General features: G+C 36.2%; 3 protein-coding genes across 7 annotated transcripts; 2 read left to right on the forward strand and 1 right to left on the reverse strand.

Moving 5' to 3' along the window:
* Positions 1–6,432: 6,432 nt before the first annotated feature.
* LOC132184655 (soluble inorganic pyrophosphatase 6, chloroplastic) lies at positions 6,433–8,768 on the forward strand. Of its 4 annotated transcripts, none has more exons than XR_009440577.2 (6): positions 6,433–6,779; positions 7,036–7,196; positions 7,336–7,436; positions 7,518–7,699; positions 7,833–7,931; positions 8,179–8,265. XR_009440577.2 is itself a non-coding variant. In XM_059598373.2 (6 exons), exons 1-6 carry the CDS (start codon positions 6,507–6,509, stop codon positions 8,600–8,602), a joined length of 909 nt encoding a protein of 302 aa, XP_059454356.2. In that variant the 5' UTR covers positions 6,433–6,506; the 3' UTR covers positions 8,603–8,768. The 4 variants fall into 4 exon arrangements, 1 of the variants encoding a protein (XP_059454356.2); XR_009440578.2 differs by having other exon boundaries at positions 7,833–7,916; positions 8,179–8,260; XM_059598373.2 differs by lacking the exon at positions 7,833–7,931 and adding an exon at positions 8,510–8,768 and having other exon boundaries at positions 8,179–8,277.
* Positions 8,769–13,098: 4,330 nt separating this feature from the next.
* IRX9-L (Nucleotide-diphospho-sugar transferases superfamily protein) lies at positions 13,099–16,683 on the forward strand. 2 transcript variants are annotated; one of them, XM_059599111.2, is made up of 4 exons: positions 13,099–14,242; positions 15,364–15,613; positions 15,733–15,940; positions 16,307–16,683. In XM_059599111.2, exons 1-3 carry the CDS (start codon positions 13,461–13,463, stop codon positions 15,901–15,903), a joined length of 1,203 nt encoding a protein of 400 aa, XP_059455094.2. In that variant the 5' UTR covers positions 13,099–13,460; the 3' UTR covers positions 15,904–15,940; positions 16,307–16,683. The 2 variants fall into 2 exon arrangements, with proteins under 2 accessions (XP_059455094.2, XP_059455096.2); XM_059599113.2 differs by having other exon boundaries at positions 16,508–16,683.
* Positions 16,684–17,913: 1,230 nt separating this feature from the next.
* On the reverse strand, positions 17,914–50,516 carry LOC132183605 (symplekin). Its single transcript, XM_059596959.2, has 27 exons — positions 50,043–50,516; positions 49,804–49,963; positions 49,621–49,713; positions 48,440–48,542; positions 48,098–48,260; positions 35,810–35,984; positions 35,013–35,141; positions 34,337–34,927; positions 33,587–34,210; positions 32,723–32,791; positions 31,377–31,490; positions 31,018–31,263; positions 29,386–29,433; positions 29,084–29,230; positions 28,586–28,747; positions 28,427–28,489; positions 25,576–25,686; positions 25,379–25,462; positions 25,242–25,289; positions 23,140–23,214; positions 21,990–22,085; positions 20,738–20,818; positions 20,591–20,662; positions 20,108–20,152; positions 19,878–19,961; positions 19,670–19,773; positions 17,914–18,535 (listed from the first exon to the last, which is right to left on the reverse strand). Exons 1-27 carry the CDS (start codon positions 50,243–50,245, stop codon positions 18,415–18,417), a joined length of 4,011 nt encoding a protein of 1,336 aa, XP_059452942.2. The 5' UTR covers positions 50,246–50,516; the 3' UTR covers positions 17,914–18,414.
* Positions 50,517–55,508: the final 4,992 nt, after the last annotated feature.

A 55,508-nucleotide genomic window follows, 5' to 3' on the forward strand; every position in this document is an offset into this window, starting at 1 on the left:
AGTAACAAACATGTGGTACTAAAGCATTACACGACGTAGTCCTAACGAGAAAATCAAGGGTTTTAACGAGAGATTGTAACACCCTTGCGCAATATTGGAAAGATGAGTAGTCCACATAGAGTGTGTGGTTTATAAAAATGCTCATGGGTATTAAGTCTCACATTGCTTACTTACTATGTGTATGAAATTGAGTTTTATAAGTGATTCTAAGAAAATTTTAAATTGACTAATCATTTTAAGGTGATATTACAAAGTGACTAACGCTCTCCTTGGGTCATTACATTAGTTGGCTAGGTGCGACTAAGTGGCGGAATTAACCCTTAAATATAAAAAGCAATGGACTTATTAGCTAGTCTACAACAAATTGTGCAATTCCTTGATAATTGTACGAGTTTACAATTTTAAATACTAATTTAACCCCTTAAGGAGGTCGACCACCTCTTCACCCTCAAGGGGTGGTTGGCTACCCAAAGGTGCAATCACCACCGACAGTTCGAGGCGACCACTCTGTAGAGCGATTAGGATGGTTCAACCACTTTAACCACTCCCTTAAAATGATTGACCACTATCTTAGAAGGGTTGCCAACCACCTTAAGACTTAAGAGACCCCTTTAATTTCCGTCTATGAAGTGCACAATAAATAAATTAACAATTGCTTTCTGATGAGAAACCTGGAAAGCAAAAGAGAAAAAAAATAATGGTTATCTTTCTCAGAAGGGGAATCTCCTCGCAGTGGTTCCTATATCATAGGATAATATAAGTCGGAACCATCAGTGTCCCAGCACCTCAATTTTTAACTTGGAATCGAATAAATGCTTGCCACGTGTCAATTGAGACACATATTTCTAAATTCTAACCCCTTCTTATTCAGTAACTGGCCGTCAGCAAGGCGACACGTGTCTCAGGCATCTCAATCCACTTTCCTTAATTTAGTAGTACCACCAATGGCATCATTTCCATGGACTAGAAGAAAAAAAAAAAAGAAAAAAAACCCAACAAACACAACAATCAAACCGCCCCATTGGTGGGTTTAGTGGGTAGGGTTTATGCACCGAAGAATTGAACAAAAAGAAACCATAAAAAAAAAAGAACATAAACAAAAGTAAAAAGAATTCCTTAACATGTTGTCTTAATTTGCTTAAAACTCCAGCAAGAAAGCAGGCCTAAATGTGGCAATTGCATATATGCTCTTTTCCCTCAAAGTGTCACTTCAAAAACCACCCCCCCCTCTCTTTGTGTGTGTGCCATTGAGTGGCCCTTTATCTCCTTCATAGTGAGTGATGGAGGCTGTGGATCGAGAGAGTGGCCACTAGCATGCTTTTACCATAACAAGTGTTGAGGACCTTCTTCTCTAGGCAAAGAGAGAAGCCTCTGTCAACTATTATTCCCACCACTTCGCCGAAAGCCTTTCACACTCATTAATTTAACCCTAAATTTCCTTTAATATATATATATATATATATATGCATGGCCCGAGCTCTAAGGGGATTACCTACCCCATATATTTATCCTTTCACCTACCAAAGGGTCTTCTTTTACGTCCCTTATAGCCGCAGCCATGCACATATATCCTCCTTGTAATAAAGGCAATATTCCATACCTACAAAACTTCTATTTGAGTTGAACAAAATTTCTCCAACCACTAATTTGAATAAAAACTGTCTATGTGAAAAATATATATATATATATATACACTCACGGCAAGTTACTGTCTTTTCTCTATTCTTATCTTATCAAGTCAACTTAAATAGCGTAACAGTGTAAATAAACCTTTAATTTTATTTTATTTTATTTGTCACATCATCAAGTTGGATGACAGTCATCGTATATATAATAATTTACTAAATAAAGCATTACTTGCTCAGAAACTGATGTAGATTTAGTGAGAGGATAGCTATAGGGGTATTGGAGATCATCACAATCATAGGGAGTTGAAAAGTAATAAAGGCTTTTGATGCGTGTGCATGTGATAGTGGCTATAGCATGCCGTGCTGACCAAAAGAACTAGTCTCTTAATTCAAAAAAATGGATCACGTACACCATTCAAAGATGCCAATCTTGTGGATTCAATTTGACAGTCGTCGTCACCCACACAGACAGCAGTGCCGTAATGGCTTTCTATAGGGTCCCTTATTAATAGTTGCTGCATGCAAGCAATGTTGGACCATTTTTCTTCCCCCCTCCCCTGCAGCCACATCCACTAAGGCACCCCCCCCTACAATTTGTCCTCAGTGGGGGTATTTCTAGCTAGCTACTACTACATCCCTACAACGAGAGTAATGATATAAACAAGACGTGACGGATCACCACGGAGCTAAACTAGCTAGTTAGCTAGGTTTAAGAAATTAAGGTTTCTTGTCTGTCATTGATCACTTAAATATTAAAAGGGTTTTTGATTTTTTTTTCCTTTTCAATTGCTTATTAATTAAAGGAGTCAATGAGCTGTGAAGAGAACACTTTTGGCACTAGAATGGCGGAAAAGCAGAGATAAATATAAATAAATAAGCAGGTTAGTTTGTTTATTCCGAAAGCATTTTATGCTGACCACGTGGATCCATGAAAACTAATTATTAAGCTTTAATTAATCTTGGTTTGAAGTGAAAAAAATAAACAATTAGGAAATAAAACATGTCTGCAGGCCCTAGCTAGCTCCAAAGTATGTGGGTTTGACATTTTTTTGTTTTTTTTTTTAATGGGGGTGCATTATATATATATATATATATATAAAAAGTGTTTGACCATTTCCATTTGACTTTCTGGGTTAGTCGGTCTTCTTTTCCATTCCGGCATACTTAATTCAACAACCAACTAATTATGGTGTGTGTGTGTGAGAGAGAGAAAAGTTGGAAAAGGAAGTCCAACATGGCATGAACACCATGGACTTGGAAGGTAGCAAAGAGATGATGAGGAGCATTTAGCAGATAACGTATCTTTTTTTTCTTTTTTTGGGTGGGGAATGATATGATGGCCCCCGGTTGGCCTGAGACAAATTAAAGTCGGTCAGAAGTTCAAAAACGCTAACAAAAAAAGCACAAAACGACGCGGATTTGGGCCTGGAGCAATAACCCACAGTCCTGGCAAGTTGCGACACGGAAGCAATGCCCATTGGCGGTGGTTCCGTTTCAACGACAATATCAACACTCTCTCAAACATGCTTGAAAATCACCTTTTTGTTTCTTTCAAGTTATGTTTTAACCAACATTTGGGGCAATTAAGACCACTCTTAACATCTCCAATTCTGTATATTATGGATAGAGATAGTGTTAAAATTCAAAACCACTTGCTTTAACAATGTATATACCCTAAAAACTTAGCTTATACATCAAGTGGAGAGGCCTAACAAGTATACATGTATGTACATCAATAATCAAACACATACATACCCCATGATCTAAGATTCATCAACATTAATTTCAACTAAAATTCCTTCCAATTACTGTGATAAATTACTAAAATTGCACGTGGTCATCTAGCAGTTTTTATAAATAGAAACTTCGAAAATAAAGAAAATTATTTTATTTATTTTTCATTTGTGAAAGTTTAATTAGTAATTTTGTGTTGACTATCATGATTATGATAATTAGTTAAAGTTTAAGTGTGCTTCTTTTCTTGATCGACCTCATAGATCTCATCTACCGTGGACTCAAAGGCTATATATATAGATTGGGCTTAGGCAAGCATGATTCAACCATGTTTAGATTACAGCTCAATATGGACAAAATTGGCCCGTGCCACCAAAAAATTGGACCTTTTGTTGGTGGAAACTTCGGTGGATTTCCAACAAATACAATGGAGTGTCTGAATCCCATGATCGACTGCATAACGCCCTTGTCCGATAAAAAAACAAAAACAAAAACAAAAAATTGACCTTGACCATGGAAGCCATGATGGGTCTATCTCTGGCTCATTAGGGATCAAGCCAATGAAGCCATCAAGGTATTACAAGGTTTTTGTTGTGAGTAGGCGTCCGGCGGACGAGAATCAGGTGCAATAAGCTGCTTATATTATATGCTTGTATATATACTTGATTGGGATATGTGGCTATCGTCGATGTCCCACAGTAATCCGTTCTTTCTCTTGATAAAATATATTTGTACCCTCTAATAAAAAATTGTCTTGTCAGCACAGTACGTAAAAGCTGAAAAAAAAAAAGAATAAAAAAAAAAAAGTTGTTTCAAGTAAGAGAAAATAATCACAACCGCTTGTACACTTGTAATAATAAGGCGTGTGAACTAAGACAGTGAATGAAAAGCCTTAGATCTAGCTTGGAGAGACAAAAGAGTTGGGAGGGAGTGGGAAACCAAAAAACTTTGTACATAAAGAGGAGGACAATGAGGGGGAAGGAGAGGAGGAGAGAGACTCCCTTTCGACCTTCCTAAGTACTCATATAGGAGGTGGAGGTGGAGATGGCTCTCACATTCGAACGAGAGAAAAAGTCCCTTACTTGAAAAGGGATGAGAAGGTGACTCGATTCACTTATTTATTTATGACCAAACAAGATATGTACAAGAATCCCCTCAATATCCTTAAAAAACTTGAAAGGTGCTTAAGGCATGAGTCACGCGCGATAAGACTTTTGTTAATATCTTGCAATAGCTTTAATATGGGCCAACCCAAAAATTGTCACATCATCTAAAAATTTTGCATTTTATTTTCAATATAATTATTCATCTAGCTAACGGTCAAATGGGTAGTTTGGCATTTCATCTAACCAAAGAAGATGGTTTGGCCACTCCAATGGTTACCTTAGTGGCTTGTGAGTCGTGCAAATTACTCTTTATCTCTCTTATGTATTATCAAATTCTATTTCGCTCATTTAAAATGAACCGCTCAAATTAAAATTATTGCACTTAAAGGTATTGTATGCTATCGATCTTTCTTGTTGGTCTCAACCTACTCCACCTCGATTGTGGAGTCTTTTCCAAACTAGGCTCAAACCCCTATTGCTATACCCAAAAAAACCTACCAATAGACTGAGTTCAGTCCATGGCGTTTATGTTGAGGTCGTTCCATATATAGGCCGGCCTAATTGGCACAAAATTCATTCTGTCTCTTTAGCGTGTTTGGAAGCCACTTGTTTTGATTCTAGACATATTAGGCAAGATGGTAGAAATCTGTTGGATCTTGAGTATTGGTGAAAATCATGGGGAAATGTAAGGTTTTACTGTTTGGTTTTTGCCACCAAGTGCACTGTAGAAACAAGGTCTTTTGAATTGTTAAATCGAAAGGTGTTATAAGACTATGTTGATTGATTGATTTGGGTCACCAAAAGTTTTGCACGAGTGTGAATTGTCAAATGTCACATTAATTGAACTCAGCTTTTATAAGTGATTATAATATGTTTGAATTATAACTTTGAAGTAATCATTTGATGGTGTAATGCAAATATAACCAACATTTTCTTTGGTTGTGATCATTGGTATTAAAACCAACATAATATAAGAAAATCATGCGGCCCAGGAACTACATTGTAACTTGATTGAGACTCCTACCCAAAAAAAAAGAAGAGTAAGCTGAAGTTGTTTTGGCTTGAATACATGCATGTTAAGTTTGTTACATTTGCTATACATCAGCAACAGAGGATTAGGAACAGAAGGATCATTGGCTTGAATACATGCTGCTGTTTATATACAGAAGTCATTGAGCTGTTGTGCTTGCAATTCTGTTAGAGCAGTTTTGGTATGGCCTAACCGATGATGAGTGTCAAAGGGTCTTCAGCGTTGGCTGAAAATATTTTGATGCTTAAGTTAGCATGTTTGTCTGGAGGGAGAATAAAGTTATTCGCTTGTATTTTGGAGAGACGGATCCACCCTTTTACCTGATGCATTGAGTTCATTTTATAGGGTTTTCTATAATCGCTTTGCTATTAATGCTCCACATTTATGTGGTAGTTGAGACATAATGGTGTTTCACACTCATGTAGCGGTTGTCTTGAAATATCTAGAATAGTTAAGTTGTTGTAAAACTCTATGCGGCTACTTGAGTGAAACTCATAATTGATTTTATTTCCTGACAATTTCTTTGTTGTTAGACTGTCTGAATAACACAGAAATTTAAATAACTTAAGAAAGAGGGGTTCTGAAGCCCACCTATTATAAACAGGTAAATCTCCCATCTTAGGTTACTCAGAATAATTAAGTTGTGCAATTCTCTCTTAAACTACTCAAACTTACTAACATAGAATTATTATCCAATATAACATAACCCTATCAAGAATGTTAGCTTATAAAATTGTCATGAGCTCCAACTACACAAATGAAATTTCTCTTGAATCTTTGGGCATGGAACGAAGTTGGGCTGCAATTCTTAAGTTTCTAAGCCCATATTCATCTGCATGCATTTCTTCGGCGGGAACCTTTAACTTCAATATTCTTTAGGCCTTATATCTACTCTAATAACGACGCCGTTTGTACAACAAAGCCCAAACTTAAACGTTCTTTTTGTGAGTGATTCTCGTTGACACCAACGGCTATTGGTGGTACAGAAAAGTTAGGTCACAGACACACATGGCTGCTGCTGCTGCGGCGGCGAGAGCGGTGGTTGCAGCAGGAAACCATGGCTGTCTAACGACGTCGTATTTATTTCTCCACAGACCATTCTCAGCCACAAGAACAAACATAAGCAGGGCTCTTCGTCTGAATCCTAATCTCAATGGATGGCCCAGGAGGCGCTTCACTTGCAGAGCTGTCTACAATCCGGAGGACGTTCTGATCAAAGAGGAAGGGCAGCTCAAAACCCTGGATTACCGTGTCTTTCTTGTCAATCACTCCGGCAAAAAGGTCCGTTTCTTTTCTTTTTGGTATTTATAATATTCCCATTTCATTTCCGTGGTTTTCATGAATCAAATGCTTTTGATTTTACTTGCTTTGTTCCTGGAAAATGCCACATTTTATTGGTATTCGTTAATTTTTTGTGGGTGTGTTTTAAATTACTATTTTTTGTGTGTGAATAATTTGGAGTTTGGAACCTGTTAGTGTATGGTTAATCACTTTAGGAAGGAGACTTTTGATGGAGTAGTGTTCATTCATTGTACAGGTATCTCCTTGGCACGATATACCGTTGCGCTTGGGCAATGGGATTTATAATTTTATCGTTGAGATACCTGAAGATACAAGTGCAAAAATGGAGGTTGCTACTGATGAGCCATACACTCCTATAAAGCAGGACACGAAGAAGGGAAAACTTCGTTACCATCCGTAAGTTTTAATCAGTGGCTTCTGTTCTTCCATTTATGTCCATATCTGAGCAACCCAAATAGCCCGACTTGTCTCAGTTTCTTCTTGGCATTATCTGCATTCCATTTTGTTTATGAAAAACCATACCTTCTTGCTTCAGCTACAACATAAATTGGAACTACGGACTTCTTCCTCAGACTTGGGAAGACCCATCATTTGCTAACTCTGATGTTGATGGAGCATTAGGAGATAATGATCCAGGTATTTTGCAATTGCTTTGGTTTTTATACGACTTAAAAACCATTCAAACTGATTGTAACTCTTTCAATGGCGTATTTTTAGTTGATGTTGTTGAGATTGGAGAGAGGCAGGCAAAAATTGGTCAAATCCTTAAGGTCAAGCCACTAGCTGCTTTAGCTATGATTGATGAGGGGGAGCTTGATTGGAAAATAATTGCGATTTCATTGGATGACCCAAGAGCTTCAATTGTGAATGACATTGATGATGTCGAGAAACATTTTCCGGTAAATCTTGTTATCTTAGTTTTCCATCTGACCATCACTTGACATATGTGTAATGCTTGATGCTGAATTCTCTTGGAAATTTGCTAACCAACAAAAGCCACAACTATGTTACATTTTTTTCTTAATTGGACAGCATTTTATGCGAATATTTTAGAAAAAGGAATTGCCGATTGCTCTACAACTCAATCTATACCATGATTGCAACAGCATTGCACTGGTGAAGTACTCAATTGTGTGTGGAAGAGGTTTTTCCATTTTAATTTCTTTTTTTCTCAGTGTACAGTTGTTTTGCATTCAAGATAACAAGTACAACAGCTTGTTTCATTTGATAAATAGATCAGCTACACTTCTATTGCAAGCGTTTATGCTTCTTCTCCTTGTTTTTCATTACTTCAATTTGGTCTCTCATAAACAGTGAGCTTATCTTGTCTTTTTCCAGTCCACAGTTGACACTTGGCTTGAATTGGCAATTTTTTCAGGGTACTCTCACTGCAATCAGGGATTGGTTTAGAGATTACAAAATCCCAGATGGAAAACCTGCTAGCAGATTTGGTCTTGGCAACAAGGCAGCAAACAAGGTAGATTGTGCCTCTTTTTCAACTGCAAAAGTAACTTGCTATAAAAAATGATCTTTTTCCTGCCTTTATTCAGTTACTTTTCCTCTTGATGGGGGAAGTTATACTTTGTGAGTAATAGGGCCCCAAAAAAAATAAAAACAAAAAATAAAAGATCTTATTATCCAATATAACATTTAATATATTCCATGTCATTTGTTTGAGTCATACATTTAATATATTCCATGACAAGCAGGATTATGCTTTAAAGGTCATCAATGAGACAAATGAGTCTTGGGCTAAGCTAATCAAGAGATCTACCCCTGCTGACAATCTTTCACTTGTGTAAATTTAATCAACACTGTTGGCTAATTATGCTGCTGCTTGCAATTGACACATCAAAAGACTATTCTTCCTGTGTGAGCAAAGAGTTCCCACTTGATTTTTACTTTGAATAATCATTTTTATGTACATGACACTATTGTTTTACTCATTGCCTGCTCTCTTGGAACTGACATGTGCTGGAACATTTGATTTTGAATGGCATTTGAAATGATTGTAAATGCATAGTGGTATAAATTATGATGTCTTCGTGATTAGACTTTTTAAAGTTGCTGTCTCAAATTCCTTCGGGCCTTCCAGAACAGTTGCCCCTGAATTCCAGCAGCAGTATCTGGGGCTATGTTTGCCCCCGGCCAAGGCCGGCACTGGAGCTGGAACGGCACTGTTCCAGCTACAGTGTCAACTGACACGTGGCAACTTTTTTATCTTAAATATTTTTTTAAAGCAAAATATTAAAAAAAAAATGAGGGGAAAGATGGGGTGGTTCCAGCCACCCCTTGGCCAAAATGGGGTGGCCGGACCACCCCATTTTTGGCCAAGGGGGTGGCTGGAGCCACCCCATGGCCAAGGGGGTGGTCCAGCCACCCCCTTGGCCAAAAAAAAAAGAAGGATCGGGTGCGTTTGGGGGTGGCCGGACCACCCCCAAGGGGCTGGGGGTGGTTTCGGCCGCCCCATACGGCCGGTATGGGGCAGCCGAAACCACCCCCAGCCCCTTGGGGGTGGTCCGCCCACTCCCAAACGCACCCGATCCCTTTTTTTTTTTTTTTTTTGGCCAAGGGGGTGGCCTGGTCACCCCCTTGGCCATGGGGGTGGTTCGACCACCCCCAGATCGGCCAGGGGGTGGCTCTTACAAAAATGGGGTGGTCCGGCCACCCCATTTTGTAGGGGTGAAATTTAAAACCGTCTAACCGCAACCGCTAACCGTTATAACCGTTAACCGCTAACCGCCTAACCGTTTTGAAAGCGGTTAGTAAAAACCGCTAACCGCCTAGGCGGTTGCGGTTAGCGGTTAGTGGGTTTTGGAAATCCGCTAACCGCTACCCGCTAACCGCTTTTTTTTAAATATAATATATATTTATATATTATATATATATAATAACAATAAGTTGTGAGTTTATGAACTTTTTTTGGTTGATTGAAATGAGCCTCAAGCTTCAAGTTTAACCATATATGTTGGTTTTTTTGGTTGCCTATGAGTTTATGAATTTGTTTGTGTTTTATTTTATTTCTATGTGTGAGTTTATGAACTTGCTTGTGAGTTTATGTATAAGACTACAAGTGAAGTGATGATTTTGTTGTAATTTTATTTGTATATTATATGATGTGTAGATTTGTAGAAGGTGGCCAACAAGATTTTGGTATATAGCAATTTTTAATGCTAAAATGGCCATGGAAAGGGAAAAAAAAAATGTTTAAAATGAGAAAAAAAAATGTTTAAAGTGAGCCCAAAACCGGCCCAAACCCGGTCCAAACTCGGCCCAAAATCGGTCCAAAGAAAAAAGCCCAAAAAAAGCGGTTAGAAAAAAAGCGGTTATTCCAAAGCGGTTAACCGCTAACCGGGCGGTTAACCGCTACCCGGTTAGCGGAGGCGGTTAGTAAAATTTACTAACCGCCTAGGCGGTTGCGGTTAGCGGTTTTAGCCACTAACCGCTAACCGCAACCGCTATTTCACCCCTACCATTTTGGCCAAGGGGTGGCTGGAACCACCCCATCTTTCCCCTCTTTTTTTTTTTTTTTTCTTTTTTTTCTTTTTTTTAATATTTTGCTTTAAAAAAAAAAAAAAAAAAATTTAGATGAAAAAGTTAATTTTTGCTACCTCCTGTCAGTTGGCACTGTAGCTGGAACAGTGCCGTTCCAGCTACAGTGCCTGCCCCTCTGTTGGCAAACATAGCCTGGAATTCTACATAAGTTCCATCCTTGATCCTTTTTTTTTTTTTTTTTTTTGGGAAAATTACAATTTACCCCCCAAAGTTGACGCGTTTTTCAATTCGAATACCAAAGTTTCAATTTTTGCAATTGACCCCCACAAAGTTTCAATTTTTTTCAATTCGACTAATATTATTCCAAAATTCCCATATTGCCCTTGATTTATTTTATTTTATTTTTTATGAAAAATAAATAAATTTGGGGGTGCAAAAATGGCCAGATAGCCAAAGGGGTGGCTAAAGCCACCCCCAATTTTTTTATAAAAAAATAAAAATTAAAAATTAGGGACAATATGGGAAGTTTTGGATACAATTGGTCAAATTGCAAAAATTTGGAACTTTGGGGGGGGGGGTAAATTGTAAAATTGAAACTTTGGTATTCGAATTGAAAAACGCTGTCAACTTTGGGTGGGTAAACTGTAATTTTCCCTTTTTTTTATTTTGTTTTTGGTCCTGCAATTCATGTTCAACAGTAAATCTTAATTCCACCTATTTAATTAAATAAGTTAAATCCCTCCGCTATAACCCACTAATTACATGTTGGATTTGTGTTGGGTCCACTGTTGTATAAAAAATTGCTAGCCATAAATGTCGGATTCGGTGCGTGTTAAGACATGAATATAAGACTATACAGGTTAATTACAACCGAATTTATTTAATTAAGCGGGTTAGATCTTACAACCTTAACCAACTATAATTTATGTTAAGTTCATATCGAGTTTATGGGTCATATAAAAAATTGACAACCATAATAAGTACATCTTAGGAAATCATTGTTTGAAAAAACTCAAATTTCCTTGTATTGAAAAACTCAAAAGGATTGATCACATCTGTTACCTTAGATAAGGATTTCACTCTATTCCCCTCCATTTGGTCAGCAAGCACAACTCCATAAGACATTAGATTTATTCTCATTTTTCAAGTTGTCCACATACTTTTCTTTCTTAAATTTTTTAATAACAGTTGGGATTTTTCCCAGTGTAAAGAGCCCTTGAATCAGCACTTGATTATTATTATTTTTTCATATATTTAAAGGTTCATCTAATTATAAGTACACATCAAAAGAAATTGGTTGTGTAGTATATATGATATGCAGATACAGAAAATTGAGCTTGAAATCAAAAAGAAATTGGTAGGTCCACTTTCCCAACTTCCATTTACAGATTAATGGCCCATGGTGTAGTGTTATTGGGACACATAACACATTGATTTTAATAACCTATTGAGACCCAAACCTATATTCTCGGGAGTGTACTCTATATGGCCCATCAAATTATTATTATTATTATTATCATTATTTGAAATGGTTCATCTAATTATTTAATCCTGTTAATTTATGGGCAAATTCAATTTTTTTTTTTTTTTTTTTTTCTGCTTAATAATCCTACTAGAAAATGAACAAGTTTTAAGAAACAAAAGTAACGATTTATAGAGAAAATGAAAAATCAATCATATAAGTCTATAATAAAAACAATTGTCAATGGTCAATATTGAAAGTGTGAGAATTATTCTAATCTTTTTTGGCCTTTTGGGCAAGTCTTAAAAGTCCGTTTGGGATTGCGTTTGAGGGTTCTAAAAGTGCTTTTAACACTCAAAAAGCCCGTTTAAAGAAAAAAAAAAAAAAAAAAAAAAAAAAGTATTTGTTTGGTAAACAAATTTAAAAGTGCTTTTAAATAAATTTTCAATTAAGGAGTTAGATGGGCTACATTTAATTTTTATACAATCAAATCACTTTTGAATACTTTAAACTTGAAGTTTATGCACTCTTTTAGTCAACACAATTAATTCCAACATTCCCAATACTAGCATTATGAATATATTAACTGTTTGGGTGACAAACATTTAATAGATTCAAGATTTATCCCTACCTTAGTACAATATAAATTTAATTTGTAGAGTCATTTTGAATTATTTGATTTCTTAGATCTTGAATTTTAGTAAAAAAATTTTGTAGAGAACATCATTAATTAAAAAATAAAAACCCCAAAAATATTTTTTAACAGATTTTGAAGGATTAGGGAACAATCGCCCCTTCAGTGATCCAATCTTATCCTTACATATAGAGTTTCTTATCGTTATATAATTTTTTTTTTTTTTAAAAAAAAATGTCTCATACCTCTTTTATTTATTTATTTTTTTCTTTGTGAGTTTATAATTTTGAAAATTAAAAATATGAGTTAAATCATGTAATAAATAAGTAATTTTATCCATTTTTTTGGGTCAAGTTTTTACTGTATTTGTTGTATATTAAGAAAGTCATGTTATTTACAGCACGTATGCCTGTAAATAAATAAAAATACAAAAAATAAAATAAAGGTTTAGAGTTTAGACTATCTTCACGTATATATTAATTAAATTATTATTCTGAAACCAAATTATTGGAATATGGAAAAATTAATTAATTAGCAGGTAATTAGCAAATGATTAGAAGAGAAAAGAAGAGGAGGAGGAGCGTACAGAGTTCTGTACAACTGGCCACGCGTTACAACCGCAATGGCACGCTACGCGGAGCACAGAATAAACAGAACCCCAACATCGTCTAGCTGGAGTTAAAAGCCAGGTGCCCAACCCTACCACCTACACTACACTCTCTCCGCTGTTAAAAACAAAAAGGGAAAATACTCCAAATCGCTCGCTCTTTCATTGCGCAGAGGCAGAGGTTCCCCACCCGTTGGATCTCACGACGCCCGGCTCTCTCTCCCTCTCTCTTTCTCTCTCTCTCTCTCTCTCTCTCTCTCTCTCTCTCTGTGGCTGTGTGTTTCTCTTTCTACTGAAGGGGCAATCAATTGAGCTACTGTTTCTTGGAGCATTGGATCGAGGTTGATTCATTTCTGTTTTGATTTTGTTTGGAGCATAAAATCATTCTTTTTGAAGAATGATTATGACGGCTCGGTGATCATGTAGTAGGGGAATGTTTTAATTTTCGTGTATGATTCGATAATGGCGTCGATCCGCCGGACTTTATCGCCGTATCACGACCGGCAGTACCAGAATGGCGGGGGTCCGTACTCGCCGAAGCTCTTCTCGAGCCCAAGGCACCCCTCGCAGTTGCCGGAGATTGCCGCCCGAGTCCGGGGATTCCTCGGATATCCGCCGCGGAAAGGTCAGCTCGGCCGGCGAAGAGCGTTCATCTGCAGGTGCTTGTTGTTCTTCTTCTTAGGGTTTCTGCTAGGTCTAGCGCCGTTCGACCACCACGTCAATGACGGCGACGACGAAGACATTCGCGGTCGCCGCGACAACTTCTCCTTCGAGATCAAGCCCCCTCTCGTCAACGCGCACCAGAAAACGACGCTGAACGACGTCGTCTCGGCCGACGAAAAGAGCGAAGCCCTAGTCGACGCGGTGAGCTTAGGCCTGAGGTTCGATTTGGTGCCGAGGAAGCAGCTGATCGTGGTGACGCCGACGTACGGCCGGCCGCTCCAGGCGTACTTCCTGAACCGGCTGGGTCACGTGCTGCGACTCGTGCCGCCGCCGCTGCTGTGGATCGTGGTGGAGACGAACCCGGCGTCGATGGAGACCGCAGAGATACTGAGGAAGACCGGAGTGATGTACAGGCACTTGGTGTGCGCTCGCAACTCCACCAATGTGAAGGACAGGGGCGTCCATCAGAGGAACACGGCGTTAGAGCACATTGAGCGCCACAGGCTCGACGGCGTCGTTTATTTTGCCGACGATGATAACATATATTCGCTTGAGTTGTTCCAGAGCTTGAGAGAAATCAGGTTGGTTTCGCTCCCATTTTTAGCTATGTTTTCCATTTCCACAATCTATCTTTGGGTACTCTTAATAATTTGATTATAATATGGCCGATTTTGTTCTTTTTATTGTTGGGAATTAGCTGGAGGATCACATATTTTCTTACCTTATTCAGAATTGCCTTGAAAGCTTGGACATATATAAATTTTGCTTGTGGATTAGAGCTGCTGCCTATTGTGTATGACAGAATGTGTTTGTGATGGGATTAGATATAGAGGAGTTAAGTGGTTGCTTTGAAGAAAAATCGTTATGGGCTTCATTTTTTATTGTTCTTTCGAGTAATTCAAACGTGTTGTGAGCTCCTTTTCTCACACAGGCCACAATATTTATCCAGACTCCCGCAAACACATCGTTAAAGTGGTTTAGGCTCTTGCGTACATGAATTAACAAAAAATGAAGGAAAATGATTTATTTGATTTGTTGTTTTCACTTCACTCGTATTAATTATGACATAAATCTTTCAGCCTTAAAGTTGTGTGATTGTAATACTCTAATGGTGTAAACATTAATAAGGTTCAGTGTTTTCAATTGTATTTGACTTATTTGGGTACATTGAATGCTCCAAACACCATCTTCTTTCTTCTTTCCTTCTATTTCGGTACATTGAATGGTTTCCTCTACACAATCTCTCCGTTCTTATTTCCTTCTATTTGGTTGCATTGAATGTTTTCCCTCCACACCCTCTCTGTATCTAGTGATAGTAAATTTTCAGTAGACGAGGCAACAGACACCACCCCCCCCCCCCCCCCCACACACACACACACACAAACACACAAACACACAAACACACACCAAAAGGGAAACCCAAAAAAAAAAGAATAAAAGAAATAAGAATCAAAAAGGGAAGAAGAAAGATTGAACATAATCACTTTTAACTACTATTTCTGAAGGAAAATGAGGATAACCATACTTATTGAGTTAATTCTGTCTCTTTGTGAAGCTGCTGATATTGGTTTCTATAAATTCATTGTGACTACGGTGTCAAAGAAATATATAAATGTTAAAACTGTGTCATTAAGAATGAATTGCATCATAACCTACTTCCCTTCTCTTGCAAAATCATGATATTGGTCTGCTTGCGTTGTAGCCGGTTTGGTACTTGGCCAATTGCTATGCTTGCACAAAGCAAAAACAAGGCCATATTGGAGGGTCCAGTCTGCAATGGGAGTCGAGTAATTGGATGGCACACAAATGAGAAAAGTAAGAGACTTCGGAGGTTTCATGTTGATATGTCAGGATTTGCGTTCAACAGTACAATCTTGTGGGATCCCAAGCGATGGAGACGTCCCACTTCGGTTCCAATTCGACAATTAGACATAGTGAAGGAGGGTTTCCAGGTATACATCAACAGCTGCTTCTTCCTGATATTCTTTGCAATATTGTTTTGAAGTTTCCAATTCTAGAAAATACTTGTGCAATATTATACTTTGTGGACTTACTTAACGTATTTTTACAGGAGACCACATTTATAGAGCAAGTGGTGGAAGATGAAAGTCAAATGGAAGGTATACCGCCTGGTTGTTCAAGGATAATGAACTGGCACCTTCATTTGGAAGCTCATCATTTTGTTTATCCCAGAGGCTGGCTGCTTCAGAAAAACCTCGATGTTGTCCTCCCAATTAAGTGAATCAAACTTCAATGCTGCAATTTCGATGCCTTGAGAGGTGAGATTTTAATTGTTTCCTTCTTCTTTCGGACATTTTTTTTTTTTAAAGTAATTGACCCCAAGAAAAAGGGGACTTGTTCTTTTGGATGAATAAGAAGTTTCATTCAAACAACTGAAAGTACATGAAAGCCTGCTTCAGCCGTACAGAACACAATCAGCTTAATGCTGCACACTAGAGGTTGGGGGGGCACTTCAACTAACTAGAACAAAACCTTTATAAGAAACATCAAATACAGAAAAAGGAATCCTCCAAATGCTACAAAACACTCTTTTGAATAAAGTTTTTGAAATTTTTGGTTATTAAGGCAATGACATTTGTAAGAGCTTCTTCATTTAATTTAACACTTGCTTTCTTTCATGACAGCATTTCCCTATTTCATGTTGGTGGTCCATTTTATCCCTGAATGGATCTTTGCTTCAATTTGCCACCATCAGCATTAAGCAGCACTTACTTTTGCTGTGCTGGGAAAAGCAAAGCAATAGAAGATTTTATAAATTTTGTTTTTGTAGAAATTTTCCTGCATGATATTCTTTAACAGAAACGAAAATTCCGTTTTTGTTGTAGAGTTTTGGTACATGGTTTTTTGAGGTTTCAGCCAAAACGGAAGATGTCGGTGCTGTGGGGGTAAGCCTTGTTATGGATCCCTACTTTGTATGTGATATAGGAATTGTATCAAAAATCAAGGGAGGCGAGGCCAACTTGATCATCATTGTACTTCTCTCATTTTTCCTTGAAAATTATCTGCATGTGCAATTGGTCTTGCAAAAGAGAGACTATTTCCTACGGCTGACATTGTCCACTTATCCATTCTTTGGTATGGTAAGAGATAACTATAATATTATTTTACAAGCATTTCACCATGTTGTGCAGAATTAACTCTTGAATCAATTATTAATTTTTTTTTTTTTTAAAAAAAAATTAAGGATTGGTTGGTGTCGCATTAATATTGTGTGATGCTTTTAGGATAAAAATGTAGTTTTAAATAAATAAATAAAAAATCAAGGATTGGTGGTTGGTATTGCACGTCAGCATTGTTGGACACTTGAGATAGCATTACTCTATAACGAAGGCAGAAGAGTAATGCTAAATATTACATTTTTTATTTTCACTAAGTATTTCATTAAATATTAAATGGTAAATACTACCTGTTGGGTGGCAACAGGAGGATAGGCAAGAAGTAGAAAGACTAGAACTGGATTTGAACAGGTTATAAATTTTTAAATATGATAATTTAAAAAATTCTAAATAACCCTACAGATTTGGGCATTTATTAATAAGCTCCGTGAGTTTTTAACTATCAATTAAATCCCTGAGATTTGAAGTGCTATCAAGCAAGGGTTTTGTTCGTCCACATTCCGTCAAATTTTAACAGCATATTTGTTAAATTCCAAGCTTTTGTCTCACTCTTTACGATTAATAAGTTACAGTGGGATGTGGTTAATTTCAAACAAAATTTTCTTTTTCCTCTTGTTTGTTTGGCTGCTAAGAATTTCAAATTTCAAGAGTTGATGATTCTTGAACTTGTATAAGAATTAAAAGCCCCTAAGAAATGACATTTATAATCGTTTAAATAACTTAGAAATAATCTATAATATATTTTAAACAACATTATGCTTAAAATATAAATTAAGATTGTTTGAAAATCATATTCATTTAGGCTCTATTTTTTTAGCCCTAATATATTTTTCGTAAAACATGGAAAATATTTGAATATTAATAATCACTTTTCTAATGCGAACCAAGCATTGAAAAATGTTTTCAACAAAACATTTCAGGATAACAGGTTTTTTTTAAAAAAAAAAAAAAAAAAAATTCAGTAGTTTTTAAGGCGAATAAATGAAGCCTTGGTAGATGGTGGTGGTGCAACTGTTATGGTGGCTTATTTTCTCACCTCTACAATACTAGAAGCCTTCCAGAAACACAAAAGGGTGAGGCAGCAGGATATCTATTGAAACCTGCCCCAGATAGGGTAGAAGATGAAGATGAAGATGAAAATGAAAATATGAAAGATTGTACACAAGAAATGGAGGAGAATTATAAAAGATTACAACCTATATAACACAAAGGGGCCTGTGACAGCTTCAACTGTATTCGCTGCAGCTACTCAACAAAACATGGTACTCAAAATGCCGAGATGATGCAGAAAATCTTTTTTAAAAAAAATGAAAATTTGAAAGAATGAAACTACAAAAGAAATCGGAAGATGGAAACATAAATGAAACAATGACAACTATGGTACATTCCTCAGGGTGGTCGCAGGAGGTAGGATTCTTTTGGCGATTGCGATCCCGATCCCACATTACCGGACCAGTCTAGTTTCATCTTGGTTCACGTCAGTAGTCAAATATCCAAGCGATCGGCCACTCTATGAGCAACAAATTTGTTTCCAAAACTGGAACCAGTGGTACCAATGTCTTGACTGGTCTAAACACATAGGGTCAATTTGCAAAACTTCAGGCTCTCTACTTGTTTCACGTTGGAGTTGCTCCTTGAACTGAAGAACTTGTGCTGTCAGCAGAGTGCAAAGATGATGAGACATGAGGTAGTTGCAAATTCGTTTCGTTTGCAAGACCAAGAACTGCTAGTGTCGATCTGCCGAAATGCAAACCCGGTAGGTTAACCAAAAATACAAAACTAAAATTCAAATAAATTATTTATTAAAGAAAATATATCAGACAAAGGTGAATACCTGATTTATTGACGTAGTAACATTACAGCTAAATAGGGAACCAAATAAATATTCTAGAAAGTATTATCGTTACAAGAAAACCATGGGTGCCATGACTATTTCTATTTAGTTTCCATATTCCAGAACTTCAGCAGCTGAAGAAAAGCTTGATGATATGTAGACAATCTGAGCAATTTAGTTTATGGATTTAATTTCCATGTCACACCAATTGACATGACGTATCTATAGTATCTAACACTTCAGTATTTTTTTAAATGGCTGACATGGGAGGCCACTTAAAACATAGAATGTCAGCCGGTGTGACGTGGGTGTGAAAAGAGTAGCCATTCCTCTTTGCTAGTATTATGCCCACCCTCAGAGAGCCCGTGATCTAAAAGCTTAATATTAGTATTAATGTTGCTGCCGGAAGAATTTTGAACCATATCTTCCATATGATTAATGCATTTAACGTTATGATCAATTTCGCACATATTCTGACAGCTCAAACATCAGGAGATCATTATCAGATGTGTACTAGATGGAAAAATCATGTACAAACAGAAACAATAATATAAGTGACTACTTTCGATCTATAAGAACATCTTTTCTGACTCAAAAGGTCGAACAAATTGTACGTGCAGGTAGACGTTTGAAAGCACTTCAGTTTAATTTATTTAGGCTTTCCCAAACGTACTAACTAATTACACTTCTAGACCAAATCTCAACCTAAGGTTGGAATTCTAGATTTTAACTTTCTGCAGTTGATTTGAGTGATGAACTTCATGAATATCCAAATGTCACCTAATAACCAAATTTCACTCTATGCCAAAGTTTGAAAGGTTGAATGAGTTTCAATTCAATTGAGAATGATTCAGAAAAATTCTTTCCAAAAATGTAAAGACAGTACCTTATGACACCTCAAATAAATTAAACAAAAAAAGAAACATGATAAATATCTAAAATTCATTTATATACTGTGAATATACAGCCTTGTCAAAGAACTAAAAGTTGCAGTAGTGCGTAGGAAAGGCATCCAAAAAGATCCAAGAAAATCGTACCTAGGTACTGAGGTTCTAACACTTGGCTGCCTTGCATAGGAAGCAAGGGGACCTCTAAGTTTAGAGTGTTTATTCAGAGAGCTTTCAAGTTGTGGTGCTGGCAACTGCAAGGAACACAGAGGGAAAAAAAAAAAAAAAAACTTTAAAGTGAAAAGGTATTAAAGCCAAGAAGAACTCTTTACACTTTATAATATATATTATATGATACCTGTAACAGCACATCAAAAGAATGTGGCTGCGTCTGAGACACACATTTCAAAAATCCTACCCACAGCTTAGGCATTCTCCACACCTGCACTCAAAAAGTATGTATAAACATCAGCTGTAGCACAATTATGCTAATAATCAGTATGAGCTGATAAAACACAGAGCACACATGGTCAAATTTTTTTATTTCTATGCTTCAGAAAACCCTAATTCTATGTTGAGTAAGCATACCTGTCTGTTCACAAGTTTGGAAAGAATCTCCATCACGAAATCAACCTAAATAGAGCAAACATGATGGTTACAAATTATTCTTCGTTTAAGTTGTATCTACCACAGACAAATAACACATTCACATTCAATGAGATACTTCATGTCGTCGAAAGTAACAAATTGTCAAATACCATAATTATTGAAAAAAGTAAAAACAAAAAGAGAAAGGGAAAATCCCATTTAGCAAAACCATCTAGATTTGCATACTGTATGTGACCAAGTAGAAACTTTTTTGATATGTAAAAGAAAGAAGCAGAAAATCATTCCTCACAAAAAAAATTTCAAAAAAATAACCAGACCATCCTCATTAGTCATTGCAATGAAGTGAAAATTTCACATATAGTCCATATTTGCACATTGTAAACAAAATATATATGATTTCAACATAGACATTACCATAGTTACAAAGATATGAACATAGCATATAGAAGGCAAAAATCTTACCAGTGTAGGAAAAGCATCAATTGCCTGAATCACTGTTCTCATGAAGAGTAGAGGTAGAGGAGTTTCATCAACCTGAAAAAACAACAATTACTACTAACAAAGAATTGGAGATGATAATATTCTAGATCATTTATGATATTCACATACCATCTGGTTCAATGCCTTTGCCAAGACCTGCTGCGTGAAAACTGTCCGTTGCTCAAAACAGGCTGAACAAGCATCTGTTATCTGATAACATGAAACAGAAGCATAAAAAACAAAAACATTGATGCATTGCACAGCACATGAAAAGGACAACCACTTAATACCTGTAAAAAACAATCTACATGTGGCATGATCACTAGCATATGTGATACATAGTGCATCATGCAACTGGAATTTAATGATTAACATCAATCAGAAATCCTACGAGCTAATTCGAAACATTTTGCAGAGATCCACTCCAGAAGAGTTAAACCAGATATCCTGGATTGGGCTGCATTTTGAGCAGGGCAAAAGAGTGTCTGAACCTACCTTACCCAACCAATGGTGAGACTGGACCAGAGTTTTCAGGCACTCTCAAATTGACGTATAGTTGAAGTGTTGCGCACTTACAAAACAAAGGTCAATAAAACAACTTGGGGATATTCATCCAGATAATGCTAGTTAACAGAAAACATTTTTCAGGTCAAAGACTGATGAGTGGCCACAGTAAAAGAAAAAGATTAAACTAATAAGCACTAGTAGGAGATTAATTCGATTGAATTTGGTGGCACCAAAAGGACCAAAAGAAAAGTTGATACCAAAATATAGGTGGTGAGATAAGATTTGAGTGCAAACAGTATTCAGATATTCGGGTGGTATAACCCTAAAAGGACTAAACAGTAAAAAAAGGAATTACAAAGTCACCTTTAAGTGATGGGATTGGGGATTGTACAATTTAGTAAGTGTTAGTTCATGCCATTAATTTTCATTTACGATAAATTATGTAATCCAATAGACATTGCAAAGAAAGTAATTTTCAAACTAAACTTACATCCCAGACAAACCTCAACTTATGCTGAATTAGGGTTTCAGCTATTCTTGCTAGGGTAGTGAGGTTGGAATGTGAGTGACCCACTTAAACTCTAGGATCAAGCTAGGTGCCATACTCACCCTATTATGTCATCCCAAATTTATACTGCTTTCACATTTATATACAAGCGCAAACAACTTTACAATATTAAAAGACTACAACCACTCTATTGGGTGAAATTTGGGCAAAGAACTCCTATTTGTGAAAGAAGGGGCAGAAGGAAGAAGCATGCAGCAGGCAGGGTGAGCATAATATGAATATGCAGTTCATATGTTATCTTGATGAATAAAAACTAAGGCTTGCTTGATGAATAAAAACAATTACTAAAAAATATAGAAGACATGCCTTCTTAAGTGCAAGGCCATCTTTCTCAGGAACAATGTGATGGATGGCGACCAACACTTCCACAGGTGTTAAAGCTGGACCCATATGAGCTGAACCCTGGCATGAACAGATTTGAACTCTCAATGTTTGTTGACTTGAGGTACGGGAGGGTAAATTAACATTAATATTTTCTTTTAATAGCATTACAAATCAATATTTTTGCTAAAAGCAAACGCTAAGATACTTTCAAAATAGATAGAATGCAACTTTTTTCTTTCTTTCTTTCTTTTTTCCCTTTTTCTTTTTTTTTTTTTTGTCAGAAGAAATGAGAAAGAAATGAAGCACAATCTAATAATTTCAATTCTTGACTGAACTTCTGCTTTAACAAGTGCATCAGAGCAGAAATTAGTAGCTTTAGAAGCATGACCGATCAACAAAAGCAAATTTTTTTTTTTTTTTGATTAGTAACGAAAGCAAATTATTCATAACATCTTGATATACATTTGGTAGTTCTTCAAGAACAATCTAAAGTTAAGGAGCCTTTACTTTAACCCAGCCACAACTAGAATCAACAGAACTCTTCTTTTTCCTCTCCTTCCCTACCTCCCTCTCTCTTCAAGAATAATCTAAGGTTAAAGAGCCTTGACATTAGCCCAGACACAACTAGAATCAACAGAAGTCTTATTCTCTATTAGAATGATAAAATAACGATGGAATGTGGAATCAATTCTTTTCCCTCTCTATTAAACTGATAAAATAACATAGGAATGTGGAAGGATAAAAGATTTCAAATGAGAAATGTAGGGGTACTAAATCTTTTACTAACAGATGCTTACAAAACTAATGTGCAACTTATTCATTGATACTCGTTACATTTCTATTAATTAATTGTTTTGTTTTTCTCCAATAAATGAGCTACACATCAGTTTAGTAAACCTCTAATAGTAAAAGATTTAGTACCTCTAACATTTCTCATTTCAAATATGTGAAGATCCCACTCCTACAAACAAACCTACATGGCGGGGAGTCCATTGATAAGTAGAAAATAAGAGTGCCCTCATTATGTTACAATTATGAATTATACTTAAAACATTTTTTTTTTTTTTTCTAAATAAGATACAATAAGATATGGCAGAGTTTGTAAAATCACAGATAGAGCATTCACATTTACCTGTAGTATGTGAGCAAGCGCCATCTGGAACTTTTCTAATGGAAGGTCAACAAGCCGAGGGAAAATAGGTAACACCTGCTAGCACAGAATGATTAAAGTTCACACACACAAGAAAACATCTGTCAAGTAAACAACACATCAGAGTTGATAATGCAACTACTTTTTTGCAATTGGGGAAATACTACTTCTGAGAAAATATTTAAGGAGTGGATGGAAACACTAAAATCACACAAACATGCCATATTCTCAAGAATGAAAATCATCTTGAAGACGTATTTTTTCCCCACCATAAATGTAAGAATGAGCCTTATCTTCAATATGATCTCGATCTGAGTCTATTTTGAGGACGCCTTTAGGTTCATCTCAAAAGGCTAATGCAGTGTGGAATAATATCATTGAAAGAAAGGAGACGAAGTTACAGGATGAAGAAAGAATGAGCCTTGTATTCAACATGATCTTGATCTGAGTCTATTTTGAGGATGCCTTTAGTTCATCTCAACAGGCTCATGCAGTGTGGAATAATATCATTGAAAGAATGGAAAGAAAGTTACAGGATGAAGAAAAAAATACCTATCTAAGGAGGGAAGGCTCACTCTTATTAAAAGTACATTACCAAGTTAACCTATATATTTCCTCTCTGTGTTCAATACACCTACTCATTAAGCTAAAAATGGAAAGGTATAACATGATTTTGTGGGAGAAATTGCTGAACCATTTAACTTGCATTTGGAGTGTAGTGTGCTCTCCTATCAAATGCGGAGGCTTGAGAGTCAGAAAGTTGAGAACTTCCATTCATGCCTTGCTGGAAAGTGGTTGTGAAGATAGGTACGTGAAAGAGAGCACATATGACCACGCCTTATTGGGTTGAGATATGGAAAGTTTAATAGTCAATGGACATCAGCCTTGGTGAAAAGACCATATGGATGTATTCTATGCAAGAGCACTAGGAATGAGTGGAAGCGGTTTTATGGTTTCATTACGATTGTGGTGGGGGATGGCAAAAGGTAAGCTTTGGCATGATAATTTGTGCGAGGAACCCTTAAGGATTTACTTCCTGATTTGTTCTGTACTCCTGATGAAAAATAAGTGTTGGTAGAGTCTTATCCAGTTTTTTTCAGGGAAGAGGTGGATCAAACAAGGAGCCCTAGATTTATGCGTGCATTTCATGATAGGGAATCAGAATTGGATGCATTCTTTGTGTTTCTTTATGCTAAAATTCTGTAAGGTAGATGGTAAGATAAGATGGTGCAGAGACTGAATAGAAATGGTAATCTACACTTTGTTTTATGGAAGTCTAAGAGAATCTTCTGGTGTACCCCCCTTTGGAAAAGTGGTGTGCAAAGGCAGTACGAAAGATAGCTTTTTTCTTTTCATGGACTGCCTTCTATGGTACAACTCTGATAATCTTATCAAAAGAAACATTATTATTATGGATTGCTCCTGCATGTGTAAATCAAGTGGGAAGTCAGTAGATTATTTGTTACTTCACTGTCCTGTTGCGAAGGGTTTGTGGTTGATTGTCTTTTCTCTCTTTAGAGTTCATTGGATGATAAGCAAATAAAAGGGTGGTAGATATGCTTCATTGTTTGAGTGGAAAATGTGGCCGTCACAATGTCTGGAATGCTGTCATACTTTGTTGATGTGGATCAGTTATTGTGACAGAAAAGTGCAGATATCTTCAAACACGCTGAAACCATTATTTTATGATTGTTAATTAACTGGATGACTACTTTGACTAGTCTTCTTTTTCTTTTTTCTCTTTTAAGGATTTTCTTGATTTGTTAGAACTTTAGATTATTCTAAAGCAAATTTCTATTATACAGCCTGTATACTTGAGGTTTCCCTTTTGTCTTAATAACATTTATTCACTTATATAAAAAGAAAAAGGATATAATTTCACTAGTCAATTTGGATTTGAGTTCAGCTTAAGTCTTTCGCATCCAACTAGGTCTGGTTTATTTTAAAGGTACTCCAAATTCTACACTTTTTGAAGAAGGAAAAAGGAAATTAATGAACTAGATAATGACACACCAAGAGTACAGCAAGACTTAGCAGTCATATAAAGAGTAAAGACAGCAAAAAGAAGAAAAATTGAAACAAACCTCATTTTTGGAAAGTGATGACAACATTGGAATAAGAATTGTGACATCCTGCAAAGAACAATAGGCTACATGAGAACCAAAATGGTAAAAATAATATTTTGTTAAGAAACAGAAAAAAATTTAGTCACAAGAAGAACCTTTAATTTAGTTTCATATAAATGTTTAACAGTGGCTAGCAGATCAGAAGAAGGCGTTGTATCTTGAGTCAATATTTCCAACACCTTGCCAGAAAACAAAACCACCATCAGCATCATTCATGTACAGGATATCTGAGAATAAAAAAGTTTCAACGTTGAAACAGATAACTGTGACAAAAAAATGGAGAAGAACCTACCAGTGTCAAAAGATTTTCACTTCCTTGGGGTGGATCAGATATTATATGGAGCAATTCAGAACAAGATGACCCTAGGGACCTTACAAGAATGGGGATATGACGATGAAAAGCCTGATCATCCAAATAGGTTACAGAGAAACAGTTAGACAGTGTATATATAGTAATCATGTATATCACATTTATGTTGTCAAACTTGTCAAACAATGCCTTGTTTAATGGTAATGACAAAAGAGCTTAGTTACATTACAGAGCATCTGGCCAATCAGGTAAGACTGCTCCAAATTTTCACAGCATATAGATGATCAAGTATAAATATTTCCATAAAAATGGTATTCATTAATCCGTCCCCCAACAAACAAATTATGTGAAAACAGATGGAAAGGACAAACTTGCAGAGATGCTATTCAGTTTAACAAGTTTACAACTAACATCAAGGAACTAATAGCATCCAACAGTTGGACAAACAAAAGGATTGGATTTAATATTCTTAGCACTTGGTTTTTTTGATAAGTAATATTCTTAGCACTCTTTCTTTGGGGTGGCTTAGCACTCTTTCTTAGCACTTTGGTGCGGCCATCGATAATGGTTTTATCTCGGGTTTCTCAGTGGGAGATAACTTGTCTGAGAGGATCACCATCTCTCACCTTTTATTTGCAGATGATACGCTGGTCTTCTGTGGGGCGAATATTAATCAAATCCGCTCCATTAAAGCATTACTTATTTGCTTTGAAGCCGTTTCTGGTCTAAAGGTAAATATGGTTAAATCAGCTTTGATACCGGTAGGGGATGTGGAAAATGTGGGAGAATTGGCTGGGATTTTGGGCTGTGGTTTAGCTTCTCTACCTTTGAAGTACTTGGGTCTCCCACTGGGCGCTAGCTTCAAGGCCAAAAACATTTGGGATGATACCTTGGAAAAGGTTGAGCATAGGTTGGCGAGCTGGAAAAGGTTGTATCTATCTAAGGGAGGAAGGGTCACTTTGATCAAGAGCACTCTTTCTAATCTTCCCACTTATTTGTTATCCCTCTTTCCATTGCCTGCTTCTGTGGCCAAGCGAATAGAGAAGCTCCAACGTGATTTTCTTTGGGGTGGCTTAAACGAAGAATTCAAGTACCACTTGGTTAGTTGGGAAAAGGTATGCTCTCCTATCAACAAAGGTGGCTTAGGGATCAGGAAGTTGAGAGTCTTCAATCAAGCCTTATTAGGAAAGTGGCTATGGCGTTATACGCACGAGAGAGAGGCTTGGTGGAGAATTGTGGTAGATGCCAAGTTTGGTTCAGCAGGGGGTGGATGGCACTCTATTGACAACACTGGTCCTCATGGGGTGGGTCTTTGGAGTCATATTAGAAGAGGGTGGCGAGTGTTTTCTAAATATATCAAATTCGACCCAGGAGACGGATCACAAATCAGATTTTGGGATGATGTTTGGTGCGGGGAAATGACTCTTAAGGAAGCGTATCCTGGCTTATATAACATAGCTAATGCAAAAGATGCATCCATTGCCGATAATTTGGAGTTTATGGGTGGAAATCGTCAGTGGAATGTTAGCTTCCTTCGATCGATCCATGATTGGGAATTGGAAGTGCTAGCCTCGTTCTATACTACGTTATATTCTCACAAATGGAGTAGGGGAGGGGTGGACAAAATTTGGTGGACCCCTTCGAGAAAAGGGAAGTTCGATGTTAGATCATTCTATAACATCCTGGTAAGCAAAGAAGCAAGTCCTTTTCCTTGGAAGAGCGTATGGCGCACCAAGGCTCCTTCGAGAGTGGCTTTCTTTACTTGGACGGCGGTGTTAGAGAAGATCCTCACAATTGATAATCTCAGGAAAAGGAATATCATTGTGATCAATAGATGTTGCTTATGCAAAATTGATGGGGAGACTATTGATCATCTTTTCATTCATTGTGAGACTGCTCGTTCCTTATGGCAGGCCATATTCAGTCGTTTTGGGTTGTCTTGGGTAATGCCTAGCAAGGTGGCGGGCCTGCTTGCTTGTTGGTGGATGGGAGGCCGCTCTAGGAGTGCTGTTGTTTGGAAAATGATCCCTCTATGCATTATGTGGTGCCTTTGGTTTGAAAGGAACGAGAGATGCTTTGAGGATTCTGAGAGATCATTGGAGGAGCTCACGGCCTTCTTTTTCCATACACTTTACACATGGACAGCGGCTTGGCTTGCCCCTATAGTTATTAGCTATCCTGACTTTCTTGTTCTTTTTTCTTCTTCTAGCTAATTGTTTCCCTTGTATACCCCCTGTGTACTAGGGTTGCGCCCCTCTGCGCTTTTGATATATAAACATTACTTATCAAAAAAAAATATTCTTAGCACTTGGTATGATGACATAAACTAAATTGAAGGCCTAGAGCTTCACCCAAGACCATTTCCACACACATGCCCAGATACAAACATTTCAATCATGCAGAAATATAGCATTAATCTATAATTATCTGCTCATTTTGAGTTGGTTTACTTGGAGACCCAATTTAGACCAACCTGACTGGAAAAGGTCAGCCCAACAAAACTAGTCTGGAAGTTTTCCACAATTGGGTTAATTTTACTGGGTCATTAATTTGAACCAACTCAAGTTGCACCCAACCTATTTTCGATAGAGTTCTTTTTTTTTTCCTTTCTTTTCTTTTCCTTATTTTCCTGTTGATTGGCTCCCGCAACTTTTTTCGAGATAGTAGAGGCTATTACTGCAGAACTTTTCAGGAATAACATGTGAGGTTGCTACCCAGGCAACACATAATGCAGTACGTCAACTTTCATGGATTAGGTAGATGGCTCATATATGAAAGGACATGCTAACCTAACAACTACACAATGAAGAACATTGCAACCAACAAAAAATACCTGCTTTAGAGATTTTGGGGCTTGGCAGTAATTATTAAATACAAGTTGAAGAAGACTGGGTTTCTGCTTGGAAAGAAAACCCTTGTCAGTATTTCCCAAGAGATCAAGTGTTCAGAGCATATCTTCTAGTCATCAGTTATGGAGAAAACATAGGCAAACCTTTGTACATAAAGCAAAAAACAAAGAAATGAGTCGTTGAGCTTCAGCTAATGACATAGAAGTGTTCCGCACTAATGATTGTGCACTCCTACTGAACTCATTCTCAGAAGTCCTGGGCTCTGAAACCTGAGAACCACTAGTGGATGTTTCCTGGCTTTCAACCTGAAAAGAAATCCACATAGGATAAAAAATAAATAAAAAATCAATGGGTAAAACCATATGAAAGAATGCCCCTTTTTCTCATCCCCAGAATTTGTCGGAACCTCAAAAGGCAAACTGATTTTGGCTAAAGGTCAAATTTCTTTCTTGGGACCTAGAATTATATCAACCCCACAATCCACTCATTAGGTTCCAAGTACTTTAACAAGATTGATGGTGGAAATTTTCACATCAGTCAACCCTTCAGAGTTTAAACACATCATGTACCAGGAGGAAACAAGTAAAGTAAAAAATAATATATAATAAGGGGAAGGTATTGAAAGAATAACTGCTTGATACCTCCCCTTGGACTCTATGCTCGGTGGACACAGACTGTGAAAGTTCTATATCTGGAATATGCTGATCTACAGCAGCCACCAACATATTTGTTGCATATTGCTCAATAGTTTCGGATATGTAGCTAAGCTGATAGAGTTTGTTTGCCACCTATCCAACACCAAAAAAAAAAAAAAAAAAGGGAAAACCAACACATTATTAGCACAACATAGAAAACATCAAATAGGATTTTTCCATCCCCAAAGAAAGACAACTTCTTCATTTCAACTGACTCAAGGAGGTTATATGGTGCAAAGTTAAAATACCAGCCGGATTGCTCTGGCTCGGATCTCATCTTGAGGATGAACAGCACACTGCCAGATGAAAATAAATACCTTAGTAGAATGAATATATACACATAAAATCCATATTCACAAACAAAATACAAAATACAAAAAACAGATGCACACCCCAGCAATGGGACACTCTGTCGCATTTATTTTTCTTGGCCAAAATACCAGGACACTGGTAAAACTCTATATTTGTGATCCTCAAGAGCAACAGTATGGAAAAATTTTGATATCTTACCGTTTTGGGAAAAAGGGAAGGGTAAAAACACATTTTGTTTCTAATATTACAAAACAAGTCCATTATATGTGCATCATGTTGTTCAGCAAGACCATTGCACTGAATACATATTCAACACAATTCATGAGTAACATTTTTTTTTTATAAGTAAAAGCAATTTAGTAAAATGCATAAGAGGCGCAGCTCAAGTACACAGAAAGTACACAAGAGAAAACACCTAGCTAGCTAGCAGAAGAAAGAAGATCAAGAAAACATGAAAGTTAGAAATATTCAAGTCAAAAGCAGCTGCAAAGTTGAAAGCTTACACAAATAGGTTGGATGAATAGATTCTTCATAACCGGTGATAAACGGTCTTTAATATTTAACACAATCCACACGGAACATAAAAAGCAAAAATAAACATCATTTCCTTCACTTTCAATTTCTTTTTAACTTTTTGCCTCCCCACCCCCCCCCCCCCCCCACCACAAAAAAAAAAAAGAAGAGAAGGTAATGCTTAGAGAGAGAGAGAGAGATAGAGAGAGAAATCTAACCATATCTGAATACAAGTCAAAATTTTCTCTCTTTTTTTTTTTGGCTATATAATGGCAAGGAACAATACAAAAGAATGAAACGAAGTGAGAGGCCGCAGTTTAAGGATAAGAGATGAGTCGACCACACTGGCTTGACAGGGAAAAGCAAAACAAATTAGGATTTAGCCGAAAAAGAAGCAACACTATGGATATCATCACCCTCAACCTCAATGAAGGCAGAAGTTAATCCATGCCTTTCGTACTATCCTCTCCAGACCTCACCAGCAGGCTAGGGGGCACATTCAAGTATTGTTGCATCTTCTATGCCAATACCAAGGAAAACTCATTTGACACACTATTTTCACCTGGTCAGTATTTCAGATGATAGATTCAGATCCATTACTTATTGATACTGGAAAGTGAACATCACAACATCCAACACTTTAAGCTGTGCATAGAATCTTAGATCAGTAATCATGGTATGATTTAAAAAGCTTGATTCATTAATCAGCTAAGGCAAAGTTCTAGAGCATTTTGGAGATGCTAATTAATTTGCAATTTGACAGTCTGGCCAAAAAAAAAAAAAAATTGAATCTATCAAACAATCAAGATTGTCACATGGTCCTGAAGAATGGTTTTAAAACTAAATAATAACTTCTGCTATATATATCCTACACTTAAAAGAGAAAAATAAAATCTTTTTCCTGAAAGTCTCAGCATCCAAATAATATCTATATGTACAGGAGAACTCCTGACTGCAGACAAACATTATACACGGTACCATAACCGCAAATTAAATGCTTTGAGATGTTTACTCAGGAAAAAATAAAATGCTATGAGACGCTTATGTCAAGTTACCTTCAAAGCTATATCCAAGCAGGCTCGCCGATTAAGTGGGCGTCCCAAAATCAAAATCCAGACAGCACCAAGGCCCTGAGTAACACGCTCAACATCACGTACATCTTTCCCAAGGTGATCAGTAATATCAGCATAGCAGAGTTCATATAATAGTTTCAAGGCTGAGTCAGGCAAAAGTGGGACTTCACCAAAAAGTCTACTAAAAGACTTGTCTGAAGCTGGAAAAGAGTCCAGCAAAGATTTGGCCTTCATTAAAAAAGGATAAAATATATCTCATTGGCATGCAAATGGAAATGAACAACAGGATATTGAAAATTAGGTGATGAAAATAACGTTGAACCAGCTAAAAAGGTGCCTACCACTGCCAAGAGGAGCTTTTCATAAACAACAGCAGCAACCGAAGAGTTCTCCGCAGAATCCAAGATGATGAGAGTGTGCAGATGATACAAGACATGTAATACAAGCTCATGCCCCTGGAAACCAGTTCTCTAATATTAAATTTGTTTGAAAAATTAACCACTTAACAGACAAACATAAAGTTCAAACCATTAAAAATATACTCAGATTTTCCACTTAACCATTAAATTGACACCAAGAGCTCATGTGAACTAGAAAAACAAACTCAGCACTATACCCATAGGTCTGAACATTAAAAGTAGATGAAATGGAACAAAGCAACATGAATAGCACCAATAACTCTGGGTGCATCAAACACAAGCCATGCATTAGATAAGCAAACTTGAAAAGATGCAGTCAAGCCATGGATAATAGTACTTGCCAAGCACCTTGCAACAGAGCCATGGTAAGTACCTAATGGACCCACATATTATAAACCAAAGGTTGAGAACATATGAAGGCCCATGCAATCATCCAGTTAATATGAAGGCCTAGGTGGCAGAGAACCAAAACTACCAAATCGTTTCTTAGTCAGTCTACAAGTTTGGCTTCATCACCAGTAAACCACCTAACTTGTTAGGAATGTCAGCGAATTAATTGACCAGCAACTGCACCATATGCAAACTATTATGGAAATATATGCCACTGAATCACACGCTATAACATGCCCAATTTAAAAACATAAAGGGTCTGCAAAAGGCAGTCGTAAAAATTAGACCAGTCTAGAGATGATTTAGGGGAAAAATTTGCAACACCAACTTTAAGGTATAATTGACCAACCAAACTAAATGCATTTTGTGGAATACCGAAAGGGGTAAGAGGGAAACATAAGGGAGCTGCTGCTCAGAGAGCAGTGCCATTATGTTTGATTTGGTGCATTGATCGAGCATGAGTGTAGCTTCAAGGGGTACGTATATTTAGAGATCCCTCTTTCCCGGTTATTCATTAATCCAAAGTTTGACTCTTCACTTTATTTTCTCAAGTTCATTGATATCCTTAATCTGAGAAGTTAATTTCTGTTTCTTTTTCTTTTGGGAGGGGTCTTGTATAATGCACATATGCTTGGGCGTTGGCATTTCTCTTTTTTTTTCTTTTTTTTTTTCCCCATATACATGTTCATTGAAGCATTGCTATTAACTTTAGGAATAAGAAGAATTTTAAACAAAATGAACTGGATAGATAACATTTTTCTGGCCCATAAATAGCAGCAATCATACTAAACAACAATTACTCACAGACAAACCTCAGAGTCAGAACAGTCATCCAGGCAAAACAAAAAGAGAACCTGCAAGCTTAAAAATGGAGATACCTTTTGCCATTGATATTGCATGACAACATGATTTTTCAGCATTGTAACAACATCGTCATCGGTACCTATCTGTGAAAAAAAATATTACAGATTACAATTGTGTATTGAACATCAAATGAACGAAACATTAAACTATAATATAAAATAAAAAGCTTCATATATTGTTTACTCATTCAATAGAGTGTTTTACTACAATACTTATCAAAAAAAAAAAAAAAAAAAGGAGTGTTTTACTGCATGCTGAACAATGCTTTGACAGAGCATTTCAAGTGCAGTTGACTAAGCAAATGTCAGTTGGAACCAAAGAATCATAGAGGCATAAGACATGCTGGTTTAGCAAGCAATGTCCAGAACCACTTTTATCTTGATCAAACTTCCAATCAACACACAAAATTTACCAACTCAGCGAGCTAGTCTCTTCAACTGACATTTTCACCATTGATTACACTCTGGAATCCTGGACTTGAGTAACTTTCAATTTCATTAGTTCCCAATATTACTTGCTACAATAAGAAGGTTGTTTACAACTCAATGGACCTTGTTTACAACTTATGTCTCCAGTAGATGATGGAACTTTTCAGTTTTTAGAAGGTTCTCAATGTCTAGTATACTCATTACCAAGAGAAAGTGCATAGAGCTACACCAAACACAAAGTATGTATGCCTGTGTTGTTAGTGTGTGTCCTGTGTATAGAGCACATTAATTTTAGACATAATTCTTCCAGATATTCAATGACATTCTCAGGTACCAATGATGAACACAAGCTGTGGCATTTATAGAGTACATCCCACTGCTTGCTTGGTTTACAAATTTGGAACAAAAAAGTTAACTATTTGCATTAGAACAGTCAAAAAAGTTACCTACCTGAGCAACCAATCGAGCAAGTAATGCCATACACATGTGGCTACACTCAGTCCCACATGAATGCTTGTATGATTCAATAATTTGTTCAATCGCCAAATTTCTCACACTTCTTTCTTGTTCTTGGGTCAGCTCTACATATGATGGAAGCAGAGGTAAATCCTGACAGGTATCTTCAGATGCAGATGCGTTTGAAACAGTTGGAGAATTCTGATCAGATTCTAGAAAAGACAATTTATCAGCCCCATTTGCCACTACAACATCCGACAACTTCAATGCAACCGAGTCCTCATCAACTTTGTTAACAGGGGAAGGTGCAGGATCTGAAGGAGTATCCTCTGTGATTGGGTCAATTTCCTCGGTTTTATCCAGAACCTCCTTGTTGGGAGTTAGCTGATCAGTGCCAGAAACCAATGGACTTCCCAAAATCTTATCTTCACTTTTGATCTTGGGCATGAGAGATGTAGAAGGATTTTCAAGACTGGTTGTAACAGGAAGTGAAATAGGTTTACTCATAGAAATACTAGGGTCCAACTCAGATTGCACAGCTCCAATGTCCTCCACAACAGGAATAGAAGGTGCCCCAACTGGGGCTACTACACGCCGTGGATCCAGCCGACGGGGATCCTGGAAACGTTACAAGGAGTTCATTTTAAGGTATCTAAAAATTTTTAATTTGTAAGGGATTAAAACAAATTCAACAGTTGCAATAGACACAAACATGAATAACAACTAAAAGCTGGTGAAGTTTACCCTGCGCAGATCACGTTTAGAATCAGCAGGGAGATTATTGATCGGAGGTGTATCAGACAATGATGAACTAGTTGCATTAGTTGAAGAAAGAGGTGCTTGTGCACTGACATCCGGAGATTCCTCAAAATTGGTTGGAGCAGAGATTGAAACAACCTGGGCTGGGCTAGTTACAGAACCTATTTGCCGGGTTACTGGCGAGTTCCCAAGCCTTGTTAAAGGTGGAAGCGTCTTAGGCAAGTGCTTCATATTTGTTATGACAATATCAGCCAGCAGGTCAGGATGGATTTTTGAAATAAGGATTTCAAGTGATTCAGCACCTCTTTCACCTTCAGCAAGCAAAGCACCTATCATGGCAATCATTTGTTCCACAGGAGTCAATTGACCATGCAGTACGGGAGATACTCCATTAAGAAGAGAAGAATCCTGCCCAGCATCATTTACTTGAACTGGCAAAGCCAACTGGTCAGAACCATAACGGATCCGCTTGGAACCCACCTCATGACCATTAGCTAGCTCTTCATTATCGAAAGGCAAAGACCTTTTTTTTAACAGATCACTTGATACAGGCAGCTGGCTTGATAATTGATCATCCTAACGAGAAATATAAAAATCAGTCAGTAGATTGCCAATAAATAACAAATTGCTACAATGTTATATACAGTTGCTCTGTAATTACCTTGCCCAAGCGAGCATCACGTGAAGCACGCTCACTATTTTTAATTATTTTATCAACTTGCCTGATAACCTGATCAGCAGCATCCCCAGCATTCATAGCCCGGAGGGCCCTAAGCAATCTATCTCTCGACTGAAAATGAAATAGAAGACCAAACTTGTCAGGCAAGACCAGGTGAACAACAGCAAAATTTTGGGGCTTTTGCATTTAATCATATCAGAAATTATGGGCCTCACCATTTCTTTCCTTTACTAGCATGCCACGTCTACAAAGAGCACAAGAAACATAACTTTCTTTCTTTTTCCCATTTTTGATCTTCTTGCTACTAAACAAATACTTATTATCTATTAAGATGAAAATGAAAAGATCCACCCACTAAATAAAAGTCCAGACACACAAAAAAAGCCTAGGGAACTTTTGGAGTCAAATTTAAGTATGGTATATTCTGCTCTACTGTCCGCATATTGATAGGAAATGTTCTACTAGTAGAAATAGAAGGGCCAATCTAAAATTTCACATCACTACAAGATACATCATAAGTGTTCCAGTAGCTAAGAAAGAATTGAACTGAAAATTTGAAAGCCACATTTAGCAACAGAAGCTACTTCAATATTCCTACAAACAGTAACAAGAAATAAAGTTTATTTCTAAAAGCATCAGCGACTCCAAATTGTAAATTTACAATAACTCAGTTAATTTAAAGCTCAACCATCAACAATGAATAGGAACAGAAAATCCATAGTTAAAGAACTTGTGCAAAGGGAACTAAAAGAAGAATGAAAAATGTAAAAATTACTTACCTCTATGATGGCTGGATAAGTACACCTCAGGAATCCCAAAAATGCAGTTCTTAAGGAATACTGGATACTGGCAGCATGACATCCTTTGACCGTCTCAAAGTTTAGATCAAAATCAAGCAGAGCAGAAAAAACTGTACTATAGTGGACTGGCCTCTTCCTTGCTATGGCTGCAAGACTGGGAAAACAAACAGAGTTTCAGATTTATATACAAATTAAATAAAAGAAATAAAAATGCATCCAATACCAATAATGGCAAGGAAGAAAAGTGCAACCAAGATTTCAAGCAAAACTAAGGCCAACGGGTAAATGATAACACAAACTACAGCAAGAGAAAAAAAACAACTATATATAGACACATTTTCAGATTCAAGCACCATGAGATGAAGCACGTGTGCACCAGTTGAACAACAAAAATAAGGGCCAAGTGGCAACACAAACAATAAAGGAATCAACAAAATATATTCAGATCCAAGCTCCCTGAGATGAAAAATCAATTTTCGATACACATAAAATCAATGTGTGTGCTCATGCACATTTGCAAACTGACACTTGACAATATGAAGTAACACAACCTGCAGGAATCCACCAAAGTAAAAATGAAGTGTCACCTCAATACTACAGAATGACTATCAAAAGATCAGCTACCTCAAGTTCACCTATCAGAGAGTTTTAAGAACCTCTAGAATGGTTTTAAATAGAATTTGATTCAAATACATAATTCACTTAATTTGTATGTCAGGTATTCTGCAAACTCTGGGCTTCTGACTTGTGACAGCCAAAAGTTCCACACATTACAACTTCTTCAAGCAAACATCTCATGGTACATTCAATTGTGTAAGCTATTCAGCAAGGCGACATGGATAAGAATGTCCAACAAGGCAACCTCAAGACGAGATGAACTGTGAGATGAGTTGCATAACATGTAAGAGTACCGGAAATGGGAAAATAAGCTATATTAAGAGTGCCCTTGTTACAACACCTAATAAGGCATCCCAACGACTTTAAAAGTCATTTAATGCTTTTTAGGATCAGATGCTAACTCCTATCTCACTGCCCAAGTTTTACGGAAAAAAATAATCAATGGCAATTGAAAAGGCCATGTATGCCGAAAATTGAAAAAGAGATAATGCACTAATGTCCATGTAAGAGGTATACATTTCATAGAGAAAAAATAGCAAACTAATTTCAACAGCAGCAAGGTTGCTCTAGTGAAGTCCAAATGGTAGATAATTGAGTTCTAATAGAATTTAAGGCTAGATAATGAACTAGAAATCATGAAACAAAACAAGCACCAATGGTGCACCTTCTTGCTTTTTACACCTCGAATCAGGAGTAGTACACTCAAACTACTTTCTAACTTTTCTTTATTGTAACTTGCGGGGGGGAAAAAAAAGCAAAAGAGGCCAAACACTTATTTTATGGTTTGATTATGCTTTCTAGCCATCAAAATTATTATTCCTTTTACTTATCAAAAAAAAATTATGCTTTTCTCTTGTTTTGCCTTATTAGTAATGACTTTTTCTGTCCAGTCAACCTAGTATACACCTAAAATGTCTAAAAAGTGGTTATATTTTGTTTATTTTGTTCTCTTCTTCAATATCTTAAATTTTATAAAAACCCAAAGGCTCAAGTGTTATGACATGAGCTTCATGCATCACCTTGCACGAGTAAAATGCATTATACTAAAATCATACTTGAAATACACATACAAAATTGGGTCAACACAATTGTTTGTAAGACCCCAAAACCAAAACAAATGCAAACTGCAGATAATAAAAGAAAAAAAAAAAAAAATGGTCGTCAAGAAAGTCACAATACTCAAGCAGGGTACAAACGAAATCACATAATTCCATGCAAACCAAAGTAAAAAACTTATTTCATTGGAAAAGAATACTTGAGTTAAAAAGTTGTACAGCCCTTCATGAACAAAGGCGAACTAAAAGAGTGACAACCCCACCACACAACCCTCAACAACCAATCTTTAGGTTCATTTCCAATCATAAGGAAGGAAATCATGGTATTGTATAATATGGATCTCCACAGACATTGGTGAGTTCCTTTACCACATTGCCATCTCAACCACTATCCTAAAAGCCATACTTTTCATCACAAAGAACAATGCAACTACACAGGAAATCTCCACAACAATTCACCAATCAAAGCTTTGTTCAACAAGGCCACACTTACCAACCAAAGATTAAGCACAATTTATGATAACACATGTAGGGTAGCTGTAATTTGATTTGTGATCAAAAGTTCTTTAAGTTACATGCCACAGAAGGCTTATTTCTCATCTAGAAGGCAACTCTTCATTAGGTACAATAAGAATTTAGCAATTTTATTTAATCTCTTCCTCCACCTTGGTGAAGGTCTCTTACAGACAAATTAAGTTATGTCAAAAAGCATACAAGATACTCATTTAAAGTTCCAATGCGTTATAAAACCATAGGCAAGCATCTCTATAAATAGAATAAGAAACCATTGAGAGACTGAAGTAATACACAGCAACTACGGATCACTTAATTAGTTCTTAAATTTTCAGGAAAAAAATTAAGAGCCATTAGGTATTGATTGAGTATAACAGATTATTTCACCAATATTTACAGAACAAGGGGAAAAAATGAAAGAAACGAGATGATTACTTCACATAGAGCTTGAAATGGCCATAAGTATATCGAATAAAATAATATTCGCAGTTTCAACTTAAAAAGATGAGCTTATCATCGCCATCATCATTCTCATAGTGACTCCCACCACCACCACCATCACCTTCGACTTGACACTATCATTGACACACATGGCCACCACCACCTCCACCGGTAACTTTGAATTCTCATCCCCAACACCACCAACTTTTCAACATGACTCCATATTCAATATCAATAATTCAAAAGGGAAAGAATTTCCATAATACAGCCAATTTCCAAAGTTTTAAACTAATAGATCCAGTTCTCCAAATAAGGCATCTATTAGAGCTTCAAAAGATCCATTCCGATTCCTGCACCGAACACAGTCTACCTTAAAAGGTCAAATCGCTGCTTAGTGCATTAGGTATTCTACACAAGTCATTAATTCATGTACAAGCCACCATGATCTCTATAGGACGTGGTTGGGAAGAATTTCCTCAATATTGGGCACAAAGAAACCGGGAAAATAGCAGTGGTTACATAGATGATTCTCAATCAACAAGGGAAAATGTAATATGTGTTTATGACCCTATAGGTCAAAAAGTATCTTGTGTGGCTACTTTACCACAAAGGGGAGTAATGGAATACATGATTGAGGAGCTAATCATACACTAAAATTATACCCTAAGTAGTCTCCAGCCACATGCTGAATGTATTCATAACCATAAATTGCTAACTATTCCAATGGCATCAACCAAGATATTATGTAAATTTGTATTTCTTGAGAGTTATTTAGAAGACATGATTGTGTCCTCATAGAGCCATGCCACCAATCACACATTTGTCGCCCAACAAGAACCAACAAACCACTCCAAGTAATATCTTCAAAACTAACTGAATCTTTTTTTTTTATTAGTAAAGTTAAGTAACTGAATCTCAAAGAGCTGAGAGTACAAATTTCAATTTGTTCCTACATGTGAGAACTGAATGAGCAATCTACAACTGTTCCCTCATCAAAATATGGCTACTTGGGAAGGCCCAGCCCTTAATGCTACAATGATTCAGTTACAAAGCACGCTTTTGGTGCAAGGTTAGTCTAGCCTACAACACATTTTTCCCCCACAAATATGGAAAATAGAAATGACCATTGCTAATCTAAACTAAGCAACATAATGTTTGAGTAAGCCTTCATAAAGTCACAACAAGCAAGATTAGTTAAGTTGCTGACATAGAAAAGACGGCATTGACCGATGAGTAAAGTAACCCCATATCCATGTAGTGCACCAAATGAGAACAAAATAAAATATGGTAACCAGTGCAGCGAATTCATTTATAATATTGACATGAAACTATGCCACAGCTAAGGGAACTGGCGTTGCATCATAACTATGGCAAGGACATAGTTATGCATCTAATTCATTGCAAGTTACCAGTGTTGCATCCATGAACAAGACCAACTCAACTTTGAATCCACTGTTTAGCTGACACATTCCTGAAGAATATCTCCCCTATTCTAGGGCTCACCGCAAGTTCACAACACCAGCAGTCTCCAATACTTCCTGGCTCTTCAACTTCTTGTAACTGCACAAAACTGTTGTTACGTTCCATTTCATCAAAATTAGGGATCCTTGATGAAGCACCACAGACTATACTTTAGCATAGAGTGCTCTATAAAATCTTTCCACATTGTCATCAGAAGGATTGATCACTTCTGAGTCTATGATCCTTTAACCATAACAACTTCAACACTATCTTCATTAAAATCACTACAAGGCTCACTCAAACTACTGAGATGAGTATGACCTTCCTATAAATTGGCCCATCTTCTACAACCATGTGAGTAGAAATGGAAATTAAAGATGAATCGACTATTGCTAATCTAGGCTAATCAACAGAATGTTTATCTGCAAATGGAAATAGGCCTATTGTTTATAAATTAAAAATGAGTTAGAGAAAATGTGTTTTCTGGATGATGTCAAGATGTGTCAGCAGATGTAGCTCATCTAGTGGGCAAAACTGACACTACTGCTACATAGAATATTATGAGGCCATGTATTATTACTAGCAAGAAAGAACAATATGAGTACCACAAATTGACAAGAATACATCTTTAATCAACTTAGATTTTTATCTTAATTTTATCTGAAAGCAACAAAAAAAAAAAAACAAAACAAAACAAATATGGAGAATAGACAATGAACAGGTGCACTGCACCCATATTCCAAACAGAATGCCCTCATTTTCAGTTAAAGAATAAAGTATTAACCAAATATGCTTCCATTTCCAAACAAGACTATCTCCCAGCAAGACTCCATTGCCAATGCCCATTCACTGTTATATATTTTTTTATAAGTAATTCAATCTCAATAAAAGCACAAAGAGGCACAACCCTATTATAAAAATAAGTATAGAAGAGAAATCCCTTATTATAGAGGAACCAGGAACAAAAATTCCAAGAACTCATAAGAACTGGCAATGGGCAAACTATTGAACGCTGCTATCCATGTGTAGAGTAATTGGAGCAACATATTTCTCAACTCTAACATTCAAGCCTCTCTTCAACACTCCTTGCATTATGATCTCTCTAAATACACTACATTAGACACAAAGGACCCAACCTCTAAACTTCCAGAGCATTTCGATTTTCCATTTCCCTTCTAAACATAACCCAAACAACTAGAAAAGTGAATTCTATAATACTCTTGTAATTGCACAATGAAGATGAAGGTAATCAATAGACTCCCCACTTTTCTTGCACATACAGTACTAATCTACCACAATGACATTCCTCTTCCTCAAGTTAACAAAAGTCAAGATTTTTCCTAAAACCGCCGTCCACAAAGAATGCTACTCTCGATGGAGCCTTAACTTTTTAAATACTCTTCCAAGGAAAAGAAGAACTTACATGTATGATAACACATCGTAGCAAGACTTCACATCAAACTTTTTCCTTTTACAAGGAATCCAGCAAATTTTGTCCTCATTTCCTAGCCTTACATGAGAATACAACCCCTCACAGAAATAAGAGACCACTTCTACCTCCCAATCATGCACGAGCCTAGTAAATAATACTAAATAAATCTGGATAAGAAATCTTCAAAGGTTGTTCCCTGCACCATAAATCATGCCAAAATGATCTTCCATCACCCCATCGCCTATAGGAATTATCTTTGATTTAGACAAATTAATATTCAGCCCTGAATCCGCTTCAAAACATAAGAAGAGACTGCAAACGACGAAGATGATCACCAATAACCTCACAAAAGATCAAAGTATCATCTACAAACAATAAATACGACACTATAAACTCTTCATTATTCCTCAACCCCACCAAAAATCTCAATAAGAGTCTCATGTCTACTGTAGTAGACATCATACTACTCAATACCTCCATAACAACCACAAACAATAATGGAGACAATGGATCCCCATGTCTTAATCCACGTAAGATGCTAAAAACCCAAAAGGAGAACCATTAATGAGAATGGAACACCGCACCGTAAAAATACAATGTGCTATCCAATCTCGCCATCTCTCCCCAAAGCCACATCTCTTCAACAAATATAATAGAAACTCCCAATTAACATAATCATATGACTTCTCCAAAACCAATTTACACAACACTCCGGGTTCCCCAAATTTGATCTGACTATCCAAACATTCATTAGCCACCATAACAAAATCTAGAATTTGTCCACCTCTAATAAATGCATTATGTGAATTTAAAACAATCTTCCCCAGCACTGATTTTCAAACAGTTCGCCAAGACTTTAGAAAACATTTTGTACACACTACCCACTAAACTAATAGAATAGAAATCCTTAATCTCCGCCCCAGCTTTCTTAGGGATGAGGGACACAAAAGTAGATTAAAGCTCTTCTCAAACTTCCCTTGGCAATGAAACTCCTTAAAAACCTCCATGATGTCTTATGTCAATATCTCCCAACACTTCTGGAAGAAAGCCATAGAAAATCTGTCAGGTCCCCGGGCCTTATCACCATTGAACTCTCGTACCACTCCCAACACTTCACTCTCCTCAAAGTCTCTTTCCAACCAAGTTCTCTCCTCTGCATCAATAGATATGAATGATAGTCCGTCCAATTTTGGTCACCAATTATACTGTTCAAAATACAATTTTTTGTAGAAATGCAAGAAAATTTCCCTTTATTTCTAAAGAATCAAAAGACATAGTCCCGTAAACAGCTAAGGAGTCCACCAAGTTGTTTCTACGCATGTTTGCCACTTGATGGAAGAATTTGGTACTTTTATCGCCCTCTCTCAACCAAAGTGCCCTTGACTTCTACATCCAACTTACTTCTTCAAGAAGGATCATGCTCTCCAACTCTCTAGAAATATCATCCTGCTTTAACCTTTCATCTTCAATTAAAGATCTTCCTTTTTCAATCATATCCAACTCACGAATACCATCCACCATCTTCTTCTTCCGCTAACCCTGAAAATGATAGGACACCCACCATGATTTCACCTGCTCCACAAAACCTTCTGACTTCAGCCACATAGTCTTAAACTTAAAATACCTACTACCCCTGCTCACACCATCATCCAACATCAAAGGAAAGTGATCCAACAGAAGTCTAGGAAAACGTCTTTGAAATACATTCAAAAAATGTTCTTCCCAATCCAGAGATAGAAAGAACCTATCAACTCTAGACCATGCCCAAAAATCACGATTATTAGAGCAAGTAAAATTTCCCCTTACCAGTGGAATGTCCAAGAGCCCTGAACAAAAAATGAAATCCAAAAAATCCAACATCGGTTGGGATCGCCTGATCTTTCACAACGATACCGGACTACATTAAAATCACCTTTAATACACTACCATACCTCCCACCAACTCAATCCAAAGACATTTTCTTTCACGTCATCATTAGGACCATACACCTGCAAATGCCCATCCAAAATTCCCAATAATACTTTTAAAAGAACACACTACCACAAAACTTCTCACACACACTTCAACCTTCTCTACCACCCGCCTATTCCACATTAACAAAATACCTCTTGAGGCCCCTCTCGAACCCAAATATGAGCAGTCCACATGTTGACATCGCCACAAACTATGAATCACCTCCCTATAAATAAACTCCATTTTCGTCTCTTATAAACAAACGATATTTGCCTTCCAATCTTTGAAAAGACCTCTAATCCTCAACCTTTCTCCTTTTCATTCAGGCCCATGAGACAATCTTGGGAATAAACCCATCCCCTTCCCTTTCACTCTATTTGAGTGACCTCCCTTAATATCATAATTTTCTGAACACACCAATCTCGTAAATTCACGGTTACCTCTATTACCTGACTTCAAACTCAAATCCAAAACACTACCCACGCCATTTTGGTTTCAACTAGCTTCAATCGCAGCGAACAAAGCCAACAACTGATCCTCAAAACCTTCACATGAAAGCCCCACAACATGACAAAAACTTTTTAACCTCTCAAAGTGTAACTTAATAAGTATTATAAAGAAACTTTAGATGACGATAATAGCTAATGACCATGACACAACGACAGCAACAACAAAAATACAAACTGTGAATAAAAAAAAAACACACACACACACAACTATTGCTTGGCATGATAAACAAATAAACAGAGAAATTAGCCAACCAAATTTAATAAAAATGAGAAAGCTTAGAAGCACCAAGCAAGACCTGATTCGCAAAAGACATCTAAGTGAAAGAAGTCCAGCTAAAAGGTAATCTACAAGTATATTTTCAATCCAACCACGATGAAATTATTTCTCACTGGTACATAACCAAACCAACCAGGCCTTCTAGCAATCTTATGATCTCTTTAGCAATTGAGAATTCAAATATCCATTCTATGCACATAGAACAACTGAAGACCATATTAACTCCAACCAAGACAAAGCATCACCACAAAAGTACAACCATTCACTTTCAAACTCATCATGGCTTTACAAATACTTCTAAAATGTAGTTTGGAAGTGAAGGGTTGTACCTTCAAACTTGCCATAGCTTTACCGGCACTTTTCAGCAGGTATATGTGGGCAGTGTTAAAGTTCCAAAATTTCAATCACATTTTTACCATTTCAAACATCCTCAAAAAAGACATTGATATCCATAATTAAACAATTCATATTTGTTCAAAATTTATAAGAACTTGATATTTTAAATGTTTAAACTGTTCTCACAGTCCTCAATCATTTCCGAAATTTTTTTTTTTTTTAGTGATAACAATCTATACCATTATTTAAAGCTGCAAATCAAGCACATGCACATGATCCATGCAAAACATCCATGATCCATCTATAGAAACTTATAAAAGAAAGGGTCAATAGCTGCAGATCATCAAACAAAACACACTAAATTCCATCTCATCTTATAAAACTTAGTGCATGATTCAAAACATGATTCCAATCACGAATCCTGTGCATCACATTTTTTCTTGCTATTTTCAGTTTCTTATCTCTCTTTTTATGATTAAATATCAGTGGCTTCCATTCAAACAACAAGCATAGGCTGTGGATCAAAATGAATTTTTCTTAAAAAACAATATTGAGAATAAGGCTTGGTTAACGAGAAGATATCATTGAGAAACGGCTATGACAGTGATAATCATGATAATAAATTTTGATGTAAAAGAAAACAGAACAGTTATGTAACTACTTTTGTCAAAGAAGAAATTCCAACCTAAGTTATGATTTCATACAGATACCAATATTGAGCCTTCACACATCAGGCATTTGACTATGTGAAAGAACTAATGAGAGCCAATCCAAGTGAATGAACAACTTCTACAAATAATTCTGGAATCGCTTGCCTCTAAATTTGCTCAAATGCATAATCCTTATGGAAATGAATCTGGATCAAAACCATTGGATGAATAAGTCTTATTGTTACTTCAGTGTCTTTCATTCTGCAGATATCAACTGCTTGTTATATGGACTTAAAAGGCTGCTATTTAAAATTGTTTCAGAGATGATGAGAAGATTCCATCAAGGCCAAGTTGACGGCATACACGATGCAATCTAATTCCAAGGAACCAGGATTGTATCACCTATCTGGCAAATAAATGAAATAGGAGATGACAACTCATTTTATTTTGACCTAATAACCAAACAGGTTAAGTGTCATTTTCTTTTTTTTTTTATTATTAGCAAGTTACAAACACACCAATGTGTCTTAGAAAAAAAAACCTCACGCTTCACCTCATTCTTAATAGGAAAAGTGCTATTTGAGCCTAGCTCATTGGCCAAACAGGTGTAGTGTCATTACTGCTTATTGTTTTAAAAAATGCATGTGTTATTTGTAAACCATATAATTAATCAAGTATTGTGATCAAAATAAAAGGTGAGATAGAAAATTGGGAAACATAACAAAGAAAAAGAGCTAAAATTGGGGTCATCCCCAAATAAAAAGAAATTTTGATTATTAGAGGTATTAAGTGTGCATCAAATGTAATAAGATAATCAATACATTTTCAAATAGCTCACACATTGTCAGCTGTATGCAAATACAGCATTAAAACTCAAACAATGTTAAAGTAAATGGTCTTTCTAACAGTTTACAAAGCATAAACTGCGTCGCTTGACCACCATATTCCCTCAGCACACGAGAAGACCATTTTTATCCATGAGTTATCCATTCCTATCACTGCCAATGATGCTCCACTGTACCCAAACAATGTGCAGTCTAACATTGTCTAGCCCTGTAACTCCCATAATCTGAACCACCAATGCAGCAGTATCCAATGCCATTTAACTCCTCATAAGAGAGCTGGTCAGCATGCTGCATGCTGCATGCTGCAATAATATCACAAACAAGCAGTTGAACTTGCCCTACAACCTGTTTCCAAGCTTCAGTTATCCCTCCATAATTTTCAAGATAGTAAAAATGCGGCAAAATGAAGTCTACCACCTATATGTTAAAGTTTAAGGTCTTCACTCTCTGAAGATATTTAATGGTATAAGTAATTGTAAAGACATGATGACATCATGTAAAAATGAAATAAAATATTTATGCTGCACAGAGTACTAGAACTGCTAGAGACAAGCTACCTTTCTGCTTGGGAGGAAGAAGGAAAATTAACTACCAAGGTATTATACATCATGGACTTGAAATAAATAAAGGGGAATAAAACACGCAATGGGGCTGCAAATAAGCTTCTGAGTCCATTGAAAGAAAAGAAAAATAAGGGGATATCCAATTATATCAAGTTCAATCTAAGAAACATCATCATGATAAGCAATTACACATATATTGCTTCATGAGGCAACACTTCCATCTTATATCCATATTTGGCATATATTGGAACAAATACTGTGTGCATGTGTGAAGCATTGAAATTTAATAATGATAAATCAATATATGCATATCCATGTCCCCATGAACCTGCCTTTAGGCATACCAATATATACTTTCATGCTGTATATTCATAACACTGGCACAGATATATCAATAGACACAAATATTTACTTATGCATCAAACACTCAATGTCCAGAATGGAATCAGCATATTAGTATCTCATTAAAATCTTTTAAATGATTTTACGAGTTTGGCATTACATATGCAGAAGAGCCATTTGGAATTTCTAGGCCCATGTGCATGTGCACATGTGAGTGTGGGAGTGTGTGTTTCTCTGTGTGTGTGTGTGTGTGCATGTGTGTGCGTGTGAGAGAGAGAGAGAGAGGGAGAGAGCTATTAAAAATGCTTCATGGTTCTGTGATTCCCTTGTGTTTTTTATGGCTTTCTACTCATTCCTCTCTTCTCTATTGAAAGTTACATACTATGTATGAAAACTTTTGTGGTGCAAATTGATGGTTGGTCATCGTTGTTATGTCTCTCAACTTTCCAGAATTTATAAGACTACATAGAATGCTATATCAATTGCTACCGACAAGAGCTTCTCCCATGGACTAGAAAACCACACCATTCAAACAACACCCCTTGCATCTTTCAAGGAAAGATCCACATCAAAAGCCCTCCAATAACCAAACAGGAGCCATTCAGGTTCATTGAAAAGAAACAATCAACATGAAACCTAAGAGTTCCACAAGCTAGCACCTACAGCGAGGATAACTGACCATATAAACAGAAGCTCATTCAACTTAATCCAAAAGAAAACAATCGCAACAGAGTTCCAAATGCTAGAAACCACACTCAAGATAACTGATGGTTACCTTCCCCCAAAACAATAAAGGAACCTATTCCTAAGTTGTTGATAGTTGGAAAGATTGTATTTAATAGTTTATTAAAGCAGTCAGACGACTTTAAATATCATATTTGTTCTGACATATATCCTATACTGACTCATTAGTTAAACAAATGCCACAATACAACAGATTCTCTGGGCACAGTTAGATTTAACATGTACGAAATCCATTAGACAATATATGAGAAACCATTTATATGACCATGGTTCATTTGAATGGAATCTACCCATATCACAACCTGCTTAGTTGCCAACATCTTTTTTCTTTAACAAGATTCACACCACACACCATGACAAATAAAAAATATATATAAAACATAACAAAACAAAACGAAACAAAAAAGAACCAGATGTATTCAAAGGAAATGTTTGGGCCTGTAGGAGTGTCATGAGAAAATGGAAGATTACACAAAAATGCAAAAATAAAAGTGAGATAACATTTTGAGTACCATCATGAAATCTCACCAGTTAATAACAGTTATTGTCAATGAACCAGGGAGGCCATTGGTCAAAGGCAACAAATTTAGTAGATTGGCAAGAGTTCTGTTTGCTTCTGACATAAGCATAACTGGGTCCAGAACAGGGTGACCACCAACCAGCCACGACATATTAAAAGCCCGCCTATTTGCTGTTGTAAAGAACCAAATCAATAGCCAAACAAAATAATGGCTGAATAAGTCAAAACTCAAATTCCTGAAAGAAAACTGGCCAAGGATTCAGAAGATAAAGTAAAACGCAACCATATGAAACCTAAACCACATCATTCTCAGTAAAACAATTAAAACCTTGAAAGTCAATATGCATTACCTTCTGTGACAGGCTTTTCCAACTCATCAGTGTCAGACGTAAAAAGTAAAACATACGTTTCCAAAAATTTCAAAGCCAGCAACTTTGTCCCGACAGAGCCAGGCTACAACATCAAGTTAATACTATTTTCAGGTTAGATAAATGTTGCAAATATTTAACAGCTACAAAATATAATTTATTTAGAACACAACACTTTTTTTTTTTTTGATAAGTAATTTAGAACACAACACTTAGTTCTTATGGAAAAACAAAATGCATTGATCTCACCGACAGTATCATAAATGATGCAGAAAGAAAATGGAAATGCAAGTGGAAGTGGAATCGCAAGTAAATTTTGCGCCAAAAATTTCAACTGAAACCATTAAACTTCGGCCACGACCTAAACAGTCAAATATCACCTTTCTGATAAGAGACATTAAGCAAATATAGCAACAAATTTGTAATGATCACATAAAATGCATTTTTGAAATCCAACAGGAACACGAAAACTTTATAATATGAATGCAGTAACACTTCTAGTAACAATTATTAACTGTAATGTGTAGCAAAAGAAGACGTGATCAAAAAAAATGTGTAGCAAAAGAAGATAAAGCTAAAGAAGAGACACGTGGACCCCCATCTATTTAGCAACCCCACCCAGCACACGCACCTACCCTGCACATCTTGTCCAGGCCACAGCCTCAACAACCACCAGACCAATTTAGTGCACCGCTTAATGAATATAAGCACTGCCACTTAAAGTACATGAAGCTCTTTTACTTAAAAAACAACCAACAAATTTCCTTAATAGAGCACCACAGTTCATGTCATGATCTGCCACTACACAACAAATATTGCATCAGTTGTCCCCAATCATAAATTAAACTGAATAACCTTAACAGCAAAGAAAACACCTAAAATATGCCAATCTCTTGAAGAAGCTACAAAAGTGTTCACTTTGCTGAGCTTTTTACACAACCGTTTAACCATTCAGAAGATGTTGTTTGTCTAACCCTTTATTGAATTTATGCAATTTATAATGGAGATATTAACTTTCTTATTGCTAAGTATTGCATCATCAATGTAAGATATACCATGATAAGTTTATGCTGTAACTAGGGAAAAACATAAAAGATAAGCTTTACAAACTTATTTGCATTTATTGTAGAAGCTAAAGGGACGAGTCAACATGATCTACACACCTCCAATGCAATGGCAAAGACCGCGTCTTTGAACTTAACCATCCACGTCCAAAGCTCTTCAAGCCACCTCTCAACTTTACCACGCCGGAGAAACTACAATTTTCCAGAATGAGCATGAGTAGTTGAATTGGGATAAGTAGGAGAAAGAAAAGGGAATCCAACTGGGAAATGCGTGTGCTTTACCTGCAATGCCAACTCCTCCATAACACGGCAAAAGAAATTCGTGCCACTAACAATACATTGCTTCGCAACAATGGAGTCGCCATCTCTTACAAGTGCCACTAACACAGACAAAAGCACCGAAGAAAGCTCCATTGCTTTCAACCCAACCTCTTCAACCACCCTATCAATCACATCAAATAAGATAAAACCAGAGAGAGAACGAAGGGAAAAGCGATAGAATATAGAGTTTTGGAACTCACTCCACGAGCAGTTTGCGGACGAGGCTTTCGGGAGAGGACTGGAGCTCGACCAAGTAAGGGAAAAGCTCGGCTGCCAAGGACGGCTCTACGGACAATAGAATGTCTCTCGCCTGCTTCAAAGAAGACATCTTAACCGCCAAGTCGCCGTGGTTGTTGGCGGCGGCGAGGAGCGCGAGCGCCTGGTCTCTGGGAGCTCCGGCCATGCCTTACCACCCAAGAATTCACGGTGATTGTCCAGTTAGGGTTATAATTTTGGTTGATTAGGGTTTTGAAATGGGAGGGAGGGAGATAGAAAAATCGAATCAGTAATTCAGCGATGTGCTTCTCAATTGGGGACCGACTTTATATGATCGCCTCACGTATGTGGATGTAATCGTCACAGGTTGGAAATTAGAAAAAAAAAATCGTCACAGGTTGGAGTTGGATTCTAACATGCACGAATTCCTGATTAGGGTTCAGTTGAAAACGAAGGAACGGTGCCGGTTTGTCTTAAAATCTAGGCCGTTCCTTCGGTTTATCTTTTAATAAGTCATAAACTCCGAATTTATCAGTCCACGACTCCACAATTGACAGTGATGCTGGGTACTTAAATTACTTTGATATGATAAATTGAAAAATATTTTTTTATTTAAGGTATATATTTAAAAAGTATTTTTGTGTTTTAAACTATTTATTAATAATTTAAAAAAATTTATAATTTTTATTTTAAAATAAAAGGTTAATAAAAGAGTCAACCCATATCATTTTTTTTTTTTTTTTTTGGTTAAATAAGAAGAAATCTACCTAAATTTGAATCCATTTAAACATTTGAATATGTAGAATAGAATAGGTGTTCCATTAAGAAAATGAAAAGCTATTACGAGGAACCGAGAATGGTGGAATATTTGTCATTGTCTTTTCTAGCAACATTTTAGTGACTGACATAATAAATACTACATAAATTGGTACATCATAACTTATAATAAAAGTTGTAATCCTTAACTAACAACGCTCTAAATTGATACCAAACAATTAGGAGTGTTCAAACAGTTATAACCGTCGGTTATTGGCTATAACCACAACCGATTTGGGCCGCGCGGCTATAACTGCTTTTTTTTTTTAATAGGCTTTTGGGCTTTTTAAGTGTTTTGGGCCTTCAATTTGCTTTCTTTTTTTTTTTTCTTTTTTTTTTTAAAGGGTTTAAAGCCAAAATGTTCCAAAAAAGATGAAAAAAAAAAACATGGCCAAATAAATTATAGCCTAAAAACATGGCTAAAAAAAACATAGCCCAAATCCATTAATCCAAATTCAAATGAAAAAATTAAAAAGACAAATCCCAAATCTCAATACATATTACAAAATACAAACTAAATGGAAGCAAATCAAATATAAATATAATAAATATTTAATATATATTTATATTATTATATATAAATAAAGGCGGTTATCGATTATAACTGTCTTTCCCTACCCCTAAAACCGTTAACCACAACCGCCCTAATCGATTAGTGGTTTGTGGTTATAATCGGTTATTGGTTGGCGGGTCAGTTCTTGAACACCCCTACAAACAATGTTATATGTAGTTAAATAAATGAACAAAAAAATGTTAATATTTATATATTATTTATATATGTAGTTAAATAAATGAACAAAAAATGTTAATATTTATATATTATATATGATATAAAGTTTAGTAATTTTAGGACTATTCCAATGTTGTATTAAATAAACAATTAAAAATTAAAAAAAAAATCTAAAAATTATGATTTTAAAAATAGCAATTCTTATTCGTGTTGTATAAGACTCGGGCCTCCAAAAGGAATGTTATGGGCTTATGAGCTATGGGTGTACAAGCAGTTGCAATGATTCTCGATCTTATAACCGCAACCACAACTTATTTAGGCGATTATTTGTTTTTAAATAACCACCGACCATAACGGTAAGGTTGGTTAAAATGTTAATAAACTCAAATATTAAAATGACCAAATTAATCTGAAAAAAACATTTTTCCTATTATCAAAGGTCAAACATGTACCCATTTGGCAAAACTCACTTTTTTTCTCTTATTTTTATTTTAGAAAAGAAGCTAAACTTATTTATTCACATTACCAAACAACTTTCTATATATTTTTTTTTCTCACAAAAATTTTGAAACTTGAGTTCACCTTTACATTATATCAATTAATTCTTACTTTTTTTCTTTTTTGGGGAAACTTCACTTTGGCCCCCTGAACTTCCACTCGATTTTACAAACCCTTCCTAAACTTCTAAATCTTTCATTTTGAACCCCTGAACTTTCAATTACTCTCAATGTAGACCCCTCCGTCATATTTTAAACGTTACATGACGTTTATACTCCGAGCTTTTGTATAAAATTTCAACTTTCAAAACGTTTTTTTTATTTTTTAAAAAAATGAAAATCAAAGACATTTTGTGTAGCGCCGCAAAATTTTCAAAGTTATTTAAATAGATTATTTTGATAATGATGTTATTTTAATATCAATTTTAGTCATTGATTTTAATTCTTGGGAAAATTATGGTGTTACAGATAATGGTAATTGGTGAAATAATAGGATAGTAAATAGTAGAAAAAATTGTATTGGTAGGTAGAATAATAAGAGAAGGTAGAGTAGTTAATGGTAGGTATAATAGTATTGGTATAGTAAAAGGAGTGTAGAATTGTAAATGGAATGTAGAATAATCAATGGTAGGTATAATAGTGTTAGTAGGTGGAATAGTAAAATGAGGGTAGAATTGTAAATGGAAGGTAGAATAGTATTTGGTTTTTCTTATAAATAGAGTTCTTCCCTTTTACAAATTTCACCACTCATCTCCCTTCTCTTCCACATATTATTCCTTCTTCTGATTTCTACTCGATCTTTCTTCTTTCTTAGAGTGTTTACACAGAGTAGAGAGAGAAAGGGCAAGACAAAGCGTTGTAAGAAAGAAAGAACACGAGAGAGAACGGACTTGAGAAATTAGTTTCAAAAGATATACTAGTGGTGTTAGTCAGATTGTAGCAACTAGATCATTCAGACCATTTTTAGCTTCAGTCTAAAGGGAAGAAAATTCACTACCCCTTATAAAATTACTTCATGTCATGCTATTTATTCATTATTGTATCAAACTGTAAATGATTATTTTATTTACCTATCATAAAGATATGTTGCATGCATGAAGGATTTCTAAAAGAATTATTTAGAAAGTTTATATTTCTTTAAACGCTTTTTAAGTACAACAAGTTTATATTAGAAAAGTTTCCATTTTGAGAAAAGAAAGTTGAGAAATGATGATGATTATAAGAAATAAGAATGATGATAAACCCTCCTACATGTTGCCCTAAGATGCATCAAAAAAAGTACAAAGAAAAGTACAAGAAATGAGTTAAATGTTTATGAAATGATGGCACATGTATGAAGGAGAATATTTTTTGCCCCAAGATAAGTAAAGATGAGAGAAGTTCGGTACCGATACTCGGATGAAGGCGAAACCACTGAAGGAGGCTATGCAAGAAGGTGCTATTCTATCAACATGATCGTTGAGTGCACCACGAAATAGTTAATTGATGGTTGGGCATGACTGAGGCCATAATTTAGTGTCATGGTCACAATGACCCGCAACCCTCGTACACAGGGGTAATAGTGTACATGGGTCATAATATAAGAAAATTATAATATAATTTCAACGACGATATACTATGATGATTTACAATGATGATTTATAATGATGCATTATAATGATGATTTATAACGATGATTTATTATTAGATGTAATAGTATGTATATGCTACGGGAGATGCAACCGTACATACATATATTATTATGGCTGGATGTATATATATTTGTGAAAACATTTTTTTAAAACTGAGGATAAGGAGTAAAACTATTTATGGTTGTGGACTTTACTTGTTGGGCCCCTTTGGGCTCATTCAGTTTTATTTATTGTTTTCAGGTAGAAAGGACGCTGGAATAGGAGGCCGGAATGGGGGCGGGAATAATTATTAACTTTCAAAGTCTTTTCATATAAGTTATTGTAATAATATGATATTCCGCAACTAAAGTTTAATGTTTTCTAATTTCGCTTATAATAAAATCTCTTGAAGAATGTTCTATATATTTATCGTATCCTTTAAAATCAAGTACTCTGATAGACCTTATAGATCTTTGCAAAAACTTTTGTTGTAAAAGAAGAAAAGTAGCAAACTCAGTCTTAACAGGCTGGGGATGTTACATTTTGGTCTTTTTGTGTATTTTTAACGGCTAAAATTAACGAAAAAATTCTAATTAAGAGTAATTGAAAGTTCAGGGGTCCAAAATGAGATATTTGAAAGTTTAGGAGGGTTTGTAAAATTGAGTGGAAGTTAAGGGGATCAAAGTGAAGTTTCCCCTTTTTTTTTTTTTTTAGCTTTATAAAAAGCGTAGGCACCCCAAAGCATATATGAAGTATTAAAAAATGACACAAAAACAGGAAAAAAAATTAAATTTAAAATAAAAGAAAAGAAAAATATTCCTAAAAAACCCCAACAACACCTGAATACCCTCACACCCGAAACCCACAACCACAAGGACACTCAACACTACCGCACGTGAGCCTTGCCTTTCCGTCGCCAAATGGACGCTATTGCATCACCATAGTTAACGAAACTTTCTATATTTGACATCTCCCTCTTGCCTTTAGTCTTAGGCCGCACAACCTTTACTTCCTGCATAAAGTCCTCTTTAACGGCTTCCAACAAAGCCAAGGTTGTAACCTCATCTTCATCACAATCTAACACCCAATCGAGGGGGTTGGGAGAAAATACATCCAAAGGGCAAGGGGAATTTTCATACTCCCCATCCCAAACCTCGTCTCCCTAATCCCACACAACAATCTCCCTGAACAACCCAAAAAACCTACCAACCCCTTCTATGATTGGATCAAGCAAGTCAACTGACATCGACTAAAGTGTATGAGGAGATACCATCCAAATCTTCATCGACTCCATCTTCCGTAACAACTAAAGACAATGAAGTCGCAACTAACACTTCAGGTGAGGGAAGAGAAGTGTGCCTTGCGGGACTCGGACCAAGGAATCCTCGTCATTATCAGCCTTCCCCTTCTTACTTTTATCTATAACAAAAATAAAATCAAACTTCTTGTATTTTATTACCAAACAATTTTCTTTATTTTCTTTTTTTTTTTTTCCACAAAATTCAAAATTATTTTCACCAATGTATTACAGCACTCCTTGTAACCTCACTAAAACCTTTTTTTTTTTGGTTATTTTGGTGAGGCAATTTAACCAAAATGACTTAAATGTCCATTTTTCAGCCTCACTACTTTAACAAAAAAAAAAAGTAATGAGGTGAACAGTACTCACCAAATCTAAAAATTACTATTTACTTACCTATTGATTAATAACTTATTTCTTTCTCTTCATTTTTGCTTTTCGTTTCTCTCTTTTCCTTTAATAGTTTTAAAAAAATAAACAAATCTTTGAAAATGAAT

This window comes from Corylus avellana, chromosome 7, assembly GCF_965113065.1.
Source record: "Corylus avellana chromosome 7, dhCorAvel1.hap1.2, whole genome shotgun sequence".
NCBI lineage: Eukaryota > Viridiplantae > Streptophyta > Magnoliopsida > Fagales > Betulaceae > Corylus > Corylus avellana.

What these genes read in the sequence shown, in the direction of transcription:
- LOC132184655 (XM_059598373.2), top strand. Translation starts at nt 6,507, where the DNA reads ATGGCTGCTGCTGCTGCGGCGGCGAGAGCGGTGGTTGCAGCAGGAAAC. An exon ending in TCAATCACTCCGGCAAAAAG is followed by an intron (nt 6,780 to 7,035) that starts GTCCGTTTCTTT and finishes TTCATTGTACAG; the next exon opens with GTATCTCCTTGGCACGATAT. An exon ending in GCAACAAGGCAGCAAACAAG is followed by an intron (nt 8,278 to 8,509) that starts GTAGATTGTGCC and finishes CATGACAAGCAG; the next exon opens with GATTATGCTTTAAAGGTCAT.
- IRX9-L (XM_059599111.2), top strand. Translation starts at nt 13,461, where the DNA reads ATGGCGTCGATCCGCCGGACTTTATCGCCGTATCACGACCGGCAGTAC. An exon ending in CAGAGCTTGAGAGAAATCAG is followed by an intron (nt 14,243 to 15,363) that starts GTTGGTTTCGCT and finishes CTTGCGTTGTAG; the next exon opens with CCGGTTTGGTACTTGGCCAA. An exon ending in TAGTGAAGGAGGGTTTCCAG is followed by an intron (nt 15,614 to 15,732) that starts GTATACATCAAC and finishes GTATTTTTACAG; the next exon opens with GAGACCACATTTATAGAGCA.
- LOC132183605 (XM_059596959.2), bottom strand. Translation starts at nt 50,245, where the DNA reads ATGGCCGGAGCTCCCAGAGACCAGGCGCTCGCGCTCCTCGCCGCCGCC. An exon ending in CTTATCCAGCCATCATAGAG is followed by an intron (nt 35,142 to 35,809) that starts GTAAGTAATTTT and finishes TTTCATTTTCAG; the next exon opens with TCGAGAGATAGATTGCTTAG. An exon ending in TATATGAAACTAAATTAAAG is followed by an intron (nt 25,290 to 25,378) that starts GTTCTTCTTGTG and finishes TGTTCTTTGCAG; the next exon opens with GATGTCACAATTCTTATTCC.